General features: G+C 42.0%; 6 protein-coding genes across 7 annotated transcripts; 4 read left to right on the top strand and 2 right to left on the bottom strand.

Annotated features, from left to right (window-relative positions):
* Positions 1-19743: 19743 nt before the first annotated feature.
* LOC310997697 (uncharacterized protein) lies at positions 19744-20395 on the top strand (the record flags this gene model as incomplete). Its single annotated transcript, XM_083987489.1, has 2 exons — positions 19744-19766; positions 19879-20395. The coding sequence occupies 2 exons, from the start codon at positions 19744-19746 to the stop codon at positions 20393-20395; spliced, it is 540 nt and encodes a 179-aa protein (XP_083843615.1).
* Positions 20396-24452: 4057 nt separating this feature from the next.
* Positions 24453-25582, top strand: LOC310997696 (G-protein coupled receptor 4-like; the record flags this gene model as incomplete). The annotated part of the gene is made up of 3 exons (XM_083987488.1): positions 24453-24632; positions 24769-24956; positions 25057-25582. 3 exons carry the CDS (start codon positions 24453-24455, stop codon positions 25580-25582), a joined length of 894 nt encoding a protein of 297 aa, XP_083843614.1.
* Positions 25583-45056: 19474 nt separating this feature from the next.
* LOC310997695 (mas-related G-protein coupled receptor member B4-like) lies at positions 45057-46144 on the top strand (the record flags this gene model as incomplete). Its single annotated transcript, XM_083987487.1, has 3 exons — positions 45057-45236; positions 45352-45539; positions 45634-46144. The coding sequence occupies 3 exons, from the start codon at positions 45057-45059 to the stop codon at positions 46142-46144; spliced, it is 879 nt and encodes a 292-aa protein (XP_083843613.1).
* A 3676-nt stretch (positions 46145-49820) lies between these two features.
* LOC310997692 (gonadotropin subunit beta-2-like) lies at positions 49821-50880 on the bottom strand (the record flags this gene model as incomplete). The annotated part of the gene is given in 3 exon segments (XM_083987484.1): positions 49821-49910; positions 49913-49927; positions 50713-50880. Coding segments are annotated over 3 exon segments (273 nt in total).
* Positions 50881-55418: 4538 nt separating this feature from the next.
* Positions 55419-59815, bottom strand: LOC310997975 (cytochrome c). Its single transcript, XM_083987855.1, has 3 exons — positions 59622-59815; positions 57697-57871; positions 55419-56850 (listed from the first exon to the last, which is right to left on the bottom strand). The coding sequence occupies exons 2-3, from the start codon at positions 57863-57865 to the stop codon at positions 56705-56707; spliced, it is 315 nt and encodes a 104-aa protein (XP_083843981.1). The 5' UTR covers positions 57866-57871; positions 59622-59815; the 3' UTR covers positions 55419-56704.
* Positions 59816-62033: 2218 nt separating this feature from the next.
* rbm45 (RNA binding motif protein 45) lies at positions 62034-69744 on the top strand. 2 transcript variants are annotated; one of them, XM_083988471.1, is made up of 12 exons: positions 62034-62332; positions 62996-63118; positions 63411-63537; positions 63636-63767; positions 64456-64521; positions 64944-65114; positions 65557-65686; positions 66125-66218; positions 66652-66809; positions 67082-67157; positions 67826-67957; positions 69133-69744. In XM_083988471.1, the coding sequence occupies exons 1-11, from the start codon at positions 62054-62056 to the stop codon at positions 67940-67942; spliced, it is 1473 nt and encodes a 490-aa protein (XP_083844597.1). In that variant the 5' UTR covers positions 62034-62053; the 3' UTR covers positions 67943-67957; positions 69133-69744. The 2 variants fall into 2 exon arrangements, with proteins under 2 accessions (XP_083844597.1, XP_083844598.1); XM_083988472.1 differs by lacking the exon at positions 64456-64521.
* The last annotated feature ends 2187 nt before the right edge of the window (positions 69745-71931 follow it).

Below are 71931 nucleotides of genomic sequence, written 5' to 3'. Positions count from 1 at the left end.
GTCGGAAAAATACGAGTTTCCTTGAACGCACCATAACAGTCCTCGTCCCTACGTCGCCACATTCACGGCGTCCCTTGGCTGCACACACAGCCCTGCATGCCGTTCTCTCTCCTCATTGGATAAAAACTGTAGGATACGATAAATGTTTTCTCCTCGGCTCAGAGCAGAGCAGAGTGACTGAGAGACCCGTGTTTCAGTCCAAACACTCTATGTAAGTGATTGCTGTCGGAAGATAGAACTATTTAAGACTTATATTAACACAAATATATCACTTACTTCTGCTTTAATATAGACAGTAGACCTGCTTTATCATTACATGTCCTAATTAATATTGATAATTTACTGTGAATAATATTTATTGAAGTAATATTCTGAATCAGAATCCAGTATTATTTTTAAAGGAACAATTGAGATTAAATTATTTTTTGTTGTTGGACAGAAAACATGACCTGACTTAATGTTTTTAAACAGTCAAACTGCAACTAGAACATTTTATTTGATGTTAAATGGCCTTTTTAGGGAGGAATGGGAGGAGGGATGGGTGGAGGAGAGATGATGTGTGTGTGATCACAAGGCCCAAACTCGGAAGATTTTAGGTTTGTGGGATGACCTCAGTTTTACTCACTAGACCCAAGTGCCTGATTCACCTCACAGCTTTAGTGTTATCACCCAACGATGTGAGGTCTACATTAAAATACATGCTCTTCTCTCTAACAACACATTTTATAGGAAGATGGCAGATTTCTACATGAACAACTCCTTGGTGGACGAAAGCTACAATAACACCAACATCAAGTACAATCAAACCGACATCAATGTGAAAGCTTTCTTCATCAGGGATGTGGTAATGTGCATCATCACCAGTATCGGCCTCCCACTGACCCTAGTGGCCATTTATCAACTTTACTCTCTGGTGAGAACTCAGTTCATGACTCAGGAAGAGTCTGATGACAAATTCACATGAGTGCAGTTTTCAGCAGAAAAAGATAAAAACATGTCATCAGCTCACAACATGTTTCCAACCACTGTGTTTACTCTTCTCAATGTTTTCCTGCAGGTCAGAGATGGTCAGGTGGCTCCGATCTACATCATCAACCTTCTCATTTCTGACCTCATTGAGTTCTGCTCCATGATCGTTGAGGTGGCAAAACCCAACAATGACATCACTGTCTTAAAAATCTTTAATTTTATTTACACGTTTAGTCTGATGGCCAGCGTTTGCTTCATGATGTGTGTGGCCCTGGAAAGGTAGCTATCAGTCTACTGTCAGTTTTGTTTCAACATTTTATTTCATCATAATTCAGATGCTCCACAAAGACGATGTGTGTGTCTGTGTATCACAGGTATTTGGTCATCGCCTGGCCGCTGTGGTACCGCTTCAGAAGAAACATCAAGACCTCTGTCGTGGTCTGGGTCTTTATTCTTGTCTGTAACCTCATCGTCTATTTCAGTTTTTCTGAAAAGTCCAGGGAAATCATCTATGCTGTCTTCCTCCTCCTCCCCCTCCCTCTGTTCATCTTCTCCCTGTTTGGGACCATCAAAGCTCTGTCTGCAGCCATCAGTGTCCCTCCGGATGAAAAACGACGAATTGTGGCCATTTTGGTTTTAGTGCTACTTATTTACACACTGTTGTTCCTGCCCATCATCATTGGTTTACTTACAAGAGAAAAGAGGAATTTCACTACCCTGTTTGTCTCTGACCTTTTGATAAGGTTCAGTCCTCTTGCAGACTTGTTTCTGTATGTTTTCAGTAAGAAAGGAGCTGTAGATAGGTTTTTGGCATGTGTGTGTCGTTGCAGGATGAACAGTGACAGAGATGTCAGCATGAATGATGTCAGAAATTGTGTCTTCTGTCATCCTTAATGGTGAAGATCAGATGAGGCAGAGATCACATGTGTGGGACCTCCCTCTTGACATATTGCTATATTGCATTGCTGCAAAATGCGTCATCATTTATGATGCATAGCCTGCAAAGCTAGTTCAGGCAGACAATTCAAGCTGCGCCCATCCTGATCAGATGTTCAGTCAGGGTTATTTAAACCCTCCAGTTTACCTGCTCATCCCTGGTTATGCTGCCGCTGCTGCTGCTGCTATTTTTCTGCTCTGCTCTGCTGTTGCTATATCGCGTTGCTGCTGCTGCTGCTGCCCACAAAGTTTTGCAAACCCACCACCTCTCTATGATCTGATTCCCTGCAGGGGGTCTGCTTCATTCCCTGTAATGTCTGGCAAAGCAGATAATTCAGGGAACGAATAACTGAGACAGAGCCTGACACTAAACCTGCTGCATCCATGCTCTATGCTGTGTTTCAGCTTGCCATGCTTACACTCAATGAATTATTTGTTCTCATTTCAGAGTTTTCTGACTGAACTATAAATCACTGCCTCCCTCTTCCTCAGTAGCAGAGATCACATCATCAGTAACCTCTTTAATGACATATCAATACATTGCATTAAAGAGTATTATACTGTATGAATGCAGATGTATTTACATACTTTGATTGTGAATTGGTTGAATTTTAATAATTTATTGTCGTTATTGTTTTCCCATTCTGTCCATCTAATGTTTTTTTTGTTAATTGTTATGTACAATTCATTATTCCACAATTTGATGTTTGATGGGACTGAAATGGGTTCTTTCAGGACTTCCTTTATGGTTTTCCCGGTCTTTATTGTATTTTTTTTATGATAAAGTTAGCTGATGTTGTTCTTTCATTTTTGTCAAAAAGTTTACATAATAAGTTACTGGGGCTTACCGGTGCATTTAAAATTGAACCCACGCTTGTTCAGGGAAATTTTGCTCTATATGATATATATAGGAACTTTGAGTTGCTAAGTACTATTTTAGTATTATTTTTAGTAGTATTTTTAAGTCTGATAGGTTGAAACATGCCTGTTTCTTTTGTACTGTAAGTTTCATGTATTCATTCTTGAAGGTTTATCTTGCCATATAAATTTGGACAATTTTTCTGTCACAGTTTCTCTCTCTATGTCTTTCTCTGCCTACATGGAGCAACTACCTATACGTTGATATCATTCATGCTGATATGTCTGTCACTGTTCGTCCTGCAATGACACACCTGTTGGTATGGAATCACTGATTGGGGGGGCGACACGTACAGTAGACAGACGAAAAGGCAAAAGCAGCACTATTAAAATTGTCACAAAAAACCCAGAAATAAAATCATGTTTAGTCATGTTTGCAAAGACCAATAGGGGGAGCTCTAGTTGTGGTGCTTAGAGGCCTCAATTTTGAAGGTTTCGCATTTATAGCTCATAGCAAGAATGTCACTCTATTCACAAGAAAGCTATGTCTGTCTTCATTAGTGGTGAAGATTAGATGAGGCAGGACTTCTAACTCAATAGGCTACTCACTGAAAACATAAAACTTTTTTTTTTTGTCTAATACTGTAAAAGTTCATGTATGTCATTATTACACTTTAGTTGGAAAAGCAAAGTTACTGTAATATTAGCTACTTAAATGTTACCCAAAATGCTTGGAGCTGCCAATTTGCAGGTTGTGTTCAGGGAACTGTCAAATTAAAACTATCAATCTTTTTTTAACTTCAACAATATAAAACATCTCTGTTAACTTCCTGTGAGGCGGAGATAAGAAGAAGTATATTCGATGACAAACCACCTTCTTGACAGAAGTTGCAAACTGGTGCATAAGACAAGACCAGACGATAAAACAGTCAAGAAGAATTTCCAGGTTGTTTTCCACCAGTTTTCAGGTTTGTTTCACATTATTTCTCTTACAGTATCTATTTTTAACCTCATTCATCAAAACTGTAAAGTTATTGACAACCACCGACTGTAGGTGGACAGTAATCTACAGTTAGTGTCTTTTTTCCGCTCTCTTTCCTTTGATGTCATTAACTTGTCATTAACTTAAACTTAGCTCGACTGTGTGTTTGTATGTGTGTTGGGATGACCTCACAGCTTTAGTATTATCACTGAATGATGTGAAGTCTACATTAAAATACATTAATTAATTACATTAACTCTTAAACAACAGGTTTTATAGGAAGATGGAAGATTCCTACATTAACAACACCTCAGTGGACAAAAGCAACAATAACAGCAACATCAAGTCAGATGGCAAAAGAAAGATCACCGACATCATCAGGAACATTGTGAAAGCTTTATTCATCAGGAACGTGGTGTTGTGCATCGTCATCAGTATCGGCCTGCCACTGATACTAGTGGCCATCTATCAACTTTACTCTCTGGTGAGAACTCAGTTCATGACTGAGGAAGAGTTTGATGACAAATTCACAAGTGCAGTTTTCAGCAGAACAAGATAAAAACATGTCATCAGCTCACAACATGCTTCCAACCACTGTGTTTACTCTTCTCAATTTTTTCCTGCAGGTCAGAAATGGTCAAGTGGCTCCGATCTACATCATCAACCTTCTCATTTCTGACCTCATTCAGAGTCGCCTGGCCGCTGTGGTACCGCTTCAGACGAAACATCAAGACCTCTGTTGTGGTCTGTGTCGTGGTCTGGGTTTTTCCTCTTCTATTTGTTCTACCCATCAGTTTTGGAGTTTATCCTGAGGCAATGGAAATCATCCTCGGTGTCTTCCCCCTCCTTCCCCTCCCTCTGTTCATCTTCTTCCTGTTTGGGACCATTACAACATCATTAAGGACCTCCCTCATGACTTATCACGCAGTGTTGCTCAATTTCACATTATTAGACTGTGAGGATTTTAAGGAGAAACAACAGACAACTCATCCAGGTTGTGATCCATGTACATTTCAATGGTAAAGTTTGTTACATTACATATAACCGGTTACATCAAAACTGTAAAATGAATAGTCCATAACAAGGGGACTGAACTGTAGCTGTACAGTCACCTATAGGTTATGTTTTTAACTCTCTCATAGTGAATGGAGGTTTATTCTAAAATGCTCCATCACTTTAAGATTCATCCTGTGAACATCACCTTACTGCTTTATTATCATCACTGACCAATGTCAGGTATGAAAAAACTTGCTCTAGTCTCAAACAACAGGTTTCACAATAAAGAATGGAAGATTTCCATGGCAGTAACATCGCCTACAGATGCTCCACAAAGACGATCTGTGTCCTTGTATTACAGGTATTTGGTCTTCGCCTGGCTGCTTCAGATGAAACATCAAGACCTCTGTCGTGGTCTCTGTTGTGGTCTGGATCCTTCCTCCAGTCTTTGTTCTACTCTTCAGTTTTGGAGTTTATCCTGAGGCCATGGAAATCATTTTTGCCGTCTTCCTGCTTCCCTTCCCTCTGTTCATGCAGTAGCATCCCAGATAATAAACCACTACCGTGCTGGTTTCTCACTTTTATTCCAGTACAAAACACCGGCTGCTGTGGGCCGTAGCCAACGCCAACATAACAAAATGAAAGACCTCAGTCTAACTTTTAGCTCTCTTTTTCCTCTCTCTATGGCACACACTCCCGGGTCCCACACCAGTCCCCGCCCCCCTCTCTCCAAATCAACCCTTCACTGAAGTGACTGTCACTTTCATGATGTCCAGTCCTCTTGCAGACTTGTTTCTGTAGCCTGTTCAGCAGGAAAAGAGCTGTGGACAAGATTTTGGCCTGTGTGTGTTGTTGCAGGATGAACAGACAGAGATCTCAGCATGAATGACGTCAACTTATAGGAAGTCTCTCCATGTAGACAGAGAAAGAAGGAGAGAGAGAAAGAGATGCACTTAAGCAGGTTAGGCTACTTTTTTTGCATACATATTTTTTTTCTACATTGTTTCTCAATAAACTAAGTAACATACTGCTTGTTTACCTTTATTAAATGTCAACATCCTGCTTACAACTTATTTCCTGGTCACACAGTTGTGAACTAACACAAACAAATTAATGTTGTAGTTCAGAGAAGTCATGCACCTGCATCGTTTTCATAACTGTTTGTATAGATAACCATCTGATTTCCTCAGAGGTCACATCATGAAGAACCTCCCTCATAACTAATGATGCTACATTGCTGAATTACACATTATTAGACTGTGAGGATTTAGAGGAGAAACAACAGACTCTGCTAAAAGAAACTAATCCTGGTTGTGATCCAGCAGCTTTCAAAGGTAAAGTTTCTGTTACTTCTCTCACTCTATGTAGGCTATAACCTTTTAAATCAATACTGTTAAGTTTTTGATACATAACAAGGGGCTGGACTGAAGCTGTACAGTCATCTCTACCGGGTAGTTGATGTTTTTTCACCTATCTTAAGACCAGTGAATTGATATTGTTGCTAAAATGCTGGATCACTATAAGATTATTTCTTTATCATAGTTTTACTATATTTGTGTGAACAGATAGTGTGATCTCTGACACGTCAAGTTCATATTGAGCCACTTAACGATCCCTCAAATGTCAGGTTTCACTGGAAGATGGAAGATTTGTACATCAACAACACATCACTGAACAGAAGTTACAATGGCTGCGTCATCCACTACTATATCATCAACCCCAGCTACACTGATCGTCTCTTCAAAGAAGCCATCGTGTATGTGGTGCAAAGTATTGTCATCGGTCTAGGTTTCCCTTTGACCCTTGCGGCCATCTATGGAGTTTACTCACTGGTGAGAACATTTTGACTGATATTTATCTATTTGTTCTTTCTTTTACTTATTCACTTAATGTCTTATGTGGTAAAGTCTGGAGTCTGTGGAGGATGTTGGTCTGTTGGTTGAGGCCATACATGGATAGGTTTAGGCAGTAATTTCACTCATTATCTACTCACCCCCATGTCGACTAAGGGCTGGGAGAAGGTTCAGAGTCCTCCGTGCCTTCTCTGAGTTACGGGGGGGTCAGTGCAGCGCTGCATTGCCATGTGACGGTGGCGAACGGGGCTCAATTTTCTTCGTCCAAAAAGACACACCAAAAAACATCCAAATACCTTGATACTGCTCGTCTGCAATGTCCCTCTTGTATTGAAGCCCCGACATGAGAAATTGTTCTGAAAAAAATTAAATAAGTATATATTTTAAGCTTGTTTGTAGCGGAAGCTCCGAGTGTTTCAGTTCACTGCTCTGCCGGTGTCAATGCAAATCGTGTGAGGTTTGCACTGACACAGAAACCCCGCTGTAACTCCAAAACGGCACGGATGGCTCTGAAACTTCTCCCAACCCTTAGTCGACATGAGGGTGAGTAGAAAATGGGTGAAATTAGAATTTTGGGTGAACTATCCCTTTAACTATCCCTGTAATAAAGCATTGATGTCACCACCTCTGGGTGGCAACTGGACACGTTCAATCCCAATATATTTTAACAATGAAATGAAATGAAATGAAACAATGTTTCGCCTGAAAAAAAAAAATAGAGTAACAGGATTTCTAAAGTCTTTTGTCTGAATCTCACTCCTATGGTCTGATATCCTGGTTTTTAAAGGTCTGAATGATTTTCCTATCTACATTCTATATACATCCTACATATATTTGACCATATAGATGATGTTAGGTGTGGTACAGCTAATGATACCTTTAATGTGAAAAGATTTCCCAGTAACTGAATGATTAAATTTGTGGTATTTGTAAGTGAAACTACACTGTGCACATAGTAAGAAAATGGGATGGTGTGGGCTGACGCAGGTATGATCTGACAAGTAGATTTTTTTAAATTAGGAGGCCTTTTGTGGACAATCCGTGGTGGGTCAGTAAATGATTCAGTCAGAGCAGGATCAGAGCTTAGTATACAGTCTTTCTTAAAGGTGTACAGAAATGGCCGTTTGTCCTGTTTGTCTCGCCGAGTTGTCACGAGCTGCAACACGAGTTTACCCGAGTAAGGAAAACAAATTTGATTGGTTGTTATCGAGCGGGTGGGATATTCAAAGCTTGGGGCGAGACCGAGCTCCGTGTGTGTGTGTGTGTGTGTGTGTGTGTGTGTGTGTGTGTGTGTGTGTGTGTGTGTGTGTGTGTGTGTGTGTGTGTGTGTGTCTCAGACGTTTGAATGACGGATCCAATATCAGTGGCTGGTGAATCGTGTACAAGTTGACGTATAATCTGTGCGCCTGCATTATCCAATGCAAAAAAAAAATACACACTTTCATCCTGGATTTACTCAAAAATAAAATGTTGCACAAAGTTTGGCCTACATCATCTGATAGTTGAGTTATTACATTAATTTTATGATCCAGAGTGGGCTCAAATACAATTTTTTTTTCTGTACACCTTTAACAACTTTCTCAAACTCTCGGCCCAGAGGAGAATACTCCATCCATCCATCCATTGTCCGCCGCTTATCCGGAATCGGGTCGCGGGGGCAGCAGTCGGAGCAGGGATGCCCAGACTTCCCTCTCCCCGGACACTTCCTCCAGCTCTTCCGGGGGGACCCCAAGGCGTTCCCAGGCCAGCCGAGTGACATAGTCACTCCAGCGTGTCCTGGGTCTTCCTCGGGGCCTCCTCCCGGTGGGACATGCCCGGAACACCTCACGAGGGAGGCGTCCAGGGGGCATCCTATACAGGTGCCCGAGCCACCTCAGCTGACTCCTCTCGATGTGGAGGAGCAGCGGCTCTACTCCGAGCTCCTCCCGGGTGACAGAGCTCCTCACCCTATCTCTAAGGGAGCGCCCCGCCACCCTGCGGAGGAAACTCATTTCGGCCGCTTGTATCCGGGATCCAGTTCTTTCGGTCATGACCCAGAGTTCATGACCATAGGTGAGGGTGGGAACGTAGATTGACCGGTAAATTGAGAGCTTTGCCTTTCGGCTTAGCTCCTTCTTCACCACGACGGGCCGATACAAAGACCGCATTACTGCGGCCGCCGCACCGATCCGCCTGTCGATCTCGCGCTCCATTCTCCCCTCACTCGTGAACAAGACCCCAAGATACTTAAACTCCTCCACCTGAGGCAGGAACTCTCTCCCGGCCTGGAGGGTGAAAGCCACCTTTTTCCGGTCGAGAACCATGGCCTCGGACTTAGAGGTGCTGATTCTCATCCCAGCTGCTTCACACTCGGCTGCAAACCGCCCCAGTGCATGCTGAAGGTCCTGGCTCGAGGGAGCCAACAAGACCACATCATCTGCAAAAAGCAGAGATGAAATCAAGTGGCTCCCGAACCGTACCCCCTCCGGCCCTTGGCTGCACCTAGAAATTCTGTCCATAAAAATAATGAACAGAACCGGTGACAAAGGGCAGCCCTGCCGGAGTCCAACACGCACCGGGAACAGGTCTGACTTACTGCCGGCAATGCGAACCAAGCTCCTGCTCCGGTCATACAGGGACCGTACAGGGACCGTACAGCCCTCAGCAGAGGGCCTCCGACCCCATACTCTCGGAGCACCTCCCACAGGATGCCACGTGGGACACGGTCGAAAGCCTTCTCCAAGTCCACAAAACACATGTGGACTGGTTGGGCAAACTCCCATGCGCCCTTGAGCACCCTGCGGAGGGTGTAGAGCTGGTCCAGCGTTCCACGGCCAGGACGAAAACCGCATTGTTCCTATCGGCCGAATTCTCCTCTCCAGCACCCTGGAATACACTTTCCCCGGGAGGCTGAGGAGTGTGATCCCCCGGTAGTTGGGACACACCCTTCGGTCCCCCTTTTTGAAGAGAGGGACCACCACCCCGGTCTGCCAGTCCAGAGGCACTGTCCCCGACTGCCACGCGATGCTGCAGAGGCGTGTCAGCCACGACAGCCCCGCAACATCCAGAGACTTGAGGTACTCAGGGCGGATTTCATCCACCCCCGATGCCTTGCCACTGAGGAGCTTCCGGACTACCTCAGTGACTTCAGCTTGGGTGATGAATGAATCAACCTCTGAGTCCTCAGCCTCTGTTTCCTCGACGGAAGGCGTGTCAGTGGGATTGAGGAGATCCTCGAAGTATTCCTTCCACCGACGATATCCCCAGTCGAGGTCAACAGCTCCCCTCCTCCACTGTAAACAGTGTTGGCGGAGCACTGCTTCCCCCTCCTGAGGCGCCGGATGGTTTGCCAGAATTTCCTCGAGGCTGACCGGTAGTCCTCCTCCATGGCCTCCCCGAACTTTTCCCAGACCCGAGTTTTTGCTTCCGTGACCGCCCGAGCTGCTGTCCGCTTGGCCTGCCGGTACCCGTCAGCTGCCTCGGGGGTCCCCCGAGCTAGCCAGGCTCGGTAGGACTCCTTCTTCAGCTTGACGGCATCCCTTACTTCCGGGGTCCACCACCGGGTTCGGGGATTGCCACCGCGACAGGCACCGGAGACCTTACAGCCACAGCTCCGGACGGCCGCGTCAACAATGGAAGTGGAGAACATGGTCCATTCAGACTCAATGTCTCCGGCCTCCCTCGGAATCCGGTCAAAGCTCTCCCGGAGGTGGGAGTTGAAGACCTCCCTGACAGGGGATTCTGCCAGACGTTCCCAGCAGACCCTCACGATACGCTTGGGTCTTCCAGGTCTGACCAGCTTCCTCCCCTGCCAGCGGATCCAACTCACCACCAGGTGGTGATCAGTTGACAGCTCAGCCCCTCTCTTCACCCGAGTGTCCAAGACATACGGCCGGAGGTCAGATGACACGACTACAAAGTCGATCATTGACCTCCGTCCTAGGGTGTCCTGGTGCCACGTGCACTGATGGACACCCTTATGCTCGAACATGGTGTTCGTTATGGACAGACTGTGGCTAGCACAGAAGTCCAATAACAAAACACCACTCGGGTTCAGATCAGGGAGGCCGTTCCTCCCAATCACACCTCTCCAGGTAACACTGTCGCTGCCCACGTGAGCGTTGAAGTCCCCCAACAGAACGATGGAGTCCCCAGTTGGGGCACTTTCCAGCACCCCTCCCAGGGCCTCCAGGAAGGCCGGGTACTCTGCACTGCCGTTCGGCCCATAGGCCGAAACGACAGTGAGAGACCTATCCCCGACCCGAAGGCGCAGGGAAGCGACCCTCTCGTTAAGTGGGGAGAACTCCAACACATGGCGGCTGAGCTGGGGAGCTATGAGCAAGCCCACACCAGCTCGCTGCCTCTCACCATGGGCAACTCCAGAGTGGAAGAGAGTCCAACCTCTCTCAAGGAGTTGGGTTCCAGAGCCCAGGCTGTGCGTGGAGGTGAGCCCGACTATCTCTAGCCGATACCTCTCAGCCTCCCACACGAGCTCAGGCTCTTTCCCCCCCAGCGAGGTGACATTCCATGTCCCTAAAGCCAGAGTCGTTGTCCGGGGATTGGGTCGCCGGGGCCCCCGCCCACGGCTGCCACCCAAATCACACGGCACCGGCCCCTTCTGAACCCTCCCGCGGGTGGTGAGCCTACGGAAAGGCGGGCCCACGTCGCTCGTTCGGGCTCCGCCCGGCCGGGTCCCGTGGGCCAAGACCCGGCCACCAGACGCTCGCCTGCGAGCCCCGACCCCAGGCCTGGCTCCAGGGTGGGGCCCCGGTAACGCCAGTCCAGGCGACGTACACTTCCTCGATGTTTTCTTTTTCATAGGGGCTTGGAACCGCTCTTAGTCTGACTCGTCACCTAGGACCTGTTTGCCTTGGGAGACCCTACCAGGGGCATTAAGCCCCGGACAACATAGCTCCTAGGATCATTCGGGTGCTCAAACCCCTCCACCACGGTAAGGTGGCGGTTCAAGGAGGAGGGGTCCAATATCAGTGGCTGGTGAATCGTGTACAGGCTGACGTATAATCTGTGCGCCTGCATTATCCAATGCAAAAAAAAAAATACACACTTTCATCCTGGATTTACTCAAAAATAACATTTTGCACAAAGTTTGGCCTACATCGTCTGATAGATGAGTTATTACATTAATTTTATGATCCAGAGTGGGCTCAAATACAATTTTTTTTTCTGTACACCTTTAACAACTTTCTCAAACTCTCGGCCCAGAGGAGAATACTGTACATAGCAATTAATAAGTTGTTTCTTGTCTTTTTTCTCCTGGGTTAAACATTCAGACTGAGTCACACCACCAAATTTATCAAGGGCTGGGTTTATCCACTGTTCAGGGTAACCATGCTGTCGAAACCTTGCCTCCAAGTCTTTAGAATGATTATCTTCATCTGTGCCACAAATCATACGGACACGCTTAAACTGACCCAAAGGAATACCTTTCTTCGTACTGTACTGTACTGTAGGATGGTAACTGTCTGCATGAAGTAGTGTATAGCGGTCAGTTGGTTTCCTATATAAATCTGTGCACAGTTTATCATTAACTTTCACAACCAGAATATCAAGAAAATGCATACAAGAATTGTCATAGGAGATGGTAAACTTAAGAAACTGAGTGCTCCCATTCAAAAAGTTATGGAAAGCTGCAGTGGCAGTTTTCCTATTTTGTCTCTTGTTGACGGTATGACGGTGGCAAACTGAGCTCAATTTTCTTCGTCCAATAAGACACACCAAAAAACATCCAAATACCTCCATGCTGCTCATCATTTTCAGGGCAGTTAACATGTGTTTACTGTGTACTTTGTCTACTCTTTCCTGCAGGCCAAAAATGATCACGTGGCTCCGGTCTTCATGTAGCAGTAGGTCACGAGAAGCAGCAGAGAGCAGAGACCAATCAGAGGACAGACAGGAATTGAGGAGAGCTGATTAATTGCAGGTGTGACTCCAGGAGTCACTCTCTCCAAATCCTTTGTGTGGCTGTGGCTGTTGACTCTCTGCTCTGGTAAGAAACTTTTGGGTTTTTTTAGAATTGTTTTATCAGGGTAGTATTTTAATTGTTAGGGTAACGTAGGGGTGCATTCGTGCACCCTGAGGTATCTGTGTTTTAATGATTTTAATTGTGGGTCTATCATTTGTTTGTAGGACTTCCTTGACTGTTTTAAAATACAGAGGTATGCAAAAACATCATTTAAACCTCGTATTTTTATGTCCTACAAACTTAAATTAACAGTGCTTTCTTTTGCTTTTAGGCTCAGCACTGACTGCCGTTTATTTTAGTTTAGTATTTTATATTTTAGTCATATTGATTTTATTGTCTTTTATTATTTTAAATTAGAGTTTGCTTAGTTTTTAGGATTTTAACATTCTGTCCTCTCCTGTTTCTAGTGTTGCGGCTGGTGGGGTCCTCCATTCACCGGTGTGGTTGAGATGCTGGGAGTTCACTTTAGATGGTGATATGGTTTGTGGTTGCACATTTTATTAGTGTGGTGTCTTTATTTGAAGTGTGTTGGGTTTATATTTCTTTGTGATATTTAGTTTACTCCCAGTGTCCTAGGCAGTGGGTGGTTGGTCCCCCAGCCGTGATATGACTGTCTGTCTTCTTGTTCTTCATTGACTGTGTTATTTTAGAATTTGATTTATTGTAAATAAATGGCATGTTATGATTGACCCACACTGACCGTTGTGGCCTCCTTAATTGAAGCCCCTGTGTGCTAGACAATCCTCAAGGTTACATTTGGCGTTGTTGGCAGGATTGAGAAACGGTCAGTGTGTGGTACATGTCATAGTTTAACTTTTTTTGTTTGTTTGATGATAAAATACTAAACGGCAGTCAGTGCAGAAGACTGAAAGGGTCATCAAGGCTGGTTCATCACCCCAAGGCGCAGAAGATGCTGTAATCCCACTTCTTCCTTGGGTTGTAAAAAGTGGTTTAAATATGAGTGAATCTGAGGATCAATTAGCAGCCCTGCGTGAGCAGTTCAGAGCACTCCAGGCTGAAAATGAACTTTTAAAACAAGCTGCCAGTAACTCTCACGCCTCTAGTGCCTCTGCTTCTGCCCCCAGAATTGACAGAACTGTTTATGTTCCACGTGAAAGGAGGTGCCCAAAGTTTTATGGTGATCAAGACTCACCTGATAGCATTGGTTTGGAGGATTGGATGGAGGAAGTTGAAGCCTGTCTGGAAGGGCGCCGATTCTCTAACAAAGAAAAAGCTATTTTCCTCCTTGATCATCTGGGAGGTGAACCACGGAGTGAGATCAAGCACAGGCCACATAGAGAAAGAGAGGATCCTCAAAAGATCATTGACATTTTAAAATTACTGTATGGTGGTAAAAAGCCCTTGGTTGTACTGCAGCAACGGTTCTATGAACGTAGACAGCAGGAGGGGGAGTCACTGAGACAGTTTTCTCATGCATTAATGTCACTAATGGATGCTGTTCTTGATAAAAATCCAGATGCAGTCCCAAACTCAGAGGTAGCCCTGAGAGACCAGTTTGTGGAACGTGTCCGGGATGGAACGCTACGGCACCACCTGAGGGAAGTGGTGAGAGGTAAACCCAGAATGTCACTGATCGATATCAGAGAAGAAGCCATTAGATGGGGTGAGGATTTTGATAGAGGGCGCAATTCCCATTCCTCCCAGTGCAATGTTACACGAGCCAACATAACAACTGCCACTTCAGTGCAAGAGTCAAAACAGTCTCCAGAGTTTCTGGCCATCACAGAACTAATAAAGAATCAACAGACTCAAATCTCCTCTTTAACACAACAGTTTCAGTCTCTGCAGTCAATGTTTGAGCAGACCACAGCCAAATTTAAAGGGGAACGGAGGTGCCTACGTTGCAATAAACAAGGTCATATTGCTCGATATTGTCGCCAGGCCATGCCCACTACCTTGAGAACGAATCCCAACCCAAGTGTCCAGACAGTGCAAGTGGAGCACCCAGTGATGGAGCCAACTTTTGTCTCTCACCAGGTAACAGATCTAACTGAGTCTGACCCTAACCCAGTCTCTCCAGAACTTTTGAAACAGTTGGTGGGTCCATGCACCGTAGTGCAACTTACCATGAATGGGATCAATGTACCTTCATTATTGGACACTGGTTCAAATGTTACCACACTAACAAAGAGTTGTTTCATGTCACATTTTCATTCAGACCAGCCTAAAATTAACAACTGTAAGTGGCTAAACCTCTCTGCTGCCAATGGGCTTGCCATCCCATATTTGGGGTATGTAGAGGTGGAGGTCACTGTCTTAGGTCGAGTTCTTCATGATTGTGGTGTTCTAATTGTTGAAGACCCACCCAGTTTCACATCATTACAGAAACAGAAGGAAAAAGTGCCTGGGCTGTTGGGAATGAACATCATAAGTCAATTGTATACTGATCTCTATGAGGAATATGGTTCCGCCATGTTCTCTATCCCTCAGGTTACACAGGCCGCACCTGGTTGGAGGGAAGCACTACAAATGTGTCATTTGATGGAGAACGAGCACAGTGAAGAAGGACTCGGTACACTACGAGTGCATGCTGAGAACCCTGTCCAGATCCCTGCAGGTACCACAGTGATGATTCCAACCACAGGTCCAAAAGGTAAACAATACAACTCACTCACATTCCTGTTGGAACCCGATAATAGTGCAAACCACATTTCTGCAGGCCTACTGGTGTCCACAGCTCTAGCCACACTAAAAGACGGACTGGCCTATGTTCCAGTTACAAACGTGAACAGTGAAGTAGCCTACCTTCAGCCACGAACCCCATTAGGTTTGCTGCATTCAGTCCATGTAGTGGAGGCTAATAGTTCCACAATTGTGTTCAATGAAGAGACTGATGCTCAAGGCACAGTAACTGTAATGTGCTCCCAAGCCTCTGCTAGCCCTTCTCAGGGTTTAGATCTACAGTCAGTTGATCTGTCTAAATTGAGCCACCAAGAGCAACTGAAAGCAAAAGATTTGCTTGGAAAGTACAGGGATGTATTTTCAACAGGGGATGGTGACCTGGGCTGTACAACACTCATTGAACATAACATTCCACTGACAGATGACATTCCGACTAGACAACGTTACCGTCGTATCCCTCCATCTCAATTTGAAATAGTGAAAGCTCACATTAAACAGCTACTACAGGCTCAAGTCATAAGAGAGAGTTGCAGTCCCTATGCTGCACCCTTGGTTTTAGTTCAGAAAAAGGACGGTTCCCTGAGGATGTGTGTAGACTACAGGCAACTCAATGCAAAAACACGAAGAGATGCCTATCCATTGCCCAGAATCGAAGAATCATTAGACGCTCTGACCGGTGCTAAATGGTTCTCTACACTAGACCTTGCCAGTGGATACAATCAGGTCCCTGTAGCTGAAGCAGATAAGCAGAAAACAGCTTTTTGCACACCATTCGGCCTGTTTGAATTCAATCGAATGGCTTTTGGGTTGTGTAATGCACCTAGTACTTTCCAAAGATTAATGGAAAGGATATTTGGAGATCAAAGCTTGCAGTCCCTGCTTCTGTATTTGGATGATGTAGTAGTCTTTTCAACCTCTGTAGAACAACATTTGCAAAGATTGGAGCTGGTGTTACAGCGTCTGCAAAAAGAGAACTTAAAGGTCAAGTTGAGCAAGTGTTGCTTCTTCCAAAAACAAGTCAAGTATCTGGGCCATGTGGTGTCTGAGGACGGGGTCGCCACTGATCCAGATAAAATCGCTGCAGTAGCCCAGTGGAAATGCCCAGAGACTGTTAAAGAACTAAAATCATTCCTTGGCTTTGCCAGCTATTATCGGCGATTTGTTTCTGGCTTTTCTCAAATTGCCTCCCCATTAAACTCCCTGGCTGCAAAACTGACTAGTAAAGACAAGAGAGTCAAAAATTCAATCAAACCCCACTGGACCGAGACATGTCATGCAGCCTTCCAGACACTCAAACAGAAACTCACCACAGCCCCAGTACTAGCTTATGCTGATTTTAACAAACCATTTATCCTGGATGTAGATGCTAGCCATGATGGGTTGGGGGCAGTCCTGTCGCAAGAGTGGGAGGGCAAAGTTCGACCCATTGCTTTCGCCAGCCGCAGTCTGAGAAGAACTGAAAGAAATATGCAAAATTACAGTTCCATGAAATTGGAATTCTTAGCCCTTAAATGGGCTGTTGCAGAAAAATTCAGAGAATACTTGGTGGGCCAAAAATGCACAGTCTACACTGATAACAATCCTCTAAGCCATCTGCAGACAGCCAAATTGGGAGCAGTTGAACAGAGGTGGGCCTCAGAATTGGCAAACTTCAACATAGACATCAAATACAAACCAGGAAGAACAAACACAAATGCAGATGCTTTGTCCAGGCAAAATGCGAATCTGGAGCATATGCTAACCCTTGCTCCTACATCTGCCCTTTCAGAGGAACTGAGGTGTGCAGTGCAAAAGCAGCATGGTGTATTGACATCTCAAAATTGTGTATCACAGGCTGTAATGGTGTCTCCCTGGGAGGCTGGAGCTAACCTTGCTGTGTTGCAGGCAGAAGACCCACTGATCCGGGACTTTCGTTTCTTCTGGGACAGACGACAACGACCAAATAAGGATGAGAGGAAGAAGGCATCACCCATGCTCCTGAAGCTCTTGAAGCAATGGGACCGGGTAATTGAAAAAGATGGTATTCTTTTTCGACAAGTGGAGTCACCGGAAGGGGGACCAACTTGGAATCAGCTGTTATTGCCACAAAAACTGCAAGAGGATGTCCTCCTCAGTCTTCATGACAACCATGGCCACCAAGGTGTGGAACGGACAACAGATCTCATTAGGAGGAGATGCTACTGGCCAGGTATGAACAATACAATAGAGGAATACTGCAGAGCTTGTGAACGCTGTACATTGTCCAAAGATGTTCATACTCAACCACGGAGCTTTATGGGCCACCTGACAGCCTCTAAGCCTAATGACATTTTGGCTATAGATTTTACTGTTCTAGAGCCCGCATCTGATGGACGGGAAAACATCCTAATCATGACAGATGTGTTTTCAAAATATGTACAGGCCATTCCAACGAGAAACCAAACAGCAGTAGCAGTAGCTGCAGCTTTGGTTAAACACTGGTTCTATGTTTTTGGAGTCCCTCGCCAAATACATTCTGACCAAGGACGTTGTTTCGAGGGTAAAGTAATACAGGAGTTGTGTCGTATTTACAACATCACAAAAACTAGGACGACACCATACAGACCTCAAGGTAATGGCCAATGCGAACGGTTTAACAGGACCCTGCATGACCTGCTCCGGACCCTGCCTCAGGAAAAGAAAAGACAGTGGACAGTGCACCTGCCTCAAGTAATATTTGCTTATAACACCACAAAACACCAATCCACAGGATATTCACCACATATGTTAATGTTTGGACAAGAACCACGGCTGCCTATTGATTGTGTGTTAAGTCTCACAGGACAGCCGGAGTCGCTGACAGCGGACGAGTGGACCGCCGACCATCAGGACAACTTGGCCTGCATTTACCTGGGAGCGAGGCAGCGGCTTCAAGTAGCTGCTGACCGACGAGCAAAACAACACAACAACAAGGTTAAAACGGATACTTTGCAGCCTGGACAACTAGTCTACTGCCGGGACCACAGCCACAGAGGACGGCATAAGATACAGGACCACTGGAGCTCTGTGCCGTACAAGATTGTGCGGTGTCCACAAAATGGAGGGCCAGTGTACACCATCAGCCCAGTGGAGGCAGAGGGACCCCTGAAACAAATACATCGGTCAGAGCTACGTCCAGCTGCAGGTAAACAGATTGATTTACCAATAAATTATGACCCAGGTCTTCCTGAAGATCTACTAATGGTTAATGATTATGATGACATCTCTCAACCACCATTTGTTGTTGAGTTTTCCCAGAGACGTGTAACTGATGTGGTGGAGCAGGATGACACACCTCCACCACAGCCAGATGTTGTGGAGAGGCCTGGTGCAGAACAAGGGGAATCGCAGCGTCCTCGTAGGACCACGGCCGGACAGCACCGAAACCCCCATCATCTCCCAAGATCAACCACAACCCAAGTGAATCAAATTATTGCCCCTTGGCAAGGATTTCACAGGCCTTGGCTTTGAAGCCCATCGACGGGACGTCGATTCAGTTCATGGGGGCAGATTGTAGCAGTAGGTCACGAGAAGCAGCAGAGAGCAGAGACCAATCAGAGGACAGACAGGAATTGAGGAGAGCTGATTAATTGCAGGTGTGACTCCAGGAGTCACTCTCTCCAAATCCTTTGTGTGGCTGTGGCTGTTGACTCTCTGCTCTGGTAAGAGACTTTTGGGTTTTTTTTAGAATTGTTTTATCAGGGTAGTATTTTAATTGTTAGGGTAACGTAGGGGTGCATTCGTGCACCCTGAGGTATCTGTGTTTTAATGATTTTAATTGTGGGTCTATCATTTGTTTGTAGGACTTCCTTGACTGTTTTAAAATACAGAGGTATGCAAAAACATCATTTAAACCTCGTATTTTTATGTCCTACAAACTTAAATTAACAGTGCTTTCTTTTGCTTTTAGGCTCAGCACTGACTGCCGTTTATTTTAGTTTAGTATTTTATATTTTAGTCATATTGATTTTATTGTCTTTTATTATTTTAAATTAGAGTTTGCTTAGTTTTTAGGATTTTAACATTCTGTCCTCTCCTGTTTCTAGTGTTGCGGCTGGTGGGGTCCTCCATTCACCGGTGTGGTTGAGATGCTGGGAGTTCACTTTAAATGGTGATATGGTTTGTGGTTGCACATTTTATTAGTGTGGTGTCTTTATTTGAAGTGTGTTGGGTTTATATTTCTTTGTGATATTTAGTTTACTCCCAGTGTCCTAGGCAGTGGGTGGTTGGTCCCCCAGCCGTGATATGACTGTCTGTCTTCTTGTTCTTCATTGACTGTGTTATTTTAGAATTTGATTTATTGTAAATAAATGGCATGTTATGATTGACCCACACTGACCGTTGTGGCCTCCTTAATTGAAGCCCCTGTGTGCTAGACAATCCTCAAGGTTACATTCATCATCAACCTTCTCATTTCTGACCTCATTCAGCTCTGCTGCCTTACTGTTCAAGTGGCAAATCCTAATAAATACATTAATAAAGATTCCGCATATGAAGGAACCAATGATATGATTTACTTTTTCGGACTGACGACCAGCATTTGCTTCATGGTGTGCATCGCCCTGGAAAGGTAGATATCAAGTTATTGTGTACTGTGTGTGTAGCTATTTCCTGTCTGACTATTTTATTTCATCATGATTCAGATGCTCCACAAAGACGATGTGTGTGTCTGTGTATTACAGGTATCTGGTCATCGCCTGGCCGCTGTGGTACCGCTTCAGACGAACCATCAAGACATCTGACGTGGTCTCTGTCGTGGTCTGGGTCTTTATTCTTGTCTGTAACCTCGTCGTCGGTTTCAGTTTTTCTGAAAAGTCCAGGGAAATCATCTATGCTGTCTTCCTCCTCCTTCCCCTCCCTCTGTTCATATTCTTCCTGTTTGGGACCATTAAAGCTCTGTCTGCAGCCATCAGTGTCCCTCCTGATGAAAAAAGACGAATTGTGGCCATTTTGGTTTTGGTGCTACTTATTTACACACTGTTGTTCCTGCCCAGCATCATTTGGTTACTTGCAGAAGAAACAAGGTATGATGATACCTTCACGATTGTCTCTATCCTTTTGCTCAGGACCAGTCCTCTTGCAGACTTGTTTCTGTATGTTTTCAGTAGGAAAGGAGCTGCAGACAAGTTTTTGGCCTGTGTGTGTCGTTGCAGGATGAACACTGACAGTGACAGTGACATCAGCAGAACAACAGCATGATGACACAATAATAAACAGTTGCTCCTGATAGAAACAAGGTCAGATAGAAAATAGAAGAGGAAATGTAGGCAAATGGAGACAAGACAGACACTGTCATCTTCTGACTTTGATTTCCAACAAGGTTTTGGTGCTACTTATTTATACACTGTTGTTCCTGCCCAGCATCATCGTGTTCCTTGTTAAAAAATTCAGGTATAACCCGGACCTCTATATCTCTTTTATTTTCACAAAGCTCAGTCCTCTTGCAGATTTATTTTTGTATATTTTATTAAGGAAAGGAACCACAGACAAGTTTTTGGCCTCAGTGTGTTGTTGCAGGATGGACAGTGACACTGATACCAGCAGATCAACAGAATTAGAGATCACAGGTTGTTAGACAGAGAGACAGAAGGAGGAAAAAAAGGCAAATAAGACGAACTGACCAAACCATACCTGGCTTGAAAAGAAGCAATAAATTATGTTATCCTCCGATGCCTTCATTTCATCTTCCAATCATAGTCTGTAATTTTTGTTCCATTCTCTTAGTATGCTTTAAAAAAAAAAAAAATTAATGCAATTACTCTGTTAAAGCCCCTGTACAGACTTTTCATTTAGTGTTGATTTTAGCGGCCCCTGTGGACGAAAGCGGTGGTGTTTTGCCGGAATGAAGACTGCATTTCCCACTGTCGTGAAGACGTTTATCTGGCCGGCGCTTGTAGATTTGTCTAGGAAACATCAGAAAGAAGACGGGACTTGCTTTGAAAACTTTTTTTTTTTTTTTTTGCAGCTATCTGCAGCATGCGTAGTAATGTATCTATTCGTATTGTTTCGTCAGTGGTCCGACCCGACCATGCCTTCCAGAGGTATAGAATTAGACTGCTTAGAAATAGCGTATCTTCACACTGATGGGCTCATTTGCTGTTGTAGGTAACAGCAGTGGCGGACTGGGACAGAAAATAGGCCCTGGCATTTTTGACAGAGAGAGGCCACACATTATATATATATATATATATATATATATATATATATATACATACACACATATACATATACATATACACACACATATATATATTGCTTGAAATAACAGCAATATGAATGGAAAGCATAAGGAACATCCAGATCTGGACGTTTCTTATGCTTTCCATTCATGGTATTAAAAAATCAGCTGACAGAGGGAGAGCAGCCTCGTTTGGTGATAAGAAGAACAGGTTCTTTAGTGTAGGAACATGAGGAGAAAAAACATGCAGGTTTTCTGTAACATTATAACTAAGACTGCGCCACCCTCCCCCCCCTCCCCCTCTCATCTCCCTCCCCAGGCTGAATGAACAGGCGATTGGGGGAAAAAAAACAATTGCTAGTCGAAGCGGTAAAAGCATTAAAAGCATTTCGCGTTAACGCTTTAACTTTGACAGAGTGATCATAATGATGGGGAAAGAAAATGCATTATCCAAACTCAGACGGTTATGGAGGGATTCGATCCCACACAGGAGCAAGATTTTTGATCACAAGGTTAGGTGCTTTACCAGTTGAGTTACACTTCACACTCACTCCTCACCGTCAACGGTTGAGTGACAAGTGAGCTTGCGCATCTATGTGCCTGCGGCCTGCAGGCGTGTTGTTGCCACCTATTGGTCTGGACATGGAACAACAGTAGATGATAAGCAAGAGAAAAAAAAACTGTGACGGCTGCGCAGCGGCCGGCGGCGGCCGTCCTGCCGTACCGGCCGTTCTGGTATTCTCCAGAACGTACAGATGGCCAGTCCGCCCCTGGGTAACAGAGACACATCAGCAGAAACCAGAGACTTTTGGATATCCAGTTAAAAGCTCCATACTGGGGCTTTAAGCATTGATAATCATCTATTACTCCAGGTAGAAATAAGTAAAGAAAGAAAAATAGAGGAAGAGATGCAGGCAAAAAGAGATGAAGGGCTTCAAAACATGTACATAAATTGCTAATGGTTATGTGTGTATCCATTACATTAGTAAAAGCTGAGATAACCAGCAGCAGGATCACTCTGCCATTATAGCCACAACTCTCTAACTCTTACATCTGTATTTTGTCTGTTCTGTATGTTTTTCTTTCTTCCTTCTTATCAACACCATATATTTTTTTATTCTCTGTAATTTTCTACATAATTTCTTAATAAACTAAACAACACGCAGTTTGTTTGATGTTATTCACCATGAGACTTTTGTTTGTTTTGCAAATGAGTTATGAACCAATAGAACCAATTTAAAAAGGTTAATACAGTCTGAGAGGTCATGCACCCAACTACTTTCACAATCATTTCTACACCTCCTCTCTCTTCCTTAGTAGCAAAGATCACATTATCAGTAACCTCTTTCATAACATATTAGGCAACATTGCTGCATCAAAACTGTGCAAATGCAGAGGAGAAACAACAGCTTCTGCTAAAAGAAACACACCAGGCCAGGACTGTATCTGCACTTAAACACATTTGAACTTGAACTGGCTCCCCCTCCCACTTTGACCAGCGATTCCATGAACTCTTCCTCACCTCGAAGCTAAGAGTGGATATGTGTAGCTCCACATTATCATCAGACTTTTGAACAGCTAACCCAAAGGCCATACACTCCCTGCACCGAAATCACTGATTCACTAATGCACTTTTGCTCTTTGACATTGCACTGTTATTTTTAGCCTATTTATATATTTTAGTTATTTAGTTATTTCCCTGCTGGCCAGATTGGTTGTGTGTGTATTTACTTCTATCTATCTGTTCATCTATGTATCAGGACTTTGAAAAGAATATGCAAGAAAATGCATCTATTCCACAGAAGGAACAAGTCAGACTTGGGGGAAGTCGCTACTTTTTTCTCATAAAATTGCCACTAAATTCTCCTCATATTATGACTTTATTCTTGTAAATTTACAACTTCATTCTCTTAACATCAGTAACCTTTTTTTTTATTTTTTTAACATATTGTTTTAATGTTGGAACTGCCAATTTACAGGCTGTGTTCAGGGAAATGTTTTTTTTTTTTTTTTTTTAACCAAAAGTGACCTCCGGAATATAAAAAAGAAAACATCTCTGTTCACTTCCTGAGAGGCAGAGATAAGAAGAAGCAGAAATTCGATGACAAATCGCCTTCATGACACAAGTTGCAAATTGCAGCAAGACCAGACTGGCACAGACGAGAAAATTGTGAAGAGGATTATCCAGGTTGTTTTCCACCAGCTTTCAAAGGTAAAGTCTTGTCACGTTATTTTTCTCAATCTGTTTCTAATGTCATTCAGTAAAGCTGTTACTGATGACCACTGACTGTAGGTGGACAGTAATCTACAGTGTCTTTTTTCCTCTATCTTGCCTTTAATATCATTAATATCATCAACTTGATTTTTGTGCTGGATGCTGGATTAATTAAAATAACACTCAATTGTAGTTATACCGTGTTGATGATTTGGTAGGAAATCAATGTAACGATACAAGAAACTTAAATTCATCATCGCAGTCAATATCCTGTAAGAAAACCTCAATGCTGCATGCATAGCCTACAGTGTATATATATATATGAGTACATGTATGTATGTATATATAGATATATTTTAGTTTATTTTATGCTTATTTCTTTATTTTACTGTCTTTGTCTCTTTTCTTTAAAAAAAAAATATATATATATATATTTTTTTTTTCTTTTTTTTTTATGTCACCATGAACTTTTTAATTTTTTTTAAATGTTTTTCATGACAAAATAGCCTATACATTTTATGGGATCGCTCCAATGGCTAAAAAGAAACATGTGTAATGGGACATGAAACAACGACTTGTGCAATCCTGCAATAAAGTATAAAAAAGGAAAAATGCTGATAGTCCTCTCTCCATAATAATATATTATCTTGATAATATAATCATTATGACCAGTATCACCACATCAACAGTGAGTATAGCTGAAGTATTTTCTACTGAGAAGACAAAGCTGATAATTCAACACACCAGCAGCTCATTAGACCAGAGTGCCAGATTCACCTCACAACTTTAGTCTTGTCGCTGAACGATGTGAAGTCTAAATTGAAATACATGCTCTTCTGTCTAACAACAGATTTTATAGGAAGATGGAAGATTTCTACATTAACAACTCCTCACTGGACAAAAGCTACAATAACAGAAACATCGAGTACAATCAAACCGACATCAGTGGGAAAGTTTTATTCATTGTGAACGTAGTGACGTGCATCATCACCAGTATCGGCCTGCCACTGACCCTGATGGCCATCTATGGACTTTATACTCAGGTGAGGACTCAGTTCATGACTGAATGACTGATGAAAAATTCACGAGTGCAGTTCTTAGCAGAACAAGATGAAAACATGTCATCAGCTCACAACATGTTTCCAAACTGTGTTTACTCTTCTCAATGTTTTCCTGCAGGTCAGAAACGGTCAAGTGGCTCCGATCTACATCATCAACCTTCTCATTTCTGACCTCATTCAGTTTTGCTCCATGATCATTGATGTGGCAAAACCTGAGAATTACACGACCGCAAACATCTCCAATTTGATTTACGTGTATGGTCTGATGGCCAGTGTTTGCTTCATGGTGTGCATCGCCCTGGAAAGGTAGCTATCAGTCTACTCAGTGCTTTTCTCTGTCTGAACATTTTATTTCATCAAAATTCAGATGCTCCACAAAGACGACCTGTGTGTCTGTGTATTACAGGTATTTGCTCATCGCCTGGCCGCTGTGGTACCGCTTCAGAAGAAACATCAAGACCTCTGTTGTTGTCTGTGTCGTGGTCTGGATCCTTCCTCTTCCCTTCGTTTTACCTTTCAGTTTTGGTCGTTATGGGGCCATGCATATCATCATAAGTGTCTTCTTCCTCCTTCCCCTCCCTCTGTTCATCTTCTCCCTGTCTGGGACCATTAAAGCTCTGTCTGCAGCCATCAGTGTCCCTCCTGATGAAAAACGACGAATTGTGGCCATTTTGGTTTTGGTGCTACTTATTTACACACTGTTGTTCCTGCCACTCATCATTATGTTCCTTGTAGAAGAAGCAAAGTCTCATGATACTTTCCCATATGTTGCTGACAGTTTGGCGAAGCTCAGTCCTCTTGCAGACTTGTTTCTCTATGTTTTCAGCAGGAAAGGAGCTGCAGACAAGTTTTTGGCCTGTGTGTGTCGTTGCAGGATGAATAGTGACAGTGACATCAGCATGAATGATACCAGCTTGACAGCAGCTACTTGAACTTGAGCTTACAGGCAGTCGGTCCAGTAAAAGAAGGAGAAAAGGAAAAATGGAGGAAGAAATGTACAGGAACAAATCAGATACTGTTGTCCTCTGACTTGACTTTCAACATCACGTCACTGTTAACACAAAGTTTTGTTTTCTCTTTTTGTCAATTAAAAGTTGATGCTAATTATTATATTATCAAGTCATCACTTTAATAGCTGATATAATCAGTAGCTTGATCACTCTGCCATTATAACCACATCTCTCATTTTTACATCTTTCTTTGTTTTCTGCTTGTTTAACTTTTGCACAGTTATAATGAGTTTCCAACTAGAGCTGTAGTTTTTGTTGTAAGTTCTTTGAACATTATTGTTTTTATTAATAAACTAAAAAACATACAACTTTTTTGGTAAGGCTTTCTTTTATCAATTTTAAATTTGATCAGTCTCACTATATTTTGTCATCATGGCACCATTAAATATGAGTTTTATTCTAACTACAATAAAATGAACTGTGGTGTCTGTTACGCTAAAGAGCTTTTTTCTCCTCTTTCTTCTTTTTTGACTTTGTTTGTTTGCTGATAAAAGGAAGATTGCATAGTTTTTAATATAACCTGATTTATGATAGGATAGGCAAAATAAACTAACCTACAACATTTCTAAATGTACACTTTCTTTATTTACTTATTATTTACTTTGATTTTCTGTTCTCGTGCTTTTTCTTAGACCTTGTAGCTGCTGTATTTATGTTGAGCTCTAATTCCTATTGTACAATGAGGTGCCATGTCAAGACCGAAATAAACTAAACTACATTAAAACAACACAGGAAGACACAGACACAGAGAAGCAAGACACAAATACAGTTTATATATAGCAAGTTAGTTTATAACATGAATGTGACTTGCAGCAATAGAAAACCACATCTGACTTCCTCAGTGGTGAAGATTAGATGAAGCAGAGATCACATCATTAAGGACCTCCCTCATGACTTATCATGCAGTGTTGCTCAATTTCACATTATCAGACTGTGAGGATTTAAAGGAGAAACAACAGACTCTGCTAAAAGAAACTAATCCAGGTTGTGATCCAGCAGCTTTCAAAGGTGAAGTTTGTGTTACATTACTTTCCTCACTTTATTTATAACCTTTTAAATCAGAGCTGTGAAGTTATTTATACATAACAAGGGGACTGGACTGTAGCTGCACAGTCACTTACAGTTGTGAAAATAAATATCTGATCCCTGGATAGTCTATAGTTTTTATGGTTAGTTTATTTTAACAAAGAAAGACAGAATATCAACAATATCAAATACTTATTTTCCACACTGTACAGTTATGTGTTTTTTTCTCTCTCTCTCTTGTCTTAAAGGGATAGTTCACCCAAAATTCAAATTTCACTCATTATCTACTCACCCTCATGTCAACTAATAGCTGTGAGAATTTTCAGAGTCTTCCGTTCCTTCTCTGAGTTACGGGGGGGTCTGCGCAGCAGTATTTGTCCATATAATGGTTGTGAATGGACACCACGTTTCTTCGTCCAAAAAGACACACCAAAAAACATCCAAATACCTCCATACTGCTCGTCTGTAATGTCCCTCTTGTATTGAAGCCCCGACATGAGAAATTGTTCCGCCGGTCAGTGCAAATCACGTGAGATTTGCACTTACACAGGCAGAGCAGTGAACTGAGACACTGGGAACTTCCGATACAAACAAGCTTAAAATATAGACTTATTTAATTTTTTTCGGAACAATTTCTCATGTCGGGGCTTCAATACAAGAGGGACATTACAGACGAGCAGTATGGAGGTATTTGGATGTTTTTTGGTGTGTCTTTTTGGACGAAGAAACGTGGTGTCCATTCACAACCATTATATGGACAAATACTGCTGCGCGGACCCCCCCGTAACTCAGAGAAGGAACGGAGGACTCTGAAAATTCTCACAGCTCTTAGTTGACATGAGGGTGAGTAGATAATGAGTGAAATTTGAATTTTGGGTGAACTATCCCTTTAAGTGAACTGAGTTTGGTGTAAAATACTCCATCACTCTTAGTTTTATCCTGTATTATATTATATATTATAGATAGATAGATAATCTTTTATTACGGACTCAGGTCCATTATGGGGAGACAATACAAAAACACATACAATACAAGATAAAAAACACCATCATAAATTTAAAACACATACAGACACCTGTTCCAGTGTCTCCAGAGACCTGACAAGTATTTTGTATCACTGTGTGTAACTAGTGCAACTATGATGCTATTGCTTGACTGGTTAAGTCGACACCTGAACCTGTACATGTAATTTCTTAAAAGAGCATGAAAGGTAGATACATTGCAAGATACAAACATATGACTCGCGCTTGTCCATCTTGGGCGCCTAAGTAATATTCGAAATGCATCATTGTAAGCTACCAACAGTTTTCTCATTTTTGCAGCACTGTACTTGCACCACAAGTGTGCTGTGTACAGTGTAGTACAATATGATCTAAACAAGGCTATCTTTACATCCTCTGTACACTTATTGAATTTCCTTTTAAGCATATTGGCCTGCGCATAGAGTTTACAACACTGACGTTGAACGTCATCATCATCACATAGATCTTCTCTGATTATGTGGCCCAGATATTTAACTTTTTTCACAACACCAAGTGCTTGACCAGCTAAGAAAAAGGAGGGGAATTGTGTATTCCTATCCTCCTTTGTTTTTACAATCATAATCACACTTTTTGCTGAATTAAACACAATATCAAACTGCATACTATAACAAGAACAGATTCTCAGCAGTTGCTGTAGCCCAACACTAGAGGGCGATATAATGACCAAGTCATCAGCATAAACCAAGTGATTAATGAGTCTGTCTCCCACTATACATCCAGTCCTGCACTGGTTCAACTGTCTAGACAGATCATCCAAATACAGATTGAAGAGGACAGGTGATAGGATTCCTCCTTGTCTCACACCATTAGTTACAAGGAAGGGTGCAGATAAACTTGTACCCCATCTAACATGCATATTTTGATGTACATACCAATAGTGCAATATTCTAATCATGTACGGTGGAACACCGCGCTCCTGCAATTTGACAAACAGTTTTCCATGATTGACTTTGTCAAAGGCTTTGGATGCATCCAGGAAACATAAAAAACATTGTACTATTTTTTGTTCTATACACACTAACCATCTCTTTCAATGCATAAATGCACAAGTCTGTGCTGTGTTTACTTTTGAAACCAAACTGGTTATCTGTGGTGATTACATATTGTTGGAGTCTATCCAGGAGAACTTGTTCCAGTACTTTGGAAAGTACACTGGCCAGCGCGATGGGTCTATAGTTTTCTATGCTAGATATCTTTCCAGTTTTGTCTTTGATGACAGGAACTAAGACTACAGCCATCATGGAATCTGGTAGTACACCATGCATTAGCAGTCCAGTGAAACACAGAGCAATTAACACTGATACTCTGCTGCTAGCGTATTTTAGATGTTCTGCTGCTATTTGGTCAAGGCCACATGCTTTATTCAATGACAATTTCTCTATGGCATAACACACATCATCTGGTCTGATAGTCACACCATCATGATGGGGAACATCTCCAACAGTAAAAGTATCGCTCTTAACACAGTTAAAGATGTCACAATAATGCTTCCTCCACAGTTCAGCGATATTCTCAGATCCAGTGATACCAGAGATACTAGATGGTAAAGGCATCTTGCTGTTATTAATTGCTTTAACTTCTTTCCAGAATTCATATGTCTTATTTTGTTGAAGCTTTTTGGCCATTGAATTAGCCCTCATTGCTTCCTCATTTCTTTTTATAAATCGCACAGCATATTTGAATCTGGCATTTGCTATTTTCTTTCTTTCACACTCTGGACCGTGCCTTACTTTTCCTGATGTTACCCAGTTATTGAAAGCTTCTTTGGCTTCTGCATGTAATTCACGTACATATTCATTCCACCCAGGCCTTATATTATATTTAACCTTTTTTTGGCGGAAACATTTACTGTCATTGACAAGACAATTCACAATTGTGTCATACATAGTACACAGCTCCTTATTGTGCTTTTGGCTCTTACAGTTAATATTACCACATAGTATAGCCTCAACAGGTAGATCAATATTACTAAGGCTATAGTCAGTCAGTGACCTATAATGTGTGAGGTCAGCGTCTGTGAGGCTCATCCAGTCTAATCTCTCACTCCGCTCAGAGTTATTAATACTGTTACATACAGGTAAATTTCCAACATTTAACATCATGGAGACGGGAATGTGGTCTGTTGTCGCTAGCCCATACAATATTTCAACATTCTCCAGACTGTCATGAGCATCGGCTGTACACACAATGTGATCGAGCCAGGATGTACTATGCCATGCTTCACTGACGTATGTGTAGCTTTCTACAGGCAAGAGTATTTTGCTGGAGAGAACCAGTTTATTATCTTGACAGAACTGTATTAATCGCTGACCAAAAATAGACTTGTCATCAGCAACATCAGCATTCATGTCCCCCATCACGTATATATTTGTATAAGCACTTTCCTCAATGAATGAGCCTATAAATGCTAATCTATCTAAGTATTCCTCCTCATTTTTGTGACAGTCATATGGAGTGTATACATTTAAAATAATAAAAACATTCATGTTATGTACAACTTTAATTGCTACACACCAGTCCACCTCAAGGCTGATCACACTGATCAGTGGGTCATAGTTTTTGCGCCACAAGATGGCCACCCCTCCGGGTATTCTTCCCCGCACTATTCCCGCACTTAGGTCCGTTGTGGACTCTCCTGCCCCGTGGAAGTCATTATGAACAGAGTTCAGTTTATCCAACTCTTGTTTGGCTAAAAAAGTCTCTTGTAAACAGAGAATGTCAGTGCTCTCCAGGAGCTGGTCAATAACAACACGACGCGCTCTATCTCCAGCACTCTGTCCCAGGCGCAAGCCTCGTGAATTATATGACACAACTCTGATAGCCATGGCTGAGGCTTCTACACGGCATCTGATGACCCAGCCTCCGGTACAGGCACACTACCTGCCGGTGCTGACCCCACAGTAGCCACATTTGGTCTGCGCGCCTCATAGAAGCGCCGCACAAACACACCTTCTGGCCAAAGATTAGGATCGTACATTTCAGCGACCTCCGTGCACTCAGCTGTTACTTTAAATGAGCTGAATCGGGTCTGCACAGTATCTAACTTTTGACAGGTTACCTCACGGCCAAGTTTGTCTTTCATGTAGCTGACCAGAGTCTCAGGGTCTAAAGTGGGGGAAAATTTTGTCGCAAAGACACTCACCAATCTGGTCTTTATTACCCGAATGTTTCCACCAGCACTGGTTCCAACAATGCCGCCTGCCTTCTTTTCCCTGGGGGGCTTTCTCTGGGGCTTGGGCTTTGTCGTGGTGTCTCCAGTAACATGTTTCAGTCGGTGGCCCACCTTGACCACGCGGGACCAGTTTGGGGTGTTTGTCGCGTCACTCCATGCTGCATGCGGGGCTCCGGTTGCTGCGTTGTTTGGTCCATCCCGGCTTGAGGCTGAGCTCTCCACCCTCCGGCTCGAGTCTTCCTCGCTGGTCTGGACCTCCACGCTGCCCCGGGGTTCCTCAGTGGTTCGGGAAGTCGGTGATCTCCCTCCGCTTACACCAAACTGTTCAATGGCACCCAGCCTTTGGGTTATATCCGCGGTCACAGCGCGCAGGTCGTTACAGGTGCTTGTCTGCATAGACAAAGCCCGAGTCATGGCGTGGACGTCTGCTCCTAGCCGCTCGATCTTCCCCAAGAGGCAGGAGACATCGAGGCTATTAAAAGTCACTGGTGGTAGTTCATCAAGAAAGTGTGAAACAAAACGAGGAGCGTCCTCACCGACCTCGTTGAGTAGTTTAATACACGTCTTGACGTTTTTTACATCTTTTTGCGCCCCCGTGTGCGCTACAAGCTTGCGAGTGGAGCTTGGGCAGAGTTCAAAGAGCACTTTGGTGGAATTCACAATCCACTCCGAGCCAAAGTGGTCTACTGTCATGGCCACGATGTCATCTTGGCTCAAAGTTTTCATTTTGACAGCTAGGAAGTTTAGAAGTTCATCTTCCACAATAATCTTCCCTGTGTCCGTTCGGTATATTTCAGGTTTTACTCACACCAGCAGCAGCACCTCTATTCTCCCCGTCCGCCATCTTGCACTATCATCATTAGGAAACAGTGCTGGAGAAATCTGTTGTGGTCTGTGTTGTGGTCTGGACACTTCTTTTAGTCTTAGGTCCTGTTTACTATGCAGTGTTGCTCAATTTCACATTTTCAGACTGTGTGGATTTAAAGGGATATTCCGGCGTAAATTTAACCCATGGTGGTCCAACGCACCATAACACCGAGTTAGACCCCCCCTCGAGAGATGAAGTCTGCTAACCACTAGCTTCTCTAGCTGTAGCAACTTTAGCAATGACCGCACCATAACAAACAGTGCAGTATACGGATCCACTAGCAACCGATCAAAAAGCCACTTAAAGCCACAAACAATGCTCAGAACAGCACCAAACGTCATCAACAGTACAACCAGGGTCCCAGCACATGACACGAGGCATCAAACATCTGTTAGCTTAGCCTGGTTTCTATTGAAAAGAGACGAAAACAACTCACCCACTCTGCTCCAGTTATACACTATGCAGCAACTTTCCGTGCCCAGCACAGAGTCCAGGCACTGACAACACGCGTCCGAGGCCGACTGGCAGCACAAACATCTGGTTTCAGCGGCCACCGAGGGGGTGTCTAACTTGGTGTTACGGTGCGTTGGACCATGGGTTAAACTTACGCCGGAATATCCCTTTAAAGGAGAAACAACAGACAACTCATCCAGGTTGTGATCCAGCAGTTTCAAAGGTAAAGTTTGTGTTACATTACTTATAACCGGTTACATCAAAACTGTATAAAGTTAATAGTTCATAACAAGAGGACTGAACTGTAGCTGTACAGTCACCTATAGGTTATGATTTTTTGTGACTGTCACTTTAATGATGTCCAGTCCTCTTGCAGACTTGTTTCTGTAGCCTGTTCAGCAGGAAAAGAGCTGTAGACAAGATTTTGGCCTGTGTGTGTTGTTGCAGGATGAACAGACAGAGATCTCAGCATGAATGACGTCAACTTATAGGCAGTCGCTCCATGTAGACAGGGAAAAAAGGAGAGAGAGGAAGAGATAGAAATGCGGCGGTCCTGCTCCACCTGGCGGTCCTGCTTCCGGCGGTCCTGCTCCACCTGGCGGCCCTGCTTCCGGCGGTCCTGCTCCACCTGGCGGTCCTGCTTCCGGCGGTCCTGCTCCATCTGGCGGTCCTGCTCCACCTGGCGGTCCTGCTCCACCTGGCGGTCCTGCTTCCGGCGGTCCTGCTTCCGGCGGTCCTGCTTCCGGCGGTCCTGCTCCACCTGGCGGTCCTGCTCCATCTGGCGGTCCTGCTCCATCTGGTGGTCCTGCTCCATCTGGTGATCCTGCTCCACCTGGCGGTCCTGCTCCGTCTGGCTGTCCTGTTCCACCTAGCGGTCCTGTTCCACCTGGGGGTCCTGCTCCACCTGGGGGTCCTGCTCCACCTGGCGGTCCTGCTTCCGGCGGTCCTGCTTCCGGCGGTCCTGCTCCACCTGGCGGTCCTGCTTCCGGCGGTCCTGCTCCACCTGGCGGTCCTGCTCCACCTGGCGGTCCTGCTTCCGGCGGTCCTGCTCCACCTGGCGGTCCTGCTTCCGGCGGTCCTGCTCCACCTGGCAGTCCTGCTCCACCTGGCGGTCCTGCTCCACCCGGCGGTCCTGCTTCCGGCGGTCCTGCTCCATCTGGCGGTCTTGCTTCCGGCGGTCCTGCTTCCGGCGGTCCTGCTCCACCTGGCGGTCCTGCTCCACCTGGTGGTCCTGCTTCCGGCGGTCCTGCTCCATCTGGCGGTCCTGCTCCACCTGGCGGTCCTGCTTCCGGCGGTCCTGCTTCCGGCGGTCCTGCTCCATCTGGCGGTCCTGCTCCACCTGGCGGTCCTGCTCCACCTGGCGGTCCTGCTCCACCTGGCGGTCCTGCTTCTGGCAATCCTGCTCCATCTGGTGGTCCTGCTCCATCTGGTGGTCCTGCTCCACCTGGCGGTCCTGCTCCACCTGGCGGTCCTGCTTCCGGCAGTCCTGCTCCATCTGGCGGTCCTGCTCCACCTGGCGGTCCTGCTTCTGGCGGTCCTGCTCCATCTGGTAGTCCTGCTACATCAAGCTGTTCCTGCTGCAATCGTTTTATATAACATTTGTTAAAATGTTTTTTGTGTTCATCTTTTTGTGTCATTGTGTGAGCTACTGGACTAACTTGAATTTCCCTGCTAGGGATGAATAAAGTATTCTCTATCTCTCTCTATCTAAATAAGGTCCAGGTGTAAAAAAAAACACCTCTTCCTCTTTAAGCAGGTTAGGTTACTTTTTTTTGTATACATGTTTTTTTTTCTACATTGTTTCTCAATAAACTGCTTGTTTACCTTTATTAAATGTCAACATCCTGCTTACAACTTATTTCCTGGTCACACAGTAGTGAACTAACACAAACGAATTAATGTCAGCGTTCAGAGAAGTCATGTAGCTGCATCGTTTTCATAACTGTTTGTATAGATAACCATCTGATTTCCTCATCAGCAGAGGTCACATCATGAAGAACCTCCCTCATAACTAATGATGCTACATTGCTGAATTACACATTATTAGACTGTGAGGATTTAGAGGAGAAACAACACACTCTGCTAAAAGAAACTCATCCAGGTTGTGATCCAGCAGCTTCAAAGGTAAAGTTTCTGTTACATATCTTTCTGAGCTGTGAAGTTATTCATAACAATGGGACTGGACTGTAGCTGCACAGTTACAGTTGTGAAAATAAATATTTGATCCCCTGGAGAGTCTATAGTTTTATGGTTAGTTTATTTTAACAGAGAGACAGAATATCAACAAAAAAGTTCCATAAACAATACCATCATAGAAAGGTTATAAATTAATTTACATTTGATTAGGTGAGATAAGGGCAAAAATCTGAAGGGGATCAAATACCAAATTTCCCCGCTGTACAGTTATGTGTTTTTTTCTCTCTCTCTCTTGTGAGTGAACTGAGTTTGGTGTAAAATGCTCCATCACTCTTAGCTGTATCCTGTATTATATTATGTATTATATTTGTGTGAACGGCATTTAACATTGAATAATTTGAAGTGGGTATTAAAAACTGCTCTTGTCTCACATTGAAGACTGTACAGAAGTTGTAGTAAAAAACAAACAAACAAACAAAAAAACATGTATTTATGTAGCAGCTCTGACAGATGAAAAACAAATTCAAATCCTAAAAACAAAATAAAGCAGTGATGTGAATAAAGAACAATAAAATTAAAGGGGAGATATTGAGTCAGACTGGCCAAAAGCCTGACTGAATATAAATGTTTCCTGAAGCCATCACAGGATGGATCACAGACAGAGAGCTCCATAGATTTGGAAGCCATGACTTGAAAAGTCACAGGTCTCGTTGTAGGTTTGAGGAATGACCTCACAGTTTGACTCATCAGGGCCGGCCCGTGGCATAGGCCGTATAGGCAAATGCTAAGGGCGCCGTCCATCCAAGGGGCGCCAGCGCCACAAATGGAAAAGAAAAAAAAGTGTAACTTTCACTATTTTTTATAACTAGTTGACTTGGTACTATTATTTCTTAATACAAAAAAATAATCCCACGTTAATTTAAATGCAAAGCAATACCTATTAAAAAGTAATAATATAATATGTTACAACATTACTTAAGTCGCCCCCCCTCTCTCCCCCACATGCCCATTGGTACATGCCCTCCGCTCTCCCCGCAGTCACACACAGCAGAGGTACCTGTCTGCAGTGGGAATGCTTTCAAGCCGTTTTCTTGTTAGAAACGCCACATTTTTAATTAGATGTGTGGATACTTGGTTGCATTAATCCTCAAAGTCGGCGCAAATGCCAGCTCGTTGGCGTGACCGTCTCGATATGTTTTTGTTTATATTTCAGTCATTTTACGCCGCCCTTGACGACCTGTCAATCACAGAACAGCTGTGAAGCGCTTCGAACCCGCAGAATCGAAAGGAGAGAGAGAGAAGCAGTGAGGAGGATGACGGTGCTTCAGAGGCTGAAAGTTTTGACTCATTTGATGAGGAAGATATTGAAAAGAAGAAGAGAGAGTTGAGACTTCAGCCTGCTTAGACAGCAGGGCCACAGCTCCAGCTCTGTATACAGACCACTGAGCTCTCAAACCATTTTTTTAACCTCTCAAACAGCACCACAGTGACAACACATGGAGGGTACATTATATAGGTTAAATATTGTACATTTTGTGTTTTTTGTCTGTTTAGTTGATATTTTGTTTGGAGAAAAAAAGCTAATTTCTCATTTAGGGCTACACACATCTCATGAAGTTTGAAATGTAATGTTAAGTCAATATTTAGCTTCTTTTATTTTACATTTGAGACATTTGGTGAAAATAGAATGACAGATAACATTTATGCTCACAAAGCAATTTAACAAAATTTCATTTTAACTTGTTTTCCACACTTACAGTATCTATTAGCCTTTATTCAGACAGTATATTCCACTGCTTTTGTGAAGCTAAGACTTATACCCATTTCAAGCATCACAACAGGTTATTCTCATGACTGTAGAGAGACTCATTTTTTTCATGTCTTCACCCAGGATTTACTCAATGAAATTTTACTGATTGTTGTGCAAGTTGTGTATCTCGGGGTCAGAGGGGGCATACAGATACACTGCTACATGTACGTTATCATTATAATCATTATTGATCATTGTTGGGGGGGGGGGCGCCTGGGAGTAATCTCGCCTTGGGCACCAAAATGGCTGCGGGCCTGGACTCAATAGACCCGAGGACCAGATTCATTCACCTCACAGCTTTAGTATTATCACTGAATGATGTGAGGTCTACATTAAAAATACATGCTCTTCTCTATAACGACAAATTTTATAGGAAGATGGAAGATTTCTACATTAACAACACCTCAATGGACAAAAGCTACAATAACAGCAATCTGAGTACGGAGTACGACAATGGAAGAAACATCACCAACACCAGCATCATTACAGAAGATGTGGTAACATGCATCATCATCAGTATCGGCCTGCCACTGACCCTAGTGGCCATCTATCAACTTTACTCTCTGGTGAGAACTCAGTTCATGACTGAGGAAGAGTTTCATGACAAATTGATGAGTGCAGTTTTCAGCAGAACAAGATAAAAACATGTCATCAGCTCACAACATCTTTCCAAACACTTACTCTTCTCAATGTTTTCCTGCAGGTCAGAAATGGTCACGTGGCTCCGATCTACATCATCAACCTTCTCATTTCTGACATCATTCAACTCTGCTCCATGATCGTTGATGTGGCAAGACCTCAGAATTTCATCGTCGATGAAATGTTCTTTTTCATTTACGGTTATAGTCTGATGGCCAGTGTTGGATTCATGATGTGTGTTTCCCTGGAAAGGTAGCCATCAGTCTATTCTTTGTGTGTGTAACTTTTCTCTGTTATTTCATCATAATTCAGATGCTCCACAAAGACGATGTGTGTGTCTGTGTATTACAGGTATCTGGTCGTCGCCTGGCCGCTGTGGTACCGCTTCAGACGAATTTTTTCAAGCGATTCATCTATGCATTTATTTTCCTCCTTCCCCTCCCTCTGTTCATCTTCTCCCTGTTTGGGACCATTAAAGCTCTGTCTGCAGCCATCAGTGTCCCTGCTGATGAAAAACAGCGAATTGTGGCCATTTTGGTTTTGGTGTTACTTATTTACACACTGTTGTTCCTGCCCATCAGCATTATGTTCCTTGTAGAAGAAGCAAGGCAAAATGATAATTGCCTCTGACCTTTTTCTAAGGTTCAGTCCTCTTGCAGACTTGTTTCTCTATGTTTTCAGCAGGAAAGGAGCTGTAGACAAGTTTTTGGCCTTTGTGTGTCGTTGCAGGATGAACAGTGACAGAGATATCAGCATGAATGACATTAACTCATAAGCAGTCACTCCAGTAAAAGAAGGAGAAAAGGAAAAATCGAGGAACAAATCAGATACTGCTGTCCTCTGACATCACGTCTCACTATATGCATTTACTGTAACACAAAGTTTTGTTTTCTTTTTTGTCAATTAAAAGTTGATGCTAATTACTATTATATTATCAAGTCATCACTTTAATAGCTGAGATAATCTGCAACGTGATCACTCTGTGTCATTACTGTATAACCACATCTCTCATTCTCATCTTTGTCTGATTTCTGCTTGTTTAACTTTTACATACTGTATAAAGCGTTTCCAACTACAGCTGTAGTTTATGTTATAAGTTCTTTCAACATAATTTTTTTTAATAAACTAAAAAACATACAACTTTTTGGTAAGGCTTTCTTTTATCAATTTTAAATTTGATCAGTCTCACTCATATTCTGGCACCATTAAAAATTAACTTTATTCTAACTACAATACAAACAACACAGGAAGACACATTAAGTTTCTAGTTTATAACATGAATGTGACTCCCAGCAATGAATTCACTAGAAAACCACATCTGTCTTCCTCAGTGGTGAAGATTAGATGAGGCAGAGATCACATCATTAAAGGGATAGTTCACCCTCCTCTTCCTGGTCCGTCCAAATGGGATGAACCAGGAAGAGGAGCTTCCGCTACAAACAAGCTTGAAATATAAACTTATTCGATTTTTTTCGGAACAATTTCGCATTTCGGGGCTTCAATACAAGACAGACATTACATACGAGCATGGAGGTATTTGGATGTTTTTTGGTGTGTCTTTTTGTTACGAAGAAAAGTGGTATCTGTCGTGTTATTAAATAACTACGTGAGTCCAGCTGTAAGTATAGCGTGAATGTTTATTTACCTAACGTCTGTAACTCCCCGTACACAACTGCCCGTATCCCTGGCTACCTGTTCCCTAGGCTACGGTGCACCGGTGACGTCATCACTATGAACTGACATAGTTCTAAATGTACAGTTACACCACATCTCCCCTTTCTAGAATCAATGGGTAGACCGCCATTGATTCAGCAGGACCTTAGGGGGTTATTCTGCCCCTGTGGCTGGAAGGTCTGCTCCTATCTGAGTCATTCACACTCACAACAGACACACAGCCATTAACCTTAGCTTGTAACAATAAATTACCAATACAATAAAAATTCTGTCTGTCCTCACTCTAAACTGACATTTACATTCAAATCAAACACATTTTTTTTTCTTTTTTTTTTTTTAAATATCTCTCAGTCTTGTTAAAGTCTGTGATGAGAAAAATTAAAAGCCGAACCGGGTCGGTCTTACCACAGCTCTCCCAGACCTGGTTCTGAGAGTAGGAGTAGATGGTGCTTCTGGAACGTTCTGCTGCAATGGTGCTGCTGCAGGTTGTTCTCTTGAAGGTCGGTCTGGAACACCTCCGCTGCTCAGGTGCTCAGCTGCATCACTGCTGCTCTGCTCCGGGGAGGGCTGCATGGTGATGAGATGACGACGGTTTCGCCTGATGATCCCGTGAGGTCCCTCCACCAGATATGAGCGGGGTGTGGTGTGGCTTCCGATGACAGCTCCAGCTGCTCTTTGGTCTGTGACCCACACGTTCTGCCCAGCAGTGAGTCTGTTGAGGTTCCGTGCACGGTGTCGCAGATTGTAGCGTTGTGCATCTTTCATCTTCCTCTCCTTTTCCTTCAGCAGTACAGTGTCTCCATCAGGAAGAGCAGGATCTAACAAAGCAGGAAGAATAGGCACAGTGGTACGAAGTCTCCTCCCCATGAGAAGTTGAGCTGGACTGTATCCATTTTGAAGTGGGGTTGCCCTGTATGAAAGCAGAGCAAGGTAGGGGTCATCTGACTTCTTCAGGAGCCCTTTTACTGTCTGTACTGCACGTTCAGCTTCAGCATTTCCCTGGGGGTATTTTGGGCTGCTGGTCAAATGATGAAACCCATAGGACTCTGCAAACTCTGCAAAGGCTGCTCCTGAGAACTGTGGCCCGTTATCAGTGACTAGGGTCTCACAGATCCCGTGACGTGCAAAAATTGACTTCAGGTGGTGGATTACATCATTAGACCTTGTGGGGGTTAGCAGGGCGATCTCCACATATCTTGACGCGTAGTCCACCACTAGCAGGTAGGTCTTGCTCCCTAGCATGAACAAATCTGCTCCACATTTCTGCCATGGTCGGCCTGGGTACGGTGTTGGCATCAGCGGCTCCCTGTGGTTCTGCCTCTCCTGGCAACATGCTCTGCAGTTAAGAACCAACTCGTTCAGCTGCTGGCTCAGCCCTGGCCACCATACTGACTGTTGCGCCCTCTCTCTACACTTGACCACGCCCTGATGACCTTCGTGCAGCTTGACGAGGACGTCATTTCTCATTGTTGAGGGTATTACAAGTCTTTGTCCTTTAAGTAGGAGACCATCCTGGACTGTGAGAAGAGCACGTTCACTCCAGTACAGCTTGAGTGCAGGTTCGTTGGTGCCATGGGCTGGCCATCCTTCTGCACACAGCTGCATCACACGTGCACACACACTGTCCCTCTGCAGCTGCTCTCTCAGCTCTTCCAGGTAGGCAGTGTTCGCAGGTAGGTTTTCCATTACCATGTCAACATAGATGTTAGTGTCTTCAAACAGCTCTTTGTCAGCCGGTGTTTCTCCTCTCTTGACTGGCGCTCGTGACAGTGTATCTGCTGTCCACAGACATTTCCCTGCCATATGAGAAATGGAGTAGGAGTAGCGCATCAGACGCATTCTGAAGCGTTGGATCCGAGGAGGTAGAGCATCCAGTGCTTGAGACCCCAGGAGACTCAAGAGAGGCTTGTGATCCGTCTCCAGCTGGAAGTGTTTCCCAATCAGGAAGTTGCGGAACCTCTCACAGGCCCAGGTCAGTCCCAATGCCTCCTTTTCCACTTGTGCGTATCTCTGCTCAGTTGGTGTGAGAGACCGCGACATGTAGGCTATTGGCCTCCACTCCTCATCCCATTTTTGGAGTAGCACTCCTCCTAGCCCGTATGACGACGCGTCCGCTGAGACCTTGCATTCTCTGTTGGGGTCATACATGGCTAGCACAGGTGGTGACGTCAGTGCATCCTTCAGATCTTGAAAAGCTTTGGCCTGCTCAACGCCCCACATCCAGCAGTTCTTTTTCGACAGGAGATCACGCAGAGGTTTGTCTCTCTCAGCCAGCTGTGGGATAAACTTGCCCAGCTGGTTTACCATCCCGAGAAAAGATCTTACTTCACTCACTGTCGTCGGCTCCTGCATCCTCTTCACAGCCTCTGTCTTGCCTGGGTCTGGGCTGATGCCACTGGCAGAGACCACATGACCTAGGAAGCTCACCTCTGACTTTGACAGGTCACATTTGTCGCTGTTTAGGGTGATGCCTGCCTTTTGGATCTTCTCCAGCACAGCATGCAGGCGAGCGTCATGCTCCTCTTGTGTACGACCCCAGACCAGCACATCATCTATGTGGCACACCACGCCCTCAAGTCCTTCTGTGACCTCTGTCACCATTCTGTTCTGAAAGTGTTCAGGAGCTGATGCTATGCCGAAGGGAAGCCGCTTGAAGTAAAAGCGCCCAAAGGGTGTGATGAAAGTTGTCAGTTTCGCTGAATTTTCTGTCAGGGGAATTTGCCAGAACCCCATATTTGCATCCAGCTTACTAAAAATTCTGGCTCCAGCCAGCATTCCAAGTGTTTCCTCCACTGATGGCAGGATAAACTTCTCTCGACGCACTGACTCGTTCAGTTTGGTGAGATCAACACATATACGCACAGCACCTGTCTTCTTGGGCACCACCACAATGCCAGCACACCAGTCTGTCGGCTCCTCGACTCTGCATATCACCCCGAGGTCTTCCATGCGGGACAGTTCCTGCTTGACTTTGTCCATCAGTGGCAATGGGATCCTCCTTGGTGTTTTGAGTGAGAACGGTTGAGCCCCTGGTTTCAGCTTTATGGCATATGGCTGGCGCAATTCTCCAAGTCCGCTGCACAGTTTTGGGTAAGTTTGCTTTAATGTCTCCATTGTGACACTGTCTAGGCGTGTAACCAGCCCCAGCCTACAGCTCACGGATCTTCCCAGCAAGGCAGTGTGCAGATGGCGAACAACATATAAATCCTCCATCTCTGCTTTCTCACCTCTCCTCAACAGCAGCCTGGCGACGCCGACAACATCAAGTGGACTCCTCCCAGGTCCCAGGAGTGGCTTTGTTGATTTTCGGAGCATTGGTGGATTGTTCTTATATATCTCCAGGAATACAGTGTGTGGCAGGACTGTGACGTCGGCACCTGTGTCGATTTTGAATGTCACTTTGCTGTCATGGATGTCGATGTTGACCATCCAGGGATCACCATCTGTTGTGATGCTGCCAAGGAAGATAGCATCCTCTTCCTCTTCTTCAACCTCATGCACAGATTTTGGTGCCCTGCACACACGACTGTAATGTCCCTTTCTGCCACATGCATGACATTTAACTTCTTTTGCAGGACAATCTCTTGGTGGGTGTGATGAAGAACTGCCACATTTTTGACACTGCGACTGTGAAGATGATTTTCCTTTGCTGTACTGGGCATTGTGTGGCTTATTAGCATGCTGAGGTTTGTTTTTAGCATTCTTGCTGTGCACTCTGACTCTATCCACAGATTTAGCATCACTTGCCTGTGCTCTGGTGTCACCTCGCAGAGAAGCTTACTGCTTTTTCACCTCCTCGCTTTGACGCGTCATCCTGACAGCTTTGTCCAAGGTGAGTTCTGCGTCCAGCTGCATGCGTTCAGACAGCCCCTTGTCCAACAGTCCAACGACGAGTCTGTCTCTGATTAGCTCGTCATGTAGCACCCCATAGTTGCAGTGTTCTGCTAGCGCATATAATGCAGTGACGAACGAATCCACTGGCTCTCCTTCTCTCTGTTTGCGCATGTTGAATTTAGCACGTTCGTAGATTACATTTTTCTTGACCACGAAGAAACTTTGAAATCCATCACGTACCCCCTTGTAAGTGTCTCTTTCAACAGCCGGTAGAGTAAGCCCACGTAGGATGTCATCCGCCTCGTCCCCCATGCAGTATATCAGTGTGTTGACTTGATTCTCGTCGGAGCTTACGTTCAGATTGCTTGCCAGGCGAAATCTTTCAAACCTCCGGATCCATTTGTCCCACTCTTGCGGCTTTGAAAAGTCGAAGGACTCAGGTGGCTGGATATTAAACGTAGCGCACGGCCCCCCGGCGACTCTCTGTGCTGCCGTTGAAGCTGCCGTTGCTGCTGCCGTTAGCTCCCGGCTGCTACCGTTAGCGTCTCCTCCGTGGCTCATCCTGTCCTTCACTTTCTTTCCGTTGCAGGTGTAAAACCAAACGATCCTCTTTTTTTTTTCTTTCGTCGGGCTTCTTCTCTCCACGCCAACTACAGGACTTCTGACACCATGTCGTGTTATTAAATAACTACGTGAGTCCAGCTGTAAGTATAGCGTGAATGTTTATTTACCTAACGTCTGTAACTCCCCGTACACAACTGCCCGTATCCCTGGCTACCTGTTCCCTAGGCTACGGTGCACCGGTGACGTCATCACTATGAACTGACATAGTTCTAAATGTACAGTTACACCACAGTATCCATTTGCAACCGTTATATGGACATGCACTGCTACGCCGAGACCCCCTGTAACTCAGAGAAGCCACGGAGGACTCTGAAACTTCTCCCAGCCCTTAGTCGACATGAGGGTGAGTAGATAATGAGTGCAATTTGAATTTTGGGTGAACTATCCCTTTCAGTACCTCCCTTTTATCATGCTCTCTTCCCATGGCAGTAACAGTGACAGAGATATCAGCATGAATGATGTCAACCTATAGGTCTTATAGTCTTATAACTTACTGTGTAGTCGCTCCATGTGGACAGAGAAAGAAGGAGGGAGACAAATAAAAAGACAGAGATGCAGTTGTTGTTATATATTTATTTTGACGTAGGCTACTGCTTGTTTACCTTTGTTAAATGTCACCAGTCTGCTACAACTTCTATAGCAAATGGTTTTCCTGGTCACACAGTTGTGAACCGACACAAACAAATTAATGTCAGCAGAGAAGTCATGAACCTGCAGAGTTTTCATAACTATTTGTATAGATAACTATCTGTTTTCCACAGTAGCAGAGGTCACATCATAAAGAACCTCCCTCATAACGTTTCATGCTACATTGCTGAATTACACATTAATGACTGTGAGGATTTAGAGGAGAAACAACAGACTCTGCTAAAAGGAACTTGTGATCCAGCAGCTTTCAAAGGTAAAGTTTATGTTACATTACTTCCCTCACTTTATTTATAACCTTTTAAATCAGAGCTGTGAAGTTTTTGACAGATAACAAGGGACTGGTCTGTTGCTGTATAGTCACTTACAGTGGGGAAAATACGTTTTTATGAGACAGAAAACCTATATCCTATTGTAAGTGCACGTCCATTGACCATTACTATTAAGGGGTTAAGTCCTGTGAAGAAGGTTAAAATGTTTAATTTCCATGAAAGATGTTAAAATCATTCAAATGGAGCTGAAAACATTATAAAGTTTAAAAATGACCATCCTGCCAAAAGAATTGATCTACTTGCTGAGTCTGTTCTCAGGGATGGTGCTTGTGATTGATTGATCATGTCTGCAAAGACCAGCAGGGGGAGCTCTTGCTGCAGTGCTCATAGACTGTATATTCTTAGTGAAATGAGGTATTGTGTCCAGTATATTTATTGATATCTCAACTTTTGCACGTTCTACATTTATAGTTTATAACAAGAATGTCACTCTTAGCAATTAATTCCCTAGACAACTACATCTGTCTTCTTCATTAGTGGTAAAGATTAAGTCTATTAAAAGTTAATTTATGTCATACACTATTACGCAGTTGGAAAAGCAAAGTTTATATCACTTTAATGTTCTCCAAAATGCTTGGAGTTGCTAATTTGCAGGTTGTGTTCAGGGAACCATCAAAAACATGCTGTGGTAATTCATATTTTCAATGCAATTTTTTTTACCTCAGCAATAAGGGAAAAAACATCTCAGTTTACTTCCTGTGGGGCAGAGATAAGGAGTATATCTGATGACAAATCTCCTTCATGACACAAGTTACAAATCGTTGCATTAGACAAGACCAGACTGACACAGACAAGAAAACTGTCAAGAGGAATATCCAGGTTGTTTTCCACCAGCTTTCAAAGGTAAAGTTTGTTTCACATTATTTCTCTCAATCTATTTATAACCTCATTCATCAAAACTATGAAGTTATTGATGACCACTGACTGTAGGTGGACAGTGATGCACAGTAAGTGTCTTTTTTCCTTTCTCGTGCTTTTCTTCTGAGAAGACAACGGTGATATTCAACACACCAGCACAAACTTCAAACCTCACAGTTTCACTTAACAGGACCAGATTCACCTCACAGCTTTAGTACCATCACGGAACAATGTGAAGTCTACATTAAAATACATGCTCTTCTCTCTAACAGCAGATTTTATATGGAAGATTCCTACATTACCAACTCCTCGGTGGACAAAAGCTACAATAACATCAACATTGAGTCCGACTATGAAACCGACATTACCGTGAAAGCCCTCACCTGGAAAGTGGTGACATGCATCATCATCAGTATCGGCCTGCCACTGACCCTAGTGGCCATCTATGGACTTTACTCTCTGGTGAGAACTCAGTTCATGTGTTTCATGACAAATTCATATGAGTGCAGTTTTAAGCAGAACAAGAGAAAACCATCTCATCAGCTCAGATCATACTCTTCTCAATGTTTTCCTGCAGGTCAGAAAGGATCACGTGGCTCCGATCTACATCATCAACCTCCTCATTTCTGACCTCATTCAACTCTGCTCCATGATCGTTTTTGTGGCAAAACCTGAGAATTTCATCATCAGAGAAATCCTTAGTTTTACATACATGTATGGTCTGATGGCCAGTGTTTGCTTCATGGTGTGTGTTTCCCTGGAAAGGTAGCTATGTGTGTAACTTTTCTCTGTCTGATCATTTTATTTCATCATAATTCAGATGCTCCACAAAGACGATCTGTGTGTCTGTGTATTACAGGTATTTGGTCATCGCCTGGCCGCTGTGGTACCGCTTCAGAAGAAACATCAAGACCTCTGTTGTGGTCTGTGTCGTGGTCTGGACACTTCTTTTAGTCTGTGGCCTTGTTTACTATTTTGCGACCAACTATTATATCAGGCAAATCACCTATGCACTTATTTTCCTACTCCCACTCCCTCTGTTCATCTTCTCCCTGTTTGGGACCATTAAAGCTCTGTCTGCAGCCACCAGTGTCCCTCCTGATGAAAAACGACGAATTGTGGCCATTTTGGTTTTAGTGCTACTTATTTATGCAATGTTGTTCCTGCCCAGCATCATTAGGTATCTTGCAGAAGAGATTAGTAATACCTTCTGGTTTGTCTCTGACCTTTTGCTAAAGCTCAGTCCTCTTGCAGACTTGTTTCTGTATTTTTTCAGTCGGAAAGGGGTTGTAGACAAGTTTTTGGCCTGTGTGTGTCATTGCAGGATGAATAGTAACAGTGATATCAGCATGAGTGATATTAACTTATAGGCAGAGAATGAAGGAGAAAAAGAAAAATGGAAGAAGAAAGGTATAGAGACATATCAGATACTGTTGTCCTCTGAGATGATTTACAACATCATGTCTCACAATATATTCACTGTAACACAAAGGTTTTTTCTCTCTTTTTGTCAATTAAAGGCTCGTCATTATTATATTACCATCTCTTTTATGGATGTAGAGATAATCTGCAGCACGATCACTGACTCTGCCATTATAAGCACATCTTTCATTTTTACATCTGTATTTTGTCATTTTTTTATTGTTTAACTTTTACACAGTTATGAAGAGTTTCCAGCTGTATATTTGTTGTAAGTTCTTTTAACATTGTTTTAATAAACTCAATAACATTCAGCTTGTTTACCTTTATTCATTGAAATTTTGAGCACCAAACCTCCTCACTCACAACTCCTCTCTGAAAACATTTCTCTTAGATAAATCTCATTTGTATTTTGTCATCAAGTCACCATTAAAAAGATGTTTTATTCTAACTACAATAAAATCAACAAAGGGGGACACAGACACAAAGAAGCAAAGCACCTAAAGTCCATAGGAAGTTTATTGCTTACAATACGAATGTGACTCCCAGCAATGAATTCACTAGAAATATACATCCGTCTTCCTCAGTGGTGAAGATTAGATGAGGCAGAGATAACATCATTAAGGACCTCCCTCATGACTTATCATGCAGCACTGCTCAATTTCACGTGAGAAGAGACAACACTGCTAAAATCTTCCTTTGACACTAGTTTTGAGAGTGCAGTTTTCAGCACAACAAGATAGAAACATGCAGCTCACAACATGCTTCCAACCATTGTGTTTACTCTTAATGTTTTCCTGCAGGTCAGAAATGATCACATGGCTCCGATCTACATCATCAACCCTCTCATTTCTAACCTCATTCAATAGCAATTTGATTTACACGTATGGACTGATGACCAGCTTTTTCTTTATGGTGTGTGTGTGTCACCATGGAGAAGGTTTTCATCATGCTAATGCTTTCCAAAATGTTTGGTGCTGCCTACCCGGCAGGTTGTGTTCAAGAAACCACCAAAAAAAAAAAAAAAAGTTGTGGTAATACATAAACAAAATTTTCACCGACAATGAACACAGCAATATAAAGAGAAAAACCACCTCTGTTTATTTCTTGAGAGGCAGAGAAAGAAGAAGCAGAAATTAGATGATGAAACCACCTTCATCATATATAAAGCAAATTGTTGCATTAGACAAGACCAAAGTGACACAGACGAGAAGACCGTCAAGAGAAATATGCAGGTTGTTTTCCACAAGCTTTCAAAGGTAAGGTTATTAAATATTGATGTCAATCATAGCCTATTATAAAAGGGAAACTTCATCTTCATCTGTTGATATGTTGTTACTTTCTCTCTTACATTTAATTTTGGGTTTTTATTCAGTTTTTTATATGCTTACATGCATAATTGTTATATGTAAATTCTGAAAAAAAAATCTCATTATTAAAAACAAAAAAATATGCTATTCTCCTTAACAACAGATTTTATAGGAAGATGGGAGATTTCTACATTAACAACACCTCAGTGGACAAAAGCTACAATAACAGAAACATCGAGTCCGAATGCAAAATCACTGACATCATCAGCAACATTACAGAAGATTTCTTCATCAGGGACGTGGTGTTGTACATCATCATCAGTATCGGCCTCCCACTGATACTAGTGGCCATCTATGGACTTTACTCTCAGGTGAGAACTCAGTTCATGACTGAGGAAGTGTTAATGACAAATTCATGAGTGCAGTTTTCAGCAGAACAAGATAAAAACATGTCATCAGCTCACAACATGTTTCCAACCACTGTGTTTACTCTTCTCAATGTTTTCCTGCAGGTCAGAAAGGATCACGTGGCTCCGATCTACATCATCAACCTTCTCATTTCTGACCTCATTCAACTCTGCACCATGATCGTTGATGTGGCAAAATCTGGGAATGACATCATCATGAAAACCTTAATTTACATTTACATTTATAGTCTGATGACCAGCGTTTGCTTCATGGTGTGCATCGCCTTGGAAAGGTAGCTCTCAGTCTAGTGTGTGTGTTTAACCTTTTTCTGTCAGTACATTTTATTTCATCATAATTCAGATGCTCCACAAAGACGATGTGTGTGTCTGTGTATTACAGGTATTTGGTCGTCGCCTGGCCGCTGTGGTACCGCTTCAGAAGAAACATCAAGACCTCTGTTATGATCTGTGTCGTGGCCTGGGTTCTTCCTCTTCTATTTGTTCTACCCATCAGTTTTGTAATTCATCCTGAGGCCATTGAAATCATCCTTGGTGTCTTCTTTCTCCTTCCCTTCCCCCTGTTGACATTCTTCCTGTTTGGGACCATTAAAGCTCTGTCTGCAGCCATCAGTGTCGCTCCTGATGAAAAACGTTGAATTGTGGCCATTCTGGTTTTGGTGCTACTTATTTACACACTGTTTTCCCAGCCTGCCATAATTTGGATACTTGCAAAAGAAGCAAGGAATAATGATACTTTCGGTAAGGTGAATGTCACTTTAATCTTGTTCAGTCCTCTTAATGACTTGTTTCTGATTGTTTTCAGTAGGAAAGTAGTTGTAGACAAGTTTTTGACCTTTGTGTGTTGTTGCAGGATGAACAGTGACAGAGATGTCATTGAGCTCGAACAGGAAAGAAAAAATTATGAAGAATAAAAATCCTCATTGATTGGCACTGTGCAACTGCTGCAGAGTTTCTGCAAGTTAAAATCCAATTTACTTTCCATGTGTCTATTTTTCTAGCCACTGTTCTAAAGTTTAACCCCCAAAATATCCAAATCATGTTCTCACGGATAACATCTGTATTGCGTTATGTTGATAAACCCTGTCTCTTCCTGTTTCTCTCTAAAAAAAAAACGTATTTCTCAGAACATACATACATTTAAAGATTTATTGACCAGATTTATTATTATTATTATTATTACAGTATCATTATTTAATATGAACTACTGTATGTATATATTTTTCATTATATATAACAAGTTGCAACTGCCTAATGTCACCCAATCTGTGAATAACCCAATGTATAAGAGAGCATCAGCACACATACGCATAGGGTATATAAATGTATATATACTTTTTAGTTTTTGTTTGTATATATTTGATTGTATGAGTTGTATTTGTTTTGTTTCATTGATTCTTGATGCTTTGGCAAAATAGTTCTCGTAACATTCATGCCAATAAAGTAAATTTGAATTGAATTGAATTGAATTGAATTGAATTGAATTGAATTGAATTGAATTGAATTGAATTGAATTGAATCTACTGCAGATAATCGACAGGGCTTGTGATTGAGCAAGGGAAAATTCAGGGGAAAGAAGTTCAGCTGACTGAGTTTTTTTGCAGCTTTTATCAGCGTGAAACTGTTTTAACTTCTGCTCTAGACCATGTTTTATCATGTTCAGATCAAAAACCACAGACAGAGTCAAGACATGTAGGCTACAGATACCAACACTGCATTTTCCCAGAGAGACTTAAACATTTTTTTTTGTTTTTGGCACATGGTTCACATTCAGCCACAGAACAAACAGAAACATATTGCCCTGGTAGTTGTGATGATCTTTATTTACTGTAGGTAGTTAATGCTCAAAGTCAGGACGGTTCTATATGGTTGATCGTGCTGTCTTGTGTTGACTAGTAGTAGGAAGGTATGTTATTCATGCAGAAGTCCGGTTGCAGGCTCAAGGCCACGGGGTAGGTGACGATGGGGTTCACGTCAGGACTGGAGGACAGTCGGGAAGTTAAAACGCTCTGTAATAGACGTCCTGGTACGTGCACACATGCTGGTACACGTTACTGAACAGTGATGACAGGGTCCTGGAGAAAAACTAAAATGATGAGGATCACACTTCACATTTGGAATAGTCCCTACAAATGTGTTATTCCTGCTAAAAAAAAAAGGAAATTATTGAGACTTTTAAAATGAAACCATATGACAGGCCCCTAAAGATGACGTGTCACTCCACTTGATGATTTAACCGTGATATCAGCACTTCCTCTTAAAACAGTGAAGCTTAATGTCAGTATAAAGCCACAGAGAAGGTACTGCATGTACACGTCATTGTTTCCAGGATAAAATTAAATATGCACAGAGCTATTGTTTTTCACTATTAATCCATTAATTGATTGATTGTTCACATTGGGTTGAATTAACAAAACATATTAAACCAGTTTAATGAAAGAAGTTGAACTCATAAAAGGTCATATGAAAACACATATTTTCAACCTGCCAGTGCTTGTTATTTACAGAATAATTATTAATAATCTGCTTTTTTTATATAGCTTTTTCTTTAAAAAAAAATTTCATTTATCAATTTACCATCTTTTCATGATACTCTGATATTTCTGTTTTCATTTTATCTAAATTAAAAACAAGACTTGTAATAATGTGTAATTGTAATGAACTGAAACTCAATATTATTATATATCCAATAAATATTGCTTTATCAGAATGTGTAGCCATTTATGTTTTGTTTTGCTGTTATTTTTTCTTTGGCTGTCCATCCTTTCCTTTTCACTCCAATACCCAGAATACGTTGGTGATGCAGTGACCACTGCAGATTGTCGTTTCCACGTCGTGACACTTGGGGCGGCCTTCCTTCTCCAGAGACACCGTCTGGTTGATCAGCTGGCAGTTTGGTTGAAATATGTCACACACTGAAACTCTATGGGGATCCCATAGGCAGTATCCCATGTCAATGACAATTTAGCATAATGTTTATGTAGTTTTCCTGTTTTATCGACACTAAAGGTTAAATATCACTTGATCTTTGTGTGAAATCACAAGCAGCTGAATTAGATTCAGAGGATGAGGATGAATATGAACTTTCGTCTGATTGTCTTGTCTTATTTACCTGCAGGAGCCAGGGGCCAAAGGGAGGATGGGGCTCCCAGCAACATCAGAGGAAGAATCACTCTGCTGACCTGTATAGTCATCATCCTGCAAGAGAGGAAGTGCGGTTGGGGTCATATGTTCCCACAGCCCTATGTTCCCTCAGCCTTTTGTTCCCACATTTCTAACTTTTGTTGTCACTGAAAATTAGGCCCTATGTTCCCACAGCCCTTTGGTCCCACCATTGGTTGGGTTTAGGCAATGAAGAAAGGTGTTGGTTAAGTTTAGTAAAAAAGACCAGGTAGAGGCTACACAGGCCAGATAGATAGAGTCCAGATAGGTAGAGAGAGACCAGTGGGAACATAGGGCTGAGGGAACATAGGGCTGTGGGAACATAGGCACGCTCCCGTGCGGTCGACCAAGATCAGTAATGCACAATGTGGTGTCTTTGCAACAACAATGACCAAAAGACAACGTCACATTGGTTATTTTAACATTCTCCTGGCTTCCTGTCATTTAGTTGTAACAGAAGTTGTGGTCATGTCTGCCCAACCATATTGATAAGACCTTATCGATTTGAAATCAAGTTTCCAGCTTTAGTCACACAGAAAACCATGATGAGTCTCTGATGGAGTGTTTGGGCTAAAGGCTGCAATAGCTGATAGTGACTTACTAACATGGACAACTGCAGTCTCACTGTTTGCTGTAAACACAACCCAGAGACCACAAACCACACCTGCAGCTGAGCTAATACCCACAAAATTCACATGAAAAACAGAAATGACTAAATAAAACTAAGATAAACAAACAAATGACCAGGTTGTTGGTGTGTCTGAGCCGGACCTACCTCTCTGGTGTCTGCAGCAGGTGTGCTGAGGCCGACTGCCCTGCTCCGGCTTTTATACAGCACAGAGGAGAGAGGAGCTCTGGTATCCAGGATGATACTTGGATGGATCATAGGACCTTTTTAACCTCCATCTCTACCCAGGAGATGAATCTGTCTCTGAGTCACTTACAGAGCAAGTTTTACAAGGACGGAGGAGGGATTAAACTCTGTAATGGTCTGTAATTTTACAAAATCAAGTGATAGATATTTGTCATAGTAATAATTACATGAATATCTCTAACATTATGTTGTAGATGCTACATTATTTCTCTTCCCTGTCTCCACTACTGAGGCTACTGGTGCTGGGACGCGCTGCTATCCTCTAATACGACCACCAGATGGCGTCGTCACAGCCCTCACTGCCTGGTCATTGTAAACGATTCCTAACTAAACCTGTTTTATCTGTAGGCTATTGATGCAGAGGTTGAGAGTCTGGTGTCACTGTATTGATGGATGGTTGCCTACATGTGACTGTAGACAAACATGTCCCATATGGTCTAGCGGTTAGGATTCCTGGTTTTCACCCAGGCGGCCCGGGTTCGACTCCCGGTATGGGAACAGAAGTTTTCCCCTTAATGCTTGAAAGACGTTCCTACAAACTGCATTGTAGCCTGCTCAAAATTTGTTCATCACCTGGCCGCTGTGGTACTCTTGTCTTTCTGGTCTCACTCATTTCATGGGTTGAGCAGGAGGTCACACTGTTTATCCTTGGTGTTTTCCACCTCCTTCCCTTCCCTCTGTTCATGTTCTCCCTGTTTGGGAACATTAAAGCTCTGTCTGCAGCCATCAGTGTCCCTCCTGATGAAAAACGACGAATTGTGGCCATTTTGGTTTTGGTGCTACTTATTTACACACTGTTGTTCCTGCCCATCACCATTTGGTTCCTTGCAGGAGAACAAAGGTATGATGCTACATTCTGGTTTGTCTCTGTCCTTTTGATAAAGCTCAGTCCTCTTGCAGACTTGTTTCTGTATGTTTTCAGTAGGAAAGGAGCTGTAGACAAGTTTTTGGCCTATGTGTGTCGTTGCAGGGTGAACAGTGACAGTGACATCAGCAGAACAACAGCATGAATAATAACATAATTATAAACAGTTGCTCCAGATAGAAACAAGGACAAATAGAAAAAAGAAGACAAAATAGGCAAATGGAGACAAGACAGACACTGTCAGTGTCATCTTCTGACTTTCCAAGAAAACATATAATTGTGGTTTCATCTGCTGTGCTGCACTGTGAGAGCTCCAAGAAATGTACATAATGAAAAGTTCTGTTAAAAGTTCCTACTGTACTTTGGCTATTTAGCAAATTTTCTATCCCTTGAAAAGCTGAGATGATTGGCAGTTTGATTACTGTGCTATTACAACCATATCTCGTTAATACTTCAACCTTTATTTTGTCTGTTTTCAGCATGTTTATAGCCTAAATGTCCAACTGGTGTTTTTCAATAGTTTTAAGTTAAAAATGATCTGCTGATTGGTCGTTAGTGATCTATTGCTCTTGCCTTCCAGTTGGAAGAGGTTGAGAAAGATAAAAAAAAAAAAAAAAAAAAAAAAAAGGATTATATTATATTTTCTTATTTATATTTTGTTTTATTGACCTTCCATGTTCAAATGCATGTGCAAAATTAAAGAAACAAGTGATTTTTGAGAATGTTTGCAAAAGCATAACTATTATATTATTATATATTTTTAGTTTTGTCATGTTGTGTTGTGTTATGTTATGTTATTTGGATTTAGTGTGTGCTATAAAACCTGATGGCATCCTTGAGGTTTACCTATGACACTGGGAACACTTTAACCCAACACTTCTTTAGTGCCTGTTTTTATAATCCTATCCTTTACTGCCACCTACAGGCGACACACGTGTTAAACACTTTCATTATTAAAGCAGGTGTTTGTTTGTTTTTTCTTGCTCTCCAAATGTACACCATGTTTGACGTTGCAGGTGGAGAAGTCATGGGGACACCATAATTATCACTAACCAAACACAGACACACACACACACACACACACACACAACCACATCAACACACACACACCTGTTTGTCATTAATAATCCTGTTTTAGGTCACATGTCAGTTTTATTTATATCTCATTTACAGCTGACTGTGTGTGTGTGTGTGTGTGTGTGTGTGTGTGTGTGTGTGTGTGTGTGTGTGTGTGTGTGTGTGTGTGTGTGTGTGTGTGTGTGTGTTGTTATGCTCTATAAATATCAGCATGAATTCCTAACAGTGTCCAGCGCTCACCACTTCAGATCAGATCTGGGCCACACACACATTCATTACCTGATATGAAACGTTACAGTTGATTTTCCAGTAAACACACGTGGTCATTTCATAATGTTACAGTCAAACACACTCAACATCAACATGAACCAGAGGTGGAAAGTTGCAGGTTTTCATGTTGTTGATTGTGTGTCCTTATGAGAACAGCTTGCAGAGTAGCCTAACTGTAGACACATGAAGGAAATGAACAAACCTCAGCAGCAGCAGCAGCAGCAGCTGTTTATCTTAATTATTGTTTAACACAAACCAAATCCTCCTATAATTACATGACTTTACAGCCTCACGGCACAAAATAACTAAATTAACTCGGCCTCGCGGAGCCAGGCAGGTTGTTTGAAGACCAGAGATCCTTGTCACGTCTCTGTTGTCAGCTGAGCTTTGAGCGAGGGGAAACGTGACGGTGTGTGAGGAGGAGGAGGAGGCCGGATCCTGAGCTGCCCTCAGCTGGCTCAGTTCCTAGAAAGACCGTGTTATATAACAACGTGGCGAATGTATGACCAGGTGTGGCTCTATAGAGTTTGGTCAGAGTCCAGCTCAGTCAGGACTCAGTGATGAAATCAAGATGTGTTGAGGACAAAGGGGCAGAGAGTCAGACTCAGACAGGTGTCAGTGCAGGTCTGATCTACTTCAGATGGGTTTGTTCTCTTGTAACAAGCAGCAAATGATCAAAAAGAAGTTAAAAAGAAGATACATTTACTTACTTATTTTTTTAAGGCTAAAAAGTGCTAAATATAAACATTAAACATTACCAAATGTCATTAATGAACGAATTAGGCCTATAGGTTAACATATGCACACCATCTTTTATTGCTCTTTTTGGAGCATTTTTACTGATGAATGCTGTGAATTGCTGCTATGTTATTCGTTGTAACGTTTTGTGTTTTATCTTTAGTGTGTCCTAATATATTCTTCATATTTGTGTGTGTGTTTCATACGGCCCCATTTCCTGTCTGCACAACGATTTTACCCTTGGGTATTAAACCTTGACCTTGACCTTAATCTGTTTAACTTTCACAGCTGCAGAAATCATTATAAAACTGACTTATTTAGGCTTTAATTAAATAAACTGTTAAATATTTGGTCATAATTTATCAATAGAATGAGATAAACATCAAATAATAACAAAAAAATGCACTATACGTTTTTGATAGTCTTATGTTTGACGAAGTAGAGATGCATCAGTGTTTCCTCAATAACCAAATAAATAAGACAAGGAGACAAGAAGCCGTGTTTTTACATTTCTGGACGATTTCTTTTTATTGATCCTCCAACCATCCTGTCCACAGCCACAAAATAGCTACCACAGTGTAATAATCTTCTCATAAGTGCATACAGGATATTGCTGTGTGTACACACCGACAGCAGCAAGCAACCCCATCGACAATACTTTACAGATTCAGTCAGATTACAGTAAAATAAGTTAAAACGTTAAAATATTCCTTCAGGCCTGTGAAACCAGGTAAATAACTTAACCTTCCTTCACTCCAGATGTTGTCCTACATAGTTTTTTTGTTTGTAAAATGTTACAGTAGCTCCACAATAAGTTGTTCGGCATGGTGGTGATTGTGTGCCAACATGGTGGTCGTGGTTTTTGAAGGCATTGATAGATAGAAAGTTGTACCCACAATTCTTAGCTGTAACGAGGCAAACTGCATGTGTTACCCTTATTTTTTTTTTTAAATAAAACATGCCGAGTCTGGTGGCAGGTAGGGAGTAAAGACAGTAAGTGGGAGGGGGCTGCTTCAGTAACCTTGATTTGTCAGGTTGAGTCCTTGAACACAACACGAAGCTGTAAAAGGACTAAAAAATATTCACTCTGCTGAATCTACAGAGCTTTCATGGCCGGTGGAGGTTTCAATATGTGAAGATAAACGAGAGAGAGCGAGAGAGAAGCTGAACTTTCTCACCGCCGCTCCTTCAGAAACTCCACCCGTCATAAAAAGCTGCGAGCAGATCGATCAAGTGTGAGCACCAGTTTCACCACCAAACACACGCAAACATCTCCAGATTTCCATTCCGTACCGCTCTGATGTCAATTATTACACGACTTCTTGTGTTACACAGTTATTATTTCCTTTAAAAATGAGGTTGATGGCCGATGGCTCTGCTAGCAGGAAGTACCAGACGCATGTTGTCGTGGAGAACAGAATGAGTGACAGGTCAGATAACCTATCATGGGCCAGCGATTTTCAATAATGTGATTAGTTTAGTTTTGTTTTTCCTCATTAGAGTTGAAATACAGATTCACAAAAAACAAAAAACAAAAAAAACAAACAGACTAGTTTTATGTTTGGCCACTTGAAAGATTGATCGCACCCTGTCCTTAAAGAGGAAGTGACACTTGCTGTGAAGTCACTGGCTCACAGGAAGTGCCACTTTTCTAACCCTAGACAAACATAAATTAACCCTCTGTACAAATGACTAAACATAAAGCTATATTTATATATATATTTAGCATGTGCAAGCCTAAAAATAAACAAAATAAAATGACATTAAATATTCCGATTTAAATCGCTCGCTCATGATGTGGCAGATTTAAGGTATGAGATCAGGTCCTGGCGCTCGCCCTTCTTCTTGATGCCGGCGAAGATCATTTTGGTTCCAGGAATGTACTTCTTGGGGTTCTCCAGGTACTCCATCAAGGTGTCCTCGTTCCACACGATACCTGAGGACACACAGGTGATCAGAGATCAGAGCTGGATAGATGATTTACTCAGGGAAGAGCCATACGAGGAATCTGAGCAGATATCAGTGGCCAAAGTTCAACCAACAGACGACAATGCACTGAACTGTTCATTTCCACAGCGCTGAAAAGATTGATCAAACTAAAGAAAGTTAAACTACATTGATAATTGATTTATTAGTAGGGTCAGAAAGAATATTTAACTTTTGGGGGATTTTCGATGCTTTTAATTTGAAAAATCTTATCTTATTTGTTTAAAAATGCATCATATTTGTAAAGATACTCAAACCAAATGTGACATTTTGGCTTTAAAACACGGCTATTACACAATTATTAAAATACTTGAACTTGATAACTAGTCAGCTAAATGGAAATTAAAAGCACACTGCTTTAACTACTTTTTGTGACTATTTAGATATGTTTCTATGCATCCTTAACACAGAAATACTTTATCAACCTTAATGGCAACTCAAAACATTACTAATATATCTATCTATAATATCATTTTATCATTTATATCATATTATTTAGGTTATGTAAGCTGCTGGACGATCTGAATTTCCCTCCTAGGAATTAATAAAGTATTTTCTATTGTATTCTATTCTATTTTATTCTAATATAAAAGTTATTACAATAGTTGATAACTAATTGATTAGTCAGCTAATTGAAAATGAAGACCACACACTGCTTTAACCACTTCTTGTAGCGATCTATAAATGTTTCTATGCATCATATAACACACAGAAATAGTTAAATAACTTTAATGTCCATTTAAACAATGATGCCTCCATCCATATGTGGGGTAAAGGTCAATTCACCCAAACTCACCTTTACTCTTGTTGGCTTCTGTGTAGGAGTAGCCTTCTCCCTGGCCGGTCTTACGTCCGAACAGACCCCACAGGTTGGGGCCGACCTTGTGCTTGCCCCCCTGCTCTACTGTGTGGCACTGGGCACACTTCTGGACGAAAGCCTTCTTTCCTTTGGCAACGTCTCCCATAGTCGACTGGAGAAGCAGAGCAAACAGGGGAAAAACACAGAAGACAGAAGACAGAAAATCTTGTTATTAAATCTAAGAATTAAAGTTCATAATATAAACACAGCAACTTCATCATCATCAGCTGCAGGTTTACATCCATAAATACGCATCTTGTATTCGCAGAACTTTTTCTATTCATAGACCTTGGATGAGGCAAGAAGTTCACTGACTGGTCTAGTGTGACCGGCGCCATATTGTGAAGGTCGTTTAAGGTGAACACTTTTATCTTGTACTGTACCTGCAGCAGCAAGCAGCAGCAGCCTTTAAACCCAGTCCTGACTTTCTCCCCCCGTGACTCTGGCAGCTTGCCGAGGTCGTTTCAAGGAAATCAGGAAATCAGCCGGGGCAATAAATGCACCAGCTGACCCTTAAAACACTTTTACCCCCCCTTCCCCTGTTATAATATAACCCACAGGTCTATCCCGTAGCGACAAGTTTAGCTCGGGTTACTCCACAGAGGGAAAAAGTGTCAAGTTTATCGTGCAAGGTGATTGATTTAATATCGGCTTTATCTGATACATTAGTTTACACAAGCCAGCTATAAAAAAATTAAAAAAAAAAAAAAGGGTGCAAGTGATTCCTGCGATAAAACCATAGACTGTAAATAAAACGAGTCCCCTTTTTATTTTTATATCATTAAAAAACGAATTTTAACTGAATAACTAGCTAATTCACTCTGGTTTTGTGTTGCGTTTACAGTCACTGCACTGTAACGCGGTTAACACACAAGTATTGCGGTTTAATACAGGGTTATAATGTCGCTATGGAAACAATTTAAATGGGGTAGCAAATTTTGGCACAACACCTCCGGTTTGAGTGTCCTAACATGACCTCGGTGTGAACCAAAGGAAAATAATAATAATAATAATAATAATAATAATAATAATAATAATAATAATAATAATAATAATAATAATAATAATAATAATAATGTGGCACTTTTTACTGCTCGGTCATACATCCTGCATCTTAAATAAGCCAATAAAATATCCACCGACACTTATATCCACAAAACGGGGTTTAATTTAGTTGAATATATGTCTAAACAGCCACAACCTGACTTACAATGAGCCTAGAAGCTTGGATCATGAGACATTTCCTCATATACAGCTGACAGGGAGATGGTAAAGTTAGCACCAGTCAACCTCTGTCTAACATGGCGGGCTCCTCTCTCGTAAAGCATCAAGGACACTCGACATTTCCCACGCACACTGAACGCAGCTTTCACACACAGATACTGTTATTAAAATAAACGTGGTTTATCAGACACAGACGTTTCTATTTGACTACTATCAGTGACTTAAGATCAACCCGGGCCTGGTTATATATAGCCGTGGATGGCTCACCCCACAGAGGCTGTCAAGGATGCTTCAATGACGGGATATAAGAGTCGTACAAACCGCTGCTCTGTGAGCTAAACCGCACCCATGAGAGCTCCGTTACACGACTGGGTGAGCTCAAATATGTCATTTAAAGGCTTTTTACTTCACATAACATGCCTGGATGAATCACGAATTACAAGACCAGGATTATTAAACGTAACGTTAGCCTAACGCATAAAGAGCAAACCGAGCTATTCACCAATATGCGCCCCAGCTACCAGCAGTTAGGGCACATCCTTATTTGTACTTCTGTTGTATTTCCAGCATCATTATAAAGGATGTTGACCTATCCAAACATTACACCAGCTCGTTCAAAAGATTAAAACAAAACTCACCTTTTGTTTAAAATGTGTCGGGTTAAAATCACAGCTGTGTGTGGGTTTAGGGATGCTCCTCTCGGCCGGTGAGCGGTTTATGGCGGTCGTAAAGAAGGTCACTTCGCTTTAGCGGCACCGGCTTTTGACGTCATCGTCCAATCACGTGCCGGGGCGATTTCTTCCGAATCCTGACGTGTTGCCTAGTAGCGCCTACAATTCAGGCCGCGTCTCGTTTCTACACGGAGACGTCCCCTCTGTCTCGTCCCATCTTTCTAGATTTAATGAGAAAATCCGCTTTATTTTTGAGAAAATAACACTCAGATACTCACAATAGTCTGTCTACAGCAAGTCACTTTTAAAATATCAAACATATTATTTGTTTTTAGTGCCGTAGGAGAGGAGACAAGGATCCAGGGGAGGAAGCGAAACATGTTTGGTACTCGTCCTCCATCTTGTCGCATTCCCTCGCTTCCATTGTGGAAGCAAAAGGCAGAGACACCTGCTGAAGTTGCCTTATAAGGAAATACATAGATATAATAAAATGTATATTTTGTAACTCTTATCATAGACTACCTGGAGTATCTAATGTTTTAGCTATACAAAACATTTAGTTTGTCAATTATATTTGGTCATATAGTGTTTTAGGAATATGGAGAAACTAAAATATCCCTATTATGTCACTTTACACCTTTATATTTCAGAGGTTAATAATGAACTTTTCACTTAACTGCATTTATTACACTGATTGTAGTTGTATCCTATTTGTCAGACTGAACAGTGTTCAAGATTACAAAAGTTTAAGGCCCAAATGTGATGGGGAAAAAAGCAAATGCAGAGAGTTCAGACAAGCCTTTAAGTATTTTGGTGATGCACAACTGTTTTCATCCTAATCATCTCATGATGCCTGGGATGTATTGTATGACTTTATTTGAACCCTTTTCTATAAACTACCTTTATAAAGTAATCAATTCACAAATATAACGATATATCAGTTCCAAGAGTCATTTTATTGAAGTATTAATGCATTCATTTGATGTTTAAAGCACTCTTTGCTGATAATACTTAGATTTGGATTCCATAACTTTAACCTGTTAAGGACTGTGTTTTTTTTTTAAACATTGTTTTATGCTTTTACTTAGGTAGAGGGCACAAAACCGGAAGGCAGATGTCAGACAGTCAGGCAGTTTAAGTTTAGGAGTCTCAACTTCAAAGGTGACTTGTAGGACTTATCTTCAAAACTCCATATTTCTGTCAAATAAAAAAACTTACACAGATTCAAAAAAGTCCTCAGTGAAAAGTCTGACAGTAAATGATTTTTAAACTGTGCCACCACAGCTATCCAGGGTGTCTGTTATAATCTCCACGTTTGTCCTCAACGGGGTCATTGAATGCTTCTTTGCACACACGCACACTCGTGCACATGCATACAGATCATTCTTGTCACCCTCACAACAAACTGTCACAAGCCTCTGACGCCATATCATCAGCTGATTGCTATATGCATGTGTTACGTGGGCCAATGACTCAATAACCTTTGTCCGATAAATACAGTTATTATTTATAGACTAAACAAAATAGGCTGTACTGTATAATTATTCACACAGACAGGATCATTGTTATTATTTTTTTCTCATTCCCTACAGGAAAGTAGCCTGCTATAGGTTTGGAAAAACCTCTGTTCAGACTTTTGTGTAATTTTTTTTTCTTTCTGTTTTCTAACATGAGTTACAAAAGCTCTCTGCAGCATCCTTTTGTAATCTACAGCAGGAGAAAGCTGTGAGTCATCCCGTGCAGTAGATGGCAGTAAAGGTTTACCACCAGCCCTACTGATGCCTTCACAACCGTGGGAAATTATTTACATCTTCAATTTACCAAGACAACAGGTGCCTTTTGTGACTTTAAAGCTAGACAAAAGCTACCATGCGTTGTATATTTGTAGTATTATTTTATTCAATATTATTTATTTATATTATTTTATTATTATTTTGTTGTCATTCATTTGTCTTATTCCCATTTTTAATGTTTCCAACACAACAAATAACGAATTCATTACAATATGGCTGCCACAACCACAGATAAAGTAAAACAAATATTAAATCAGTAAGTAAATTCCTTTATTGTCCCGAAACGGGCAAATGTTTCGGGACAATAAAGGAATTTACTTACTGATTTAATCAAGAGGTAAAATAAACTGTAAGAAAATTCCTCCGCCAAAAAAAGATTGCAAAAGGAAATCGCTTCCTCAATTTTTTCATTTTTTATTTTTTTATCAACATCCACAGACTGTAAAAGAGTCCTGTGAAAAACTGTATCCAAACTTCAACATACAACAAAACTGATTTTCGAAATTCCGAGCAGCACGTTAACGCACCACCACCAACAGCTACCGTTAGCATCAGATTAGCATCGTTAGCATTCTACCAGGGAGCAGCGCAGCAGCAGCAGCAAACATGGAGGAGTACCCGACGGCCAAACAACCGACGGAAAACCTCGACGACCCCCCAAACAGCCGACTGTTCGTGGTCACGAGTCGGTCCATCACCGAGGATGAGCTGCGGGAAGCCTTCTCCGTGTTCGGCGACATTCAGGGGGTCTGGGTCGTCAAAGACAAACAGACAAAAGAGTCCAAAGGGATCTGCTACGTGAAGTTCGCCAAGTCTTCGCAGGCCTGTCTGGCCATGGAGGAGATGCACGGCAAAATGCTGGTGGACGGGACCAAGCCCGTCAAGGTAACGGGCTGTTGTTGTTGTTATTATTAGTTGGAGTGTTGTTTGTTGGACAGTTGTACAATCAGCTCGGTTTCGCCGTTAACGATTTATATTTTCAGTTAAAACGGTTGCATCATCACTTGCAGGCGCTCATTAGCCTGCTAGCTTGCAAGGCTACGAAGCGGGGGCGGTACCTTTAGCAACGAGAAAAGCAGCTATTTTAACTAACTTTTGTAAATCCAAGTTTTATTTACCGTCACAGTGTTTTTAAAGTAAAAAAAAAAAAAAATTGTGATTGTAGAGCCTAATTAAAAAAAAAAATGCCACAAAACTCAACAACCCTTCTCTCCAGGATCAGTGTGCCAGTTGTTTATTCATTGAAGAATCCACAGATCTAAAGAGGAAAAAAAAAACGATGCCAAAGAATGAGGATTACCTCGATTAACCAGATTACAATTAAAACCTCCTTTTGTTTTATTCTGGTGACAGCAGCAAATGAACAAACACAAACCACACAAGTATTTCCTGTTCTCCTACAAGACACCAACCAACAACCCTCTCTGACAACCCATGACTTATTGATGCTCTTTGTTTACAATTTAAACCTTACAAAAGTAAAGTTGAGATTAAAAATATACTAGTATATGTAACCAGTTGTTTCCTCCTCTCTGTGTGGTTGTGTAGGTATTTATCGCCCAGTCACGGTCGTCAACAAGGCACAGAGACGTTGAGGATGAGGAGCTGACCAGGATCTTCGTCATGATCCCCAAAACCTTCTCAGAGGAGGACCTCAAAGACACATTTAAAGTAACCACACCTACTTTTTTAGTTGCTCTTCGTACCTCAGTGATTTTACACCTCACTTACCTGTTTTCTTCTTTTTATACATGTAAAATAAAAGCAAGGCTACAATGCAGCATCCACAATGATACACACACGTTAGATGGATGTTTACATTTTCATTTTGATGGCATAGACAAGTCTACATTGATGATACATTAAAATACTGGTTATAACCTCTGTTTCTTGTTACCTTTTATTAGATGCTAGATTATCAGATTGTTTTTTATAATCCTGGTCTGTTTCCTCCGTCTTTCAGGAATATGGTGATATTGAATACTGTGTGATCATCAAGAATAAGTTCACAGGGGAAAGTAAAGGTTTGGGCTACGTGAGATACTACAAACCCTCACAGGCTGCGGTCGCTATAGAGAACTGTGACAAATGTAAGACTTCATTAATTGCAGTTTTTATTGTTTTGCATGGTTCATCTTGTTGTTGTTGATGATGATGATGATGATGATGGTGGTGGTGTTGTTATTAGCTTACAGGGCCATCCTGGCTGAACCTCGCTCTAAGACCACAGCCACAGAGGAATACTCGGGGGGAAATGCAAGAACGGATTACACGGGTGGAGGAGGAGGTGACTCTATGAACCAGTACAACTTCTCCATGGGTACGCACTTGTTTCACATCCTAATTTTAGGATTTTTCCTCATATGTATTTGATTTTTTTTTTGTTATATGCAGCTCTGGAAAAAAATTAAGAGACCACTTCAAAATGATCAGTTCCTCTGGTTTTACTATTCATAGGTGTGTGTTTGAGTAAAATGAACACTTTTGTTTCATTATATAACCTACTGACAAAATTTCTCCCAAATTGGAAATAAAAATATTGTCATTTAGAGCATTTATTTGCAGAAAATGGCAACAGGTCAAAATAACAAAAAAATTCTGGTGTTTTCAGACCTTGTGTAATGCAAAGAAAACAAGTTCATAATCATTTTAAAACACTACTTTTTAAACTTAGGAAGAGTTTAGAAATCAAAATTGGTGGAATAATCCCAATTTCTAAATGCAGCAGTGTTTTTTTAAATGTATTTAATATAATCTTTCTTCCTCATTAAATATGATTTGGTTCAGGTGATCAGCTGAGTAGAGTGAGGTGTGCTTGTGTTGGAGTTCAATAGACACTGGAATCGATGGCTGCCATACATGTAGAGAAGCAGATTTATTAAGAACATTTTGGAGTGGTCTCTTTATTTTTTCCAGAGCTGTATATACTGATGTCATTGGAGGCAGTGGGTTGACAGTAGGTCTCCACCTTCCAGCCAATGGTTTCACACTGTCCCACTGATCTACAGGAGGCTGTAATGTGGCAGGAAACACAGACAGGCACCAGGAAAGACAGGGGAGAAGACTGCTGCCAAGTAAACAAAGATATAAACATTGCAGATTACACACATTTGGCAGAACACCGTATTTTTATGCAGCCTGAATAATGAATAACAAGAAATTAAGGATCTGTTTGTCACAGATCAGCTGAGATCACATGCAATCTGGATGATTTAGAGATATTATAGTAGAATGAATGTACTGTGTATTTGTACCGGCACAAAGTAAAACCAGAATTAGTCATTTAAAGAAGAAATAAACAGCTTGTATAAAAACAGTTAATATAAAAACAAAGAGATAAGAGTCAAGTTGAGGATTTTCCATCCAAATTCATTTTTCCATTTCATTTCAGTCATTCCCTCAGGTTTCTTCTCTATGACATCACTGTCTGATATGAGTCGTTAAATTAAATTAAATTAAATTGACCCTGGTGTCTCTTTTCCCTCCTTCTGACCAGCCGACCCTGGGAACTACCAGGTCATGGATTACCGCTCCGGAGACATCACGCGCTGCCTGATGATATCGACGCGAGCCGCTCTGACCCAGGAGCAGATCTTCTCTCTGTTCGACATCATTCCTGGGATGGAGTACTGCGAGCTGCAGAGAGACGCCTACGGGATGAGCAAAGGTTTGTCATCAAAATGCAATGTGTTGACAGTGTTATACGTAATACATACTTGTATACTGTTTTATTGCTGTTTTTAAATGCATTTCCACTCTGACTATGCTCTATTTTATGATTTTTAAAGTGTAAAGTGTCTTTGAGCATCTGTAAAAGCACTTACAAATAAAATGTATTATTGTTATTATTAAATACTGGAGGTTTACTTACTCAAACCTGAAGTTTGAGAGTAGATAATTGTTCCTGCGCTGACATAAACCCATATTATATCATAATTTCATCATTTTTCTGACAGGTCAAGCACTTTTTGTGTGGGTTTTGCTAAAAGCTCAAGTGATAAACATTGATTGAACTACAGTTGATTATTGTAGTTTGTCCCAGCTGTTTGTTTTCACTCTAAATGTGAAGAACAACTCATGAAGTCTTGTTGTCTCTGTCGTGTCCTCAGGTCACGCACTGATTCGTTACAGTAACCTGGGATCGGCAGTTTACGCCAAAGAGAAGCTGAACGGCTTCGAGTATCCGCCCGGCAACAGACTGGTGGTGAACTTTGTTGACGACGGAGAAGACCGCAACAGGTACACACACACAAACAAACACACACACACATCTATACATACCAGCTTACACTTACAGTGTGTCTGCATAAGGGCCAGAAGTTATGGAGGCGTGGAGCATAACTGCCCTTTAATTAATTCAGCACATTAATTAAAACTGTGCCACTGGTAATTAACAGAGACTTTATCCATGTCGTCATGGTCACGTTCTGTTTGTTGTCAAATATTCATGGGTGAATGTGACCCGTCGCCTGGAGAAACGAGTGTGTAGAGTGTGAAGCTGTTGACACGAGACACACTGATCGCCACATAGAGGAAAAAAACAGCTGAGAAACAAACCTGTTGGATCTGGACGGAGCCAAAAGTTTTTATATGTTGGTTTACAGTACAAACACTCAGTAAAACATAGTTGAAGAGGATTGTGTATGTGTGTGTGTGTGTCTGTGTGTGTGTGTGTAGTCCTGTAGGTCGCATGGCCATGCAGTTCGTTGCAACCCAGATGATGTCTGCGGTGTGGAACGGACCGTCCACCAGCCAGGGAATCAAACCTCCGGTGAGCGACTCCTCCCTCTGCTGTGGTCACTAGTTTCTCTTTTACTGTAGTTTCTATTTACACAAGAATAAAGACGTAGTTTGTACTTTATATTCTGTATTTTAGACATTTGTTAAAGCTATTAAACCTATTTAAAGTTCTATATTTTCATTTGTCTTGTCTTGCTTTAAAGACAAAATCTAGAAAACGACTCACCCGCTAAATAACATTTCAGAGTTAATAACGGTTCTGGGTAATTATTCCTCCAGGCCTCTGCTGCCACTAATGGCATTTTATTTTTCACTTTAAATAATTAATGTAATAAAAGTTGGTGATAATTACACAGGATTGAAGACGCCATGCGTGACCTCGGCTGTGAAACCAAACAAAAAAAAAAATTATTGAAGATTAAAGTGGTGTCATTGAGTCTGAGTGTTTCCTCCGTGTCCTCCAGGGTTTCCCCGCCGTGTCTCCAGTGTCCCGGGTTCAGACCGACGTCAACCTGCCCCCCCTCAAGAAGCTGGCCCCGCCCGACAGCAAATCCAAGGAGCGCTTGTTTGTCGTGTTCAGCCCCTCGCCGCTGCCCCCAGATGTGCTGGAGGACGTTTTCTGGTAAGTGTTGGATTGACCGTCTCATAATTTTACTTAATTAAAACATCTGTAGAAAAAATGTTTTGTATCTTTATGTCTTTTAATGGTAAAAAAAATAATGGTCCATTAACCAGAAGGTCAAAGGTTGAATCGATCACAGTTTAAGATCAAACACTTAAACGTCTCGTGATGAGGGCATCCAGCTAAGTGCTCCTAAATAACAGAATTATGCTGCACAGTTAGAGGAAGTTAAACGTTTCCTCCTCTATCTTTGTCTCTGTCTCCGTATCCAGTCGTTACGGGTCGCTGATCGAGGTCCATCTGGTCCCAGGGAGGAAGGTCGGATACATGAAGTACGCAGACAAGCAGGTGAGAGTCCGAGGTGATGACAACAAACCAGGTGACTGATCCGTCTCTCTCTCAGACTGAGCCACGACACAGTTCTCCTCTCTATAACCATGTTTCCATCCACACACTTTTTATTTGCATGAAGCAATATTGAATTCAAATTGTATTATGGAAACAGTACAATTTTATTAAATATCATGAATATCGAAAGTTAATACGGTCGATTTTCTCTTGATTGTTACAAAGTTTATGCGACAAAAGCTGATGGAAACAGTTCTTTGCCGGATAAATGTGACTTGCGATCGTGTTTTATGTCAATCCTGCTACGTATTCCAGCTGTTAAAGACACGGTGGGAGTTAACAAAGAAAGATGCAGGTGTACAGGACAGACTGGCTTCATGTGAAGGGATAGTCGGTTAAAAATTAAGGATGGATGTTGTTCTGTTTTGCAATTTAGTACAAAAATTCAAACAATTCAATACACCAATATGATCGCAAAAAAAAGAAACAGCACATGACGTCACGACGCACGGCCTTTTATTCGATTTAAGGGCCTTTGATTAAAACGCATTTGAACCAGCATCATTCGCATTAATATTTTTAATCGATCTTCAGATAATTCGGTCGACAAGTGGATGGAAACGTGGTTTATGTGTGTGTGTGTGTGTGTGTGTGTGTTCTCCTCTCAGTGTGCAGACGAGGCCATGGCGGCGCTCCACGGTCGCGTGGTTAACGGTGTGAAGATGAAGGTGATGCTGGCCGACCCTCCCAGAGAGGAATCTCACAAACGACCTCGGACCTACTGAAGGATGAGGAGAGCGGTGAGTGTTTCCTGCTGCAGGAGCCGCCAAGTGTTAGTAACTGGAGCCTTTTTATACCTTTTTATATAGACTGTAAATGTATTGTGTATAAGGTTTGTTGTACATATACACACACACACATATATACACACAGGAGTTCACTTCACACACCAGCTGTAAGTGATGGAAATGAAGTGGAAAGTACATAATGGAGATTTTATCTGAGCCAGTTTAAGAACCAAAAATAATATTCCTTATGAAATTCAAGTAACCAGAGATTTAACAAAGTGTGTCCAAGCAAATTTCCATCAGTACGATAGAAATAGTGATAAATAGTAATGTTGTGACAGTTTGTATCAATTAAATTCAACCTTTATTCCCACACTGTACAGCCTTACCCATGACACGATACATAAGTTTAGTGATGGGGCCATTCAATAATATTATGTATTCTGCTGTTAAATGGGACTGGGCATCACTACACAAGGTCCTGATTTGATCTGATATTGATTCATTTGGAGATATTTCAGTTTTAACACCAATTTTCTTGGTTATCAAAGAGACTTACACAAAACTAATGTTGCAAATTGCAAAACATATTCATATTTACATTAAATTGATTGACAATCAGTTAACATTTATGCACATTCATTTAACCCACTCCAGAAGTAAACAGTGCACCAGTCCAATGGCGTACATCAAAAGATCAAAATCTTAGGATTTTATGAATCGATATCAGATCTGTCAAATGAAGATCGATATAAATCAGAAAATCGATTTTCGAAATTCTACCGACGGAAATTTGCTTGTGCACACTTTACCTCTGCATTTCCTGGTGAAGTCACGAAGAGTCAGAGTCAGAAACGAGTTTTCAGACTTAGAAGTTATTCATTTATCAATAACTTCTGAGTCTGAACATTTTTTAATTCTCCATATCATGGTCTATGTGATTTTACACAAGTATAAAAACAATATTCTACCTCAATTAAAAGGTTTTAGATCAGATATTTAGTCCTGAGACATAATAGAATTAAATATATTGATCTGATCTCCTAGAGAAGATGCTTCATTTCCAAACCCTTTACCCTCCTCACACACACACTTGTCCACATCTATCCACCAGCGCTCATCAACAAGTTGCTGATGACACGTTGTTTCTCTCCCTGTGAATAACGCTGCAGCTTCTTGTTCCCTAGGCGACTGTTGTCATGACACAGTGACCCCCTGACCTGACCGACCGACCGACATCAAGACCTTCTCCCGACCTTTGACCCGACGACCTTTGACACCTGTCTGTCTGACCGTACTCCTGGTCAGTGACCGTTGCTGTGACTCGGAGATAAAAAACGAACAAACATCAGATACAGTGTGTCAGTGTGTGTGTGTCTGTGTGTGTGTGTGTGTGTGCGTGAGAGAGATGCTTTTATGTTTTTATTTTTTTTAGTCGGTACATAGTTTGAGCCTTTGACGCTGTGTTTGGCTTCTACACAACTTTGTACAACACACAACACGTTGGCACGGAGCTGCTGGAGGAGCTGAAACATCTCAGTTACTTTTTAGTTCAAGAAACGTTTTCCTTCGTTAAATTAAAAAGAAAAAGGAAAAAAAAAAAAGAAGAAGCTGTGAGCAGGAAGCTGCAAACTGTCGATACCAACACACACACTCTGAAGGTTTGTGAAGCTGGATCCAGTCTAGACATTGAAGTAGTTCAGATCTGTGATTCCACTGAGCTCAGCTCTGTTGTGTTCATCACATTAAATGTTCAGATCTATTTGTCTCCAAATAAAAATCAGTCCCAACACCATTCATCCTGTGTCCTCTCTTGTTTTTTTTCTTTTTTGACTCACGTAAAATGTCAAAACCACAGATATAAGTGTTGATTTAAAGGGATAGTTCACCCTAGAATGATATTTCGCTCATTATCTACTCACCCTCATGTTGACTAAGGGCTGGAAGAATTATCAGAGTCCACCGTCCCTTCTCTTAGTTACAGGGGGTCTTGGCGTAGCAGTGAATTTCAATGCAACGGTTGCAAAGGGACACCGGAGCTCTTCGTAAAAAAACACACACAAAAAAACATCCAAATACCTCCATGATGCTCGTATGTAATGTCCGTCTTGTGCTGAAGCCCCAAATTGCGTAATTGTCCCGAAAAAAAATTAAATAAGTCTATATTTTAAGCTTGTTTGTAGCGGAAGCTTCTCGTCTTCTTCTTCTCCTCTTCCTGGTCCGTCCAAATATCGCGTGATTTGCGCCGGCGTCATTGCGGTTACTGCGAATCACGCGATATTTGGACGGACCAGGAAGAGGAGAAGAAGAAGACGAGAAGCTTCCGCTATAAACAAGCTTAAAATATAGACTTATTTAATTTTTTTCGGGACAATTACGCAATTTGGGGCTTCAGCACAAGACGGACATTACATACGAGCATCATGGAGGTATTTGGATGTTTTTTTGTGTGTGTTTTTTTACGAAGAGCTCCGGTGTCCCTTTGCAACCGTTGCATTGAAATTCACTGCTACGCCGAGACCCCCTGTAACTAAGAGAAGGGACGGTGGACTCTGATAATTCTTCCAGCCCTTAGTCAACATGAGGGTGAGTAGATAATGAGCGAAATATCATTCTAGGGTGAACTATCCCTTTAAGAAACACTTAAGAGCTGCAGTCTGGTTAATGAATCCATTCCTGTAGAAATAAAAAGAAACTGGAATAAATAATGACACAGGTCAGTTCATGGTATGGTAATGATGATATTGGATGTAGATTTATCACAGGGGGAAATAATCAAATTCATTTTAGCAACAGGCTGCAATATTAAATATAACAGAAGGGGCCTGAATGCACCGTCTGTGTAAACATGAATCTTCTCTGCTCAGTGGATAATTAAAGGACATTTCTCTCCAAATCTGTTTAATAATATAAAAGTCATTGTTGTGAAAGGAACAGAGTTTTCTCTTTGTCTGTGCAGTCTGAAGTTCAGCTTCAACATTTTTATTCAGTTTTGAGTTACGTGATGAATCAAGTGCACATCATCCGATATCTTTGCACAATAAAATATTCTCAGTTTCTGTCTTTTCATTGCTGCTCTGCATAGACAGGGCTCCAGTCTGCCTCTAAATGGAAGCATGTTGCCCCTAAAAATTGAGACAGTGCAAGTATATTTTCCATCTAGCTACTTGCGCATGTGCAACCAGTAAATTTACTTTCTTTTTTGTGACACTGGTTAAATATGAAAGAGGCGAATAAAGGATCTTGAATCTGTCTTTACGGGTGTCCTCACAGATATTGATCTGTGAGGATCATGGACGAAAAGGAAATGTGAATATCTGCTTTGCAAGTGGATTAACAGTGTGCGCCCCTAAATTAAAAAAATTTAAATCTTAAGTTAGGGGGCCACTGTCCTCGTAAATTTACACTATTAAATTTAACTAGTATTTTATTTTCTTAAAAGACATACTTGAAAAATTATAAACCTGTCCTTTACACATTGACTCTTTTTGAAATGTTGAATTTCAACACCATTGACACTTCAGATGAAGCAAGAAAAGTTCAGTGTTTGTTGCTTTTTGGGGAATTTGCACAATTTAAAGCAGATATCAGTGGAATGTTTTTGTTAATATAAGTCCTAAATAGTCCTATTTTCCGTCAGCAATCACTTACATGAAGTATTTCAGCCTAAACACGAGTCTCTCCGTCACTCTGCTCTGCTGTAACCCGAGGAGAAAATTTTCCTTGTGGGATACAAGTGTTATCCAATGAGGAGAGAGAACGGCATGAAGGGCTGTGTGTGCAGCCAAGGGATGCGCGTGAATGTGGTGACGTAGCACGAGGACCAATTGATGCCTGACAAGGGCGGGGGCTGCTAACTCATGGTGCGTTCAAAGAAACTCGTACTTTGTGTTTTTCCTTCCTGTGAAGTCATACCAGTTCGATCTGGTACGAGTTCACGGGTCGGAAGTTACGAGTGGCCGTTATAGGGAACTTTCACAGACAAC

The sequence above is a fragment of the Trachurus trachurus genome (genome assembly GCF_905171665.1).
Source record: "Trachurus trachurus genome assembly, chromosome: 15".
In the NCBI taxonomy this organism is placed as follows: Eukaryota; Metazoa; Chordata; class Actinopteri; order Carangiformes; family Carangidae; genus Trachurus; species Trachurus trachurus.
The sequence above is the reverse complement of the archived record's forward strand: the minus strand, read 5'-3'. Positions and strand labels throughout refer to the sequence as shown.

Excerpts from the sequence above, each read along its gene's own strand:
- LOC310997975 (XM_083987855.1), bottom strand. The coding sequence starts at position 57,865 with ATGGGAGACGTTGCCAAAGGAAAGAAGGCTTTCGTCCAGAAGTGTGCC. Across the intron at positions 56,851-57,696 it reads AGAAGCCAACAAGAGTAAAG|GTATCGTGTGGAACGAGGAC; the intron begins GTGAGTTTGGGT and ends GTGTGTCCTCAG.
- rbm45 (XM_083988471.1), top strand. The coding sequence starts at position 62,054 with ATGGAGGAGTACCCGACGGCCAAACAACCGACGGAAAACCTCGACGAC. Across the intron at positions 63,538-63,635 it reads TATAGAGAACTGTGACAAAT|CTTACAGGGCCATCCTGGCT; the intron begins GTAAGACTTCAT and ends TGTTGTTATTAG. Across the intron at positions 66,810-67,081 it reads GTGCTGGAGGACGTTTTCTG|TCGTTACGGGTCGCTGATCG; the intron begins GTAAGTGTTGGA and ends CTCCGTATCCAG.